This window comes from Pseudochaenichthys georgianus, chromosome 18, assembly GCF_902827115.2.
Source record: "Pseudochaenichthys georgianus chromosome 18, fPseGeo1.2, whole genome shotgun sequence".
NCBI lineage: Eukaryota > Metazoa > Chordata > Actinopteri > Perciformes > Channichthyidae > Pseudochaenichthys > Pseudochaenichthys georgianus.
This window is the reverse complement of record NC_047520.1, coordinates 21,074,942-21,146,646: the sequence shown is the minus strand read 5'-3', so window position 1 is coordinate 21,146,646 and position 71,705 is coordinate 21,074,942. Positions and strand designations below refer to the sequence as shown.

The window sequence follows — 71,705 nt, the reverse complement described above, 5'->3', positions numbered from 1 at the left end:
ATCTCCATTCATCAACAACTCCTGGTGCCCGCCCCCTCCCCCTCTCTGCACTGGCCCCTGACACAGAAATGCACACTCCCAGCTCAACCCCTCAATCCCCAATGCTCTCTCTCCTCCTTCTCCCCTGTGGATGTTCCACTGGTCTCGAAGCTGGTGACCAATGCTAAGGCCTCCACCTGCTCCCTTGACCCCATGCCCACGGTGCTGGTCAAGGCCTGCCTTCCCACCCTCTGCCCCATCATAACAGACATCATCAACTCCTCTCTGTCATCTGGAATAGTTCCCTCCTGCTTCAAAACCGCCTCCATCACTCCCATCCTCAAGAAGCCTGGTTTGGACCCTGAGGAGCTGAACAACTACCGACCGATCTCCAACCTTACTTTCCTTAGCAAAACCTTGGAAAGAGCAGTCGCCGCCCAGCTTCATCAACATCTGTCCAACCATGAGCTCTACGAACCCCTACAGTCAGCCTACAGAGCACATCACAGCACAGAGACCGCCCTCCTCAAGATCACTAATGACCTCCTTCTCGCTGCTGACTCCGGACAAATCAGTATTCTCATCCTCCTCGACCTCTCTGCCGCTTTTGACACTGTTTCTCATACAGTCCTCCTGAAATGCCTCTCTGACAACCTTGGCATCACTGTCACAGCCCTGTCATGGTTTCAGTCCTATCTATCAACCAGGTCTCAGTTTGTTAGCATCAGCGGCTCATCCTCCCCCTTGGCCCCAGTCAACCATGGTGTCCCCCAAGGCTCTGTGCTTGGTCCCTTACTTTTCACCATTTATATGCTCCCCCTTGGCCAGATCATACGTCAATTCGGTCTCAATTTCCACTGCTACGCTGACGACACTCAGCTCTATCTCAGCACCTCACCATCCGCCCAGCTCCCTCCACAGTCTTTGGTCAACTGTCTCCATGCCATAAAAACCTGGATGACAGCAAATCTACTCAAACTCAACAGTAAGAATACTGAGCTCATGGTTGTGGCCCCCAAAGCACTGCTCCGGAAGGTTGGGGATCTCCTCCTCCACATTGACGGCTGTTCCATCTCCCCGTCTCCCGAAGTCCGTAACCTGGGTGTCATCCTTGACTCCACTCTCTCATTTCAGTCACACATCAAATCCGTCACTAAGTCTGCCTTCTATCACCTCAGGAACATCTCCCGTCTACGACCATCACTCTCTGATTCCGTGGCCGAAACCCTCATTCATGCATTCGCCTCCTCCCGGTTGGATTACTGCAACGGAGTCCTGTTCGGGGTTCCCAGTAAAGCCCTGGATAGACTCCAGTATGTGCAGAACTCGGCTGCCAGGGTGCTCACTCACACCAAGCCCTGGCAGCACATCACCCCCACCCTGATCCACCTCCACTGGCTCCCAGTCAAGCACCGTATCACCTATAAACTCCTTCTTCTGACTTACAAATCCCTCCATGCCCTCGCCCCCCCAATACCTGTCTGACCTTCTCCGCTACCACACTCCATCCCGGAAGCTAAGATCATCTGGACAGGATCTCCTCTCCACCCCACGCACCAGGTTGCGGACTTTTGGTGACAGAGCCTTCAGTGTGGCATCCCCCACCCTCTGGAACTCTCTCACCCCCGAAATCCGCAGCGCCCCAACCCTGGACATTTTCAAAAAAGCCCTCAAAACGCACCTTTTTACCAAGGCTTTCCCCACTGTATAGTTAGTTTAATAGGTTTATTTTTCCACTACTTCCCCCCCCACCCCCTTAACCTGTCTGCCTCCCCCCCCCCCCCCCCCCCTACTCCCCCCCCCCCCTACCCGACTTGTAAAGCGACCTTGGGTTTCCTGAAAGGCGCTATAAAAATATTATATATTATTATTATTGAGAAACACATGAAGTCTTTCAAAGACGGCGAAGTTGTGAAAGAAGCTATCCTGGAGGCTGCGACGCGATTTTTGGGACAGTAAAAATAACAGTAGCATTTCAACAGGTTTTTGATATAATAAAAACTCAAGTTAGATACCGTTATTAATCAGCTGTGAGTTTTAGTTTGTTTGAACTTATTCATAATTATTGTACAAAACGGTATAAGAATGCAAACTTAAATTGATTATAGTCTATTATCAGTTCAGGTTAAGAAACTAGTGTTGCTTGCATCCTATTTTAAAGGCATTTCCTTTTTGTTAGGATTTGTCTGTGTTGGTATTTTTCTTGTCCTTTTCTATCTTTGGGTTTCCTATTTTATTTTGTAAAGTGTTCACCCCCGTTTCCTGCCTGTTTGCTTTCTGTCGGTTTCCCTCTCTGATTACCCAATTGTGTTCACCTGGTACCTATGTGTTTTCTCCTCCCTCCTCACCTGTCTCGTGTTTATGTGATTAGTCCTGGGTGTATTTAAGTTCTGGGTTCTATTTCGTCCCTACTGACCGCCAGAGGCGGTGCTTTAGCACTGGATATGTCCATCGCGCGCATGCGCAGCTCGAGTACCAATAACAACAAAGTCACCTGTGACTAGGGTTGGGTACCGAGAACCGGTTCCGGTTCGGAACCGGTTCCAACATTTCGATTCCAACGGTATCATTTAGAAATGTGAATTTCGGTTCCGCTTTTCGATTCCTGAGGAACTGTTTCTCGCAGCTCTCCGTAGCCTGCTGCATGACTGCGGCGGGGCGGGAAATGTAGCGTTGTATCTACATTTCCTACAGTGTAACCTGAGACCAGGGCCGGCCCGTCGCACTGGCATTATAAATGTTCGCCTAGGGCGCCAGATCTGTGGAGGCGCTGCGCTGACAGCTCTGGGAGAAAAAATAAATGTTTTGACCGTTGGGGCTCATCCTAATATTCGACCTTGATGTAACAACATTCATAATTAAGTAAATGTAACACCCTTTTCACCCCGGTTACACTTTTCATTTGCCCTGTACGATGGGCGCTGCAAGTGATGAAAATGGGGGATGTTGGCTTATCTGGCAACCGCAGCTCACAGCCAAAGTGCGCGTGAGCGAGGGAGAAAGGGAGGGTGCACTGGAACCGGCGCTGTTGTTATTAGCATCTGGTGCTAGCTGCTCTTACGGAAGAAGAAGATGTTTCTTCAATGATGTGGAGGGAGAGTCCTCTCCAGTCTGACTGAGAGGCTGATAACTACAGCTCAGTGAGGTAAAGGACTCTGAGTGTTTAGATAGTTTACTTTAGTCTAAGTTATCTCAGTGGGTCTCAAACGTTTTGATCACAATTTATGTAAACACATATTTCCAAGGCTCTCCTTTATAATTATTGGGATAAAACAGGTTTGAAATCATTCCAATGTATACTATAGGACAGTAAACCAGACATATCGTTTTAAACTGGAGAGATAAAAAGATATGCATAAATAAAATAGTAAAATAAGATATGAATGAACAACAAAAATAAAATGCATTACATGTAGGCTATTTGTTATTTAATTATTAAAATGTAAACTGATCTTTTTCATATGGGTGTTTAGAGTTGTACCCCCTAGATCTAGTCTCTAGTAATTCTGCGTGTGCACCAGATTGAAGCATTTTACTTCAAAATGTTCAAACATTTCTTCCCGGTATGCCTGAGAGGCAGATATGCTTGTTTTTCTCAACAAGAACTGTTTTTAAAAGTTGGACTGTTGCAGCTTCAGTGGTTCTCAGGTTAAAGTTACATAGCAGTGAATATAAACAGACTGATTAATGTGAATATTACTTTAAACTAACCTGTGTAAAAGTTTCTCAAATAAATGTAATTTTTTTGGTGGAAGAAGCATGTATCATTTTTTTACCCTGCCCCTCAAAGAATCGGAATCGAGAACCGTTAAGAACCGGAATCGAAAAGTAGAATCGGAATCGGAATCGTGGAAATTCAAACGATACCCAACCCTACCTGTGACCCACGTGACACCGGCTATATCCGCCGGTATTGTCAGAGGATCTGTTCCTTTTCATCTTCTCGCTGCGCGAGGGTACCGTGGCTACGTTTTCGTAGCCTACAGCGTTCAGGTTTGAGCGTTTGATCGGAGGGATTTCTCTGCAAAACAGCTGGCCGCGTGAAGCTTCGCGACTGACAGTCGGAGCTACGGGTCGTTAGACGCGTCCTCCAGGAGCTGCGCCGGCTGTGCAGAGCCGCGACAGACAGGTTTGTGTCAGCTTGTTGCTAATGATGGCTGTGTTTCCACACCCGCTCCCAGCCAAGTTGTCCTGATTACCGTCTGATTGTTTGTGGCTTAGACTTTCTGGTGACGACAGTGTTCCCGCTTCCTCTCCCATAAAGTTGCCCTTATGCTCTTCTGAAAGTTCTGCTTGTGGCGTTGTGCCCGAGCTATCATTAGCATTTGAGTCCCAGCTTTGGCTGCGTCCCTCATTCGATTTAGTATGGAAAGCCAAGAGTGTCATACTTTAAACCCGTTTTTTCGTTTAGATGCAGAAAGTAAGGTAAGTACTTTCTATTTCCTAGAAGCTATTATCTGGTCTTAACATTTGTGTTTTGACTTGGTCGCTTGGTTGTTAGCAGCAGCCGCTTGGCTAACACCTTGCTGTTGAGCTTAACTATTAACTCAGGGCAGTGCTCCCGCTCCCTGTAGCATAGGGTTTGATTGCAGTAGCGCTAGTTCGTTGTATTACTGCTCCTAGTACTAGTCTCCTAGCACTAGGATGATCTGCAGAGAACATCTTCACGGCGGGTGCTGTGTGCTCGGCATGTGCGGTTACTACTGTAACCAGACACGGTTCTATGCGGGCTGTTCTCTTTCTTAGAAGCTAATTATCTGGTCTTAACATTGTGTTCTGACTTGGTTGCTTGATTGTTAGCAGCAGCCGCTTGGCTAACACCTTGCATGTACGGTTAAGCTTCATTATTTAACTCAGCCGGTGAGGGCAGTGCTCTCGCTGCTGCTCCCGGTAAACGCATGGTGTGGTTGCAGTAGCGCTATATCGTGGTATTTACTGCTCCTAGTACTAGACTCCTAGCACTAGGACGATATGCAGAGAACAATCTTCACTGTGTGTGCCGTGTGCTCTGCATGTATGGCCATTAAGGAGGATTTCATCCTCCCAATATTATATTGTCTAGTGGGCAGCCGTTGGCTGACACTTTTAGGCACCGGCCACAGTTACTATTGTAACTAAGGTTCTAAGCCGTAAGTACTGGCCATAATTACTACTGTAACTACGGTTCCAAGCTGTGTAAGTACTGGCCATAGTTAATACTGTAACTACGGGGTTAAGCCGTAAGTACTGGTAACTACGGTTCTAAACCATGCAAGTACTGGCCAGAGTTACTACTGTAACTACGGCTCTATTACATTACATTACATTGCATTTAGCTGACGCTTTTATCCAAAGCGACTTACAATAAGTACATTCGACCAGGAAGACACAACCTTGAAGAAAACAGAATCATATAAGAACATCAGGTTTCAAAGAGCCAATCGTTTCAAGTGCTACTCAACTGGCTTTAGATAAGCCAGTCCTTTATTAGTATATAAGTGCTCTGTTAGCAGTTCTTTGTTAGTCATTCTATCGCTTGAAGTGGAGTCGAAAGAGATGAGTTTTCAGTCTGCGCCGGAAGGTGTGTAAGCTTTCTGCGGTCCTGATTTCAATGGGGAGCTCATTCCACCATTTTGGAGCCAGGATAGCAAACCCACGTGTTTTTGCTGATGGGAACTTGGGTCCCCCTCGCAGCGAGGGTGCAGCGAGCCGTTTGGCTGATGCAGAGCGTAGAGCACGTGCTGGGGTGTACGGTTTAACCATGTCCTGGATGTAGGAAGGGCCAGATCCATTCGCAGCATGGTACGCAAGTACCAGTGTCTTGAAGTGGATTCTAGCAGTTACCGGAAGCCAGTGGAGGGAGTGGAGGAGCGGCGTGGTGTGGGAACATTTTGGAAGGTTGAAGACCAGACGAGCCGCTGCATTCTGGATGAGCTGCAGAGGTCGGATGGCACATGCAGGTAGACCAGCCAGGAGGGAGTTGCAGTAGTCTAGGCGTGAGGTGACGAGAGCCTGGACCAGAACCTGCGTCGATTTCTGGGTCAGCTGTGGGCGTATCTTCCTGATGTTGAAAAGCGTGTATCTGCAGCAGCGGGTTGTAGCAGCGATGTTTGCAGTAAACGACAGGTTGTTATCTAGGATAACACCCAGATTCCTTGCAGTCTGAGTCGGGGAAACAACAGAGGGGCCGATGTTGATGGTCAGGTCAAGAGAGGGACAATCTTTTCCCGGAAGGAAAAGCACTTCAGTTTTGTCAAGGTTGAGCTTGAGATGATGAGCGGACATCCACTGAGAGATGTCAGCTAAACAAGCAGAGATGCGTGTGACGACCTGGGTCTCTGAGCGGGGAAAGGACAGAATTAATTGGGTGTCGTCAGCGTAGCAGTGGTATGAAAAACCATGCGGGCTAATGACAGATCCGAGCGAGTTTGTGTACAGGGAGAAGAGGAGGGGACCAAGAACAGAGCCCTGAGGGACCCCTGTAGTTAATTGACAAGGGTCGGACTCAGACCCTCTCCAAGTAACCCTGTAGGTGCGGTCTTTGAGGTATGAGGTGAGGAGGGAAAGTGCAGAGCCTGAAACTCCAAGTTCTCTATGCCGTGTAAGTACTGGCCATAGTTACTACTGTAACTACGGTTCTAAACCATGCAAGTACTGGCCAGAGTTACTACTGTAACTACGCCTCTATGCTGTGTAAGTATCCAAGCCGTGCAAGTACTGGCCAGAGTTACGACTGTAACTACGGTTCTAAGCCGTGTAAGTACTGGCCATAGTTACTACTGTAACTACGGTTAGATGCCGTGTGAGCCCTGGCCATGGTTACTTTTGTAACTACGGCTCTGTGCTATTCTATTCTTTAGAAGCTAGTTATCTGGTCTTAAACATGTGTGTTATTTGACTTGATCTCGCTTGATCGTTAGCAGCAGCCGCTCGGCTAACGTCTTGCGTATACTGTTAGCTTCTTTATTTTACCCAGCTAGGTGAAGGCAGTGCTCTCGCTCCCGCTCCCTCTACCGGTAATGCGGATGTAGCTACATCCCTTTTTCTGTTCGGCGAGTAGTAGCACCGCTCTACTCTTCCCGTTCAGCAGGTAGCCGGTGAAGGCTGTGTTCCCGCACCCGCTCCCGGTTACACTGCATCTGACGTTCGACTCTAACTTAACCAGTGAAGGCAGTTCTCGCCCCCACTCCTGGTAGACGCCAAACGGCCTCGTTTTTTCCGTTAAGCAGGGAGCCGGTGAAGGCTGTGTTCCCGCACCCGCTCCCGGTTACACTGCATCTGGCATTCGTCTCTAACTCAACCAGTGAAGGCAGTTCTCGCCCCCGCTCCTGGTAGACGCCAAACCGCCTTGTTTTTTCTGTTAAGCAGGTAGCTGGTGAAGGCTGTGTTCCCGCTCCCGGTTACGCTGCATCTGGCATTCGTCTCTAACTCGACCAGTGAAGGCAGTGTTCTCGCCCCCGCTCCTGGTAGACGCGGAACTGCCTTGTGTCTCCGTTAAGCAGGTAGCCGGTGAAGGCTGTGTTCCCGCACCCGCTCCCGGTTACACTGCATCTGGCATTCGTCTCTAACTCAACCAGTGAAGGCAGTTCTCGCCCCCGCTCCTGGTAGACGCCAAACTGCCTTGTTTTTCTGTTAAGCAGGTAGCTGGTGAAGGCTGTGTTCCCGCACCCGCTCCCGGTTACACTGCATCTGGCATTCGTCTCTAACTCAACCAGTGAAGGCAGTTCTCGCCCCCGCTCCTGGTAGACGCCAAACTGCCTTGTTTTTCTGTTCAGCAGGTAGCTGGTGAAGGCTGTGTTCCCGCACCCGCTCCCGGTTACACTGCATCTGGCATTCGTCTCTAACTCAACCAGTGAAGGCAGTTCTTGCCCCCGCTCCTGGTAGACGCCAAACTGCCTTGTTTTTTCTGTTAAGCAGGTAGCTGGTGAAGGCTGTGTTCCCGCACCCGCTCCCGGTTACGCTGCATCTGGCATTCGTCTCTAACTCAACCAGTGAAGGCAGTGTTCTCGCCCCCGCTCCTGGTAGACGCTAAACTGCCTTGTTTATTCTGTTAAGCAGGTAGCTGGTGAAGGCTGTGTTCCCGCACCCGCTCCCAGTTACGCTGCATCTGGCATTCGTCTTAATTTAACCAGTGAAGGCAGTGTTCTCGCCCCCGCTCCTGGTAGACGCTAAACTGCCTGGTTCCGTTAAGCAGGTAGCTGGTGAAGGCTGTGTTCCAGCACCCGCTCCCGGTTACGCTGCATCTGGCACTCGCCTCTAGCTCAGCCAGTGAAGGCAGTGTTTTCGCCCCCGCTCTTGGTAAACTGCCTTATTTACTAATCCAGCTAGGTGAAGGCAGTGATCTCGCTCCCGCTCCCTCTGCCGTAACGTGGGTGTAATTACATCCCTCTTTCTGTTCGGCGAGTAGCAGCAATGCTCTACTCTTTCCATTAAGCAGGTAGCTGGTGAAGGCTGTGTTCCCGCACCCGCTCCTGGCTACGCTGCATCTGGCTACCTACAGAATGGTTCATTCGTGTAGCGCCTGTAGGGTTTCTCTTGAGCCCGAGGACGGCCACGACCGCTGCCCCTCCTGCCTCGGCCGCTTCTGGCGGTCAGTGGGGACGAAATTCGAGCATCTGAGGGAGGTTCTCACGGTAAACGCCTGCATGAGCTGAAGCTGCATGCCTCGGGTGCTCAGAGTGGCTCGAATCACTGAGGTGGAACGTCTGGCAGCAGCCAACAGACACCTCTCCTTGTCACGTACTCCTCCAGATCAATTCGGCCGTTCCCGGCGACTTGAGGGAGCGATGGCTTTGTGTGCTCCCCCCCCCCCCCCCCCCCCCCAATAGAAGGACTAGAAATAGGCTGTCCTCTAAAGTGGATCGGCTAGCTGCAGCCTGGGCCCGGTGTAGGGGCTGCTAGCGCCCCTCCTTCGGTTGGCACCCCTCCTTCGGCTGACGCACCTCCTCCGGTTGACGGAGAGTCCTCCGTCGCGTACCAGTCGAGCCAGGGGAGCTGTTTAGATCAGCTGCCCTGGAGGCACTGGAGTGTGCCGCCCAAGCTAGGCAGACCAGGCAGCAGCACTCGGGTCCTCGCAGACCTGTGCCCACTCCCAGCAGGCCCAGGGGCCGCTCTAGCAGCCGCACTCAGCCGCTGGATTACAGGGGTGGTCTGCAGAGGTCTTAGCGGCCCACTCAACCGCCTCCCAAGGACTTTCGTGCCCCATGTCACCCGCCTTCCAGGCGGCTTCGTGCCCCAGAGCCTTACCGGAACCCCCCCCTCAAGAGGCTCCAGGGTCCGGGGGGCTGGGCTCTGAAATCCCGGGGGTGGTCGGCGGCTGCTTTCCCAGCAGCAGCTCAGTTTCTGGGCAGTCTGTACTTCCGTCCCTTGGGTGGTTTTCACCTTAACCCAGGGGTACGGACCGCAGCTCCGGCCCCTAGCCTTCGGCTGGGTCTAATTGACAGTCGTCAGCGATCCGGCAGGGGCCCTACCTCTGGGCCAAGAGTTGTCCGTCCTTTTGTCCAAGGACGCAATCAACCCAGTAAGACCCTCTGCTCAGCCAGGGGGTTCTACTCGGCATACTTTCTCGTGAGCAAGAAAGTCGGCGGATTTCGCCCGATCTTGGACTTCAGAGGAATCAACAGATTCCTGAAGGTGCTGCCATTCTATATGCTGACTACTGCATACGCACAGGTGGAGTGGTTCCCAACCGAGGGATGCCTACTTCCACGTGGGCCGGGCAAGAGGGTGCCTTATATTCAGTTCCTCCGGCCCTTGGGCAGACTGGCAGCTGCCTCGGCCGCTGGGCCCTTAGGCCCGCTGTCGTTGTGCCCCATGCAGATGTGGCTGAACAGCCTTCCACAAGTGGCACAGGCACAGTGAAGTCAGGGTGTCGCAGCATTGCTCCACTCTCCGTCACGCTGGAGGGGCAAGGCCTATCTCTGGTAGGCGTGCCCATGGGTGCCATCCCATCCCGCCAGGAGACCATCACCATAGGTGCATGTCTCTCAGGGTGGGGTGCAGTGCGGCAGGGCAGGACCATTCAGGGTCAGTGGTCTGCCCAGCAGAGTGCGCGCCGGGTCAACGGGCTAGAGCTTCGGGCCGTGCAGCTTGCACTCACGCACTTTCTACCCCAACTGGGGGGCAAGAATGTGCGTGTTCCTTGGGGACAGCATGTACATTGTTGCTTAGACAACAGTCCCTTCTAGATAGTGGACCTTCTCACTCCACTCTGAATTTATGTGGCTGCGATTCTGCCCAACATGTTCGGGTCGACGGCGGGGTGCCACAGGTCGGTGTCCCTCTTTATGAGAGGGGCTTTACGGCAGCGTCCCCCTTGCACCCCGAGGGCTCCGGCTTGGGACCTGCCCTTGCTGCCGGATGCCCTATCACCTCCTCCCTTCGAGCCCCTGGCCCAGGTGGGGCTTAGGTGGCTGCCCACGAAGGCAGCATTCTGCTTGCCATAGCCTCAGGGAAGCGAGTCGGGGAGTTGCATGTCCTCTCCATAAACAATACATGCCCGAGGTGGGACTCTCATGCGTTGCCCTTTGGGCAAATGTGGCATTTGGGGTCCTTCCACAAACTCACTTCAATCAGCCTGCCCAGCTGGCACGCTTTGACATTCAGGAGTACGGCACATCGAAGTTGCTGTGCCCGGGGGGTGCCCAAAGGGCGTATATCAAGGCTACTGCCTGTATACGGCAGGAGGAGCAACTCTTGAGTTTGCCCTGGCGGCACTAAAGGAGGTTAGGCTCTCTAACCAGTGGCTTCCCCACTGGGTTGTCGATACCATCTCACAGGCTTACGGGGCCAGTGGCCGCCCCCTGCCACCAGGCTGAGATGCCACTCTACAAGGAGCATCTCAACATATTGGGCTGCCCTGACAGGGGTGCCCCTGGAGACCATCTGCGCCGCGGCGTCGTGGGCGTCTTCTGGCACATTCTCCAGTTGTCATCAGGTCAATGTCGCCACTCCCCATTCTTTGGGCGTGGTCCTTTTGCCGAGCTCCGCTGCTTCCAGTGGTGAGCAAGGGCTTGGATTATTCATGACATTGTTGGTATAGGTCATCCAGTGCTAAAGCACCGCCTCTGGCGGTCAGTAGGGACGAAATAGAACGATAGTTACGGCTGTAACTACGGTTCTATGAGTCCCGGATGACCGCCAGAGTTCCCTGTCACTCAGAATTCTTGTGTGCTCGCGAGAAGATTCGGGGAACAGATCCTCTGACAATACCGGCGGATATAGCCGGTGTCACGTGGGTCACAGGTGACTTTGTTGTTATTGGTACTCGAGCTGCGCATGCGCGCGATGGACATATCCAGTGCTAAAGCACCGCCTCTGGCGGTCATCCGGGACTCATAGGACCGTAGTTACAGCCGTAACTATCGTTTTCTGTCTCTCTTTGTCGGGTTGTCTTGTGATTTGGCTTGTCCTCGGTGAGTGTTATGTTCTGCCTGTATATATATATATATATATATATATATATATATATAGCCTTGAAATAAAGGAATTATTTTGACTTTAATCTGCATTTGGGTCCTACCTGCTTCCTTCGCTCTACCGTAACATTACAACCCGACCTTAAATATGGGCCCAGCAGATCCTTTTGAGCAGGAATTATTGGATTTTACGTTTTCTTTGGCTACCTGCTCTGATCAATGGATAGGAGCGGTCATGGTTCAGCAGCGAGATGCTGCTCTGCACTGTAAACCCCAACAGTACTACTAACTCATAAGTATTATGGGTACTGCAATCAAAACCAAATATCAAGTCAACCGAACATTACATTTATACGTTCTCTTAACGAAAAGTGCTGTTTAATTTTATGTGAATCATTTTTTATGAGTGAATATTCAAATTTGAATGAAAACTTGTGAGTGAACAGTCACGCAGCGTCTGACGTCATTACGTCATGACGTTGCGACGAATCGAGAAAAATCCATCCAACATGGCGGCTCTTGCAAGCGAAGGGATTCCACACATGGTTTAACTTGTAAGTACCAAAATAAGTCGTTAAAACTGCTTTTCTTGTTATAATATTGTAAGGATATACCACCCGAAGATTATATGTGATCGTTAGACTGTTTAAACTGTTGTTTAATTCAGAGTTACGTGCAGAGCGCCGCAGTTACCGGCTGCTTCGCGCTATTTTTTGAATTTCGGACTGCCAGTTAAGTACTGTAAGGACCTCAACGTTAGAGCAGCAGTATGCTAACTTTAGCTAGAAACTCCTATTAGTCAACGGCAGCCCTACTGTTTAAAAGTGTGTTACTTACTGGTGCTTATTAACGCTATTATCTGGTAAATGTGATGTCATTCCTGAATACTCCTGAATTAAGCTAGTAGCTAGCAAGAGCTGTTTTCCACAATTACGTTGATGCTAGCTAGATGTAAGCTAATGCAAACGGCAAGCTTGTATTAAAACTCTGCACATTTATTTTTGCCGTAGGGTGAAGCTGTTGCATCAATATTCAAGGTAAGTTATTGCTAACCCATACTGTGTTCTGTTTTTTCAATTAATTAATTTAGAACCTTTTTCCAGTAGGTTTATTTATTTAATTAGGTATTCAGAACATTGAACAGAACTGGCCTTTCTACAGTAATCCGATCATCATGCTTTGTTGAAGTTGCATGGTTGAAATGGTTCAATGGAGTGTAAGGACGTTAACGTCAGAGCAGCAGCATGTTAACTTTAGCTAGTAACTCCTATCAGTCAACGGCAGCCCTACTGTTTATAAGTGTGTTACTGGTGCTTAATGTTATCCGATATTATCTGGTAAATGTGATGTTATTCCTGAATTAAGCTAGTAGCTAGCTAGGGCTGTTTTCCACAATTACGTTGAGGCCTACACACAGGCATGTTTTCTAGTGACAGTAAGTTAATGAAAACTGCAAACTTGTATTAAAACTCTGCACATTTCTTTTTGTCGTAGGGTGAAGCTGGTTCATAGCAGTGAGACTCAAGATTCAAGGTAACTTGAACAGAACTGGCCTATCTACAGATCCGATCATCATGCTTTGTTGAAGTTGAAATGGTTCAATGGCGTGGAAGTGCAAATTATGTGCTGTCTCGTCAGACACCCAGGCTCAGTTATTTAGGCACTATCGTTTGAAGCATAGCCAGTACTCAAGAGTTAGCCCTTTGCCATGTGTCTATGACTCTTGCATTTGTACATTTCAATCATTTAATGCATTGAAAATTCATTTATCACGGCTTCACAAAAATGTGTGTAGTACTGGTGCAAGTGAGGGAGCACAAGGAGGATGTGCAATTTTTAGCTGCCCCTTGTGTAACTTTAAACATTCGTTCTCTCAAGCAACAGTGTTCAGTCATTTAAGGGGACACTTAAAGAACCTTGAAACTGTAACATGCCCATTTAAGAACTGTAGCTACAGCACAAATGTCTATTCATCATTTAATGCTCACAAAAGCAGGAACCATGCAGGTAGTTTGGACATTTGTGAAGACATTGTGTCGACATTTGTGCTTGCAGAAACTGCCTACTTTGCACACAATGGAACAGTGTTGTTGTTCAATGTTAATATATTATAAAACGATATTTATTTTTATAATATAAATAATAATACAAATTAAATGAATACTTTGATATGATCATGTTGTAATATATGTTTATGGAAACAACAAAACCGGTTGCATCACTAATAATTTTACAATTGCATATCCATTAATGATCTTTATACATTTGTGTGTTTCTGCTGAGTTTCAACGAATCACAAACGTCAACCTACTGAACCAGTTCTTTTCTGAACTAGACAGACACACCCTGCGACTGATTGCCTTGTACAGGCAGAAGGCGGCACGCACTGGCAAGGTATCTGAGGCCCTGCGTGAAATCCTAAGGATTTGTGATCTCCAGGTGAGTTTACTAGAAGTTTGGTCCAAATATTAATGCTTATTTACTTTTACACAAAAACCACATTCATTCAAATTCACATCATAAACCGATAATGTAAAATATACTGGATTGTATTTTTCAGAAGAGTGTCACAAATATAACGATAACAGATTTAATTTTTTAATTAGACAACAATCAAAAATAACCATGTATATATTAATTAAAAAAAAGCCATTGCTTTTTAATTATGCTAGTTTTTGCTTGTCTTTCCAGGAAGTACAGGATGTCCACATGAAACGCAATGCAGCCCTTCGAGCCCTCCCATTATAACTGCGTGAGGAGGACCCAGAGTTCTTCGAGTCTTGGAGCATAAGTATTTAGTGCACTCAAAGTACTGCTAGTGAGGTCAGAATGTGTGCTTGTAAGAAACTGTTTAGCTATTTCACCCTTCCAGTTAAAAAAAACAAACGGACGGGAGAAATCAAAAATATTTTCAGATATATAAAAGAAATACGGTGGCCCTGAAGTGCAAGACACCACAGCATTTCAGAAAACACCACATCATTTCAGAAAACACTACAGCATTTCAGAAAACACCACAGCATTTCACAAAACGCCACAGCATTTCACAAAACACTACAGCATTTCAGAAAACACTACAGCATTTCAGAAAATACTACAGCATTTCAGAAAACACTACAGCATTTCAGAAAACACTACAGCATTTCAGAAAACACCACAGCATTTCACATTGGACGGAAATGGTATTCCTTTAGGGAGAACACTTCTTGTTTGTGATTGGACAGAGCCCAGCCAGAGAAGCACTGCTGTGATTGGTTGTTTTTGCTGCCAGTCAAGAAATGACGCTTCGTGATTGGTCAACACCCGACAGCGAAATATGTCCCAACCATGGTCCCACAACGTATGGTCCCAACACATCAGCCGTTAGCACACACTCAGATCTCACAGCTCCTCATATCTGTTCAGAAACTGGACAAAAGTTAAACCAGTACAAACCCCAGACTGTCTATGTCATGGCGAATACAGTCGCTGCTTTATTTATGTCTGTATGATGTTGTTGTGAGTGTGGACGGAGCAGCTACAGGTTAGTTTAGCCTGATGAATCCGATTCAGAAAACACGGATTTTAAAAACTGTTCGCCTGCCGTCTTGTCTGCAGACTTGTCAAAGCGTTAATTCATGGTTTTTACTAACTGTTATCAGTATGTAGTTACTTCGGCATCACTTTGAAACGTGTATTACAATTAAATCACGGTCAAATATGTTCATTTTGTTGTAGGATTTACATGGAGATCCGGCCCGCCCCCCTCTCCAGCGTCTTGTTTGACAGGAGTAAACACAGAATTAATGCTTTATTAACTCATGGTTTTTAATGGGCTTATCTCCATGTAAATACTATGGTAGACTACCCAATATTCGCATCGCACTAATCGCTCGAGTTTCACCGCGGCTGTCAGCTGTGTTTGCTCCTGTCAATGCTGTCATTCAAACAAGAGGCGCTGGAGAGGGGACGGGGCGTATCTCCATGTAAATCCTACAACAAAATGAACATATTTGACCGTGATTTAATTGTAATACACGTTTCAAAGTGATGCCGAAGTAACTACATACTGATAGCAGTTAGTAAAAACCATGAATTAACGCTTTGACAAGTCTGCAGACAAGACGGCAGGCGAAAAGTTTTTAAAATGCGTGTTTTCTGAATCGGATTCATCAGGCTAAACTAACCTGTAGCTGCTCCGTCCACACTCACAACAACGTCATACAGACATAAATAAAGCAGCGACTGTATTCGCCATGACATAGACAGTCTGGGGTTTGTACTGGTTTAACTTTTGTCCAGTTTCTGAACAGATATGAGGAGCTGTGAGATCTGAGTGTGTGCTAACGGCTGATGTGTTGGGACCATACGTTGTGGGACCATGGTTGGGACATATTTCGCTGTCGGGTGTTGACCAATCACGAAGCGTCATTTCTTGACTGGCAGCAAAAACAACCAATCACAGCAGTGCTTCTCTGGCTGGCTCTGTCCAATCACAAACAAGAAGTGTTCTCCCTAAAGGAATACCCTTTCCGTCCAATGTGAAATGCTGTGGTGTTTTCTGAAATGCTGTGGTGTTTTGTGAAATGCTGTAGTGTTTCCTGAAATGCTGTGGCGTTTTGTGAAATGCTGTAGTGTTTCCTGAAATGCTGTGGCGTTTTGTGAAATGCTGTAGTGTTTCCTGAAATGCTGTGGCGTTTTGTGAAATGCTGTAGTGTTTCCTGAAATGCTGTAGTGTTTTGTGAAATGCTGTAGTGTTTTGTGAAATGCTGTAGTGTTTAGTGAAATGCTGTAGTGTTTTGTGAAATGCTGTAGTGTTTTGTGAAATGCTGTAGTGTTTAGTGAAATGCTGTAGTGTTTTGTGAAATGCTGTAGTGTTTTGTGAAATGCTGTAGTGTTTAGTGAAATGCTGTAGTGTTTTGTGAAATGCTGTAGTGTTTAGTGAAATGCTGTAGTGTTTTGTGAAATGCTGTAGTGTTTTGTGAAATGCTGTAGTGTTTAGTGAAATGCTGTAGTGTTTTGTGAAATGCTGTAGTGTTTTGTGAAATGCTGTAGTGTTTAGTGAAATGCTGTAGTGTTTTGTGAAATGCTGTAGTGTTTAGTGAAATGCTGTGGCGTTTTGTTTTCTGAAATGCTGTGGTGTCTTGCACTTCAGGGCCACCGAAACACATTTTTGAAATACCTTCCTATATACTTACCTGTTGAGGAATATGTGAATGAGATTGTTTAGTTACTTCAAGTCAACCTTACAGTTGGACTCTATGCATTTCCAGGCAGAGGAGGTGGACCGGCCAGACATCACCAACACACCGGTTGCTATTGTCAGCATGGTCACCGAGGGCACTCCAAGTGAAGTTGATCTCAGTCCGGCAAGTACTGCTATTCTGGTGGAAGGTGATTTCGTCATCAGCAATATCCCCAGGATGGCGGATTCCTTTGCATTGTTGTTCGGCTTGATGTACGTGTTACATTTGGACTACCCCAAGAAACTCATCAACACTTTCACTTTCATACAGAAAGTGCTCATGGGCCTTGATGATGGTAAACCACTGAAACCCTGCCTACTCAATCTAAAAAATGACCTGTTACTGAGAGAGTAGGCCGTGTTACAGGTTGAAACTTTGCACATGCCAATGTTTGTGTTGCACAGTTAATTATTTGATAGTTTGTTGCTTAAAGCAGTTTAATGTTTATATTTGGTAGAATATGTCTTTCCCCTAAATCTACCTCAGTTGTTCATGCTTGCACAGAAAGTGCTGATGGGCCTTGGGCTGCCTACTCAATCTAAAAAAATTACCTGTTACTGAGAGAGTAGGCTGTGTTACAGGTTGAAACTTTGCACATGCCAATGTTTGTGTTGCACAGTTAATTTGTTGCTTAAAGCAGTTGAATAATGTTTACATTTGGTAGAATATGTCTAAATCTACCTCAGTTGTTCATGTTTGCACTGAAAGTGCTGATGGTCCTTGATGGTGGTAAACCACTGAAACCCTGTGCCTACAGTTGTTCATCTTTGCACTTTAACTCCAATGGCACGCCATTTGAGAATTTATTTCATATCCTTGATATCAGACAGCAATTACCTACACTAACTGGCTCTTTGATTGCACTTGTTAGATATATGGTCACACTAGTTTGACATTCTGCTTTACTAGTTGAATAACACATTATACTAGTCACTCTTTTTCAGCCACTAGTGGCACTTTTGTCTGACTAGTTACTACATAAGCCTTACTAGTGACGCCAGGAGCAGCATCAAAGTCCCAACTTGTAAGATTTGTTGATGAACTAGTGACCCTCTGACCGTACTAGTGACACTAAAAGTTAACAGCACTGCAAAAACTCAAATTGGGACTTTAGTGCTGCTCGTGGCGCCACTAGTAAAGCTTATGTGGTAACTTGTCGGACAAAAGTGCCACTCATTGCTGAAAAAGAGTGACTAGTATAATTGTGTATTCAACTAGTAAAGCAGAGTGCCAAACTAGTGTGACCATATATCTAACAAGTGAAATCAAAGAGCCAACTAGTGTAGGTAGCTGCCGTCTGATATCAAGGATATGGAATACATACTCAAACGGCTTGCAAAACTCCTTGAAATGTTTCTTTTTACAAATAGAAAATATAACTAATTTGTATTAATTTTACTTTTTTGTGAACAATAAGTACCTTTTTTGAAAAGTACATTTTAATTTTATTTTGAAATGTAACTTACAGTTTGATCTTTTAAAAAAAAAAAATGTTGCAGTAAGAAATTGCATGTTTTAGAATTCATGTTTTGATTGGATGAACAATTTAAGACTGAATAAATAAAAAAAATTAAAGTCTACAGAAGTTGTTGAAGTTCTTTGAATATTTTGTACTTAAAAAAATAAATAAGAAAATATTGGCCAATGAGTTATCTAGAAATATATTTGTTTTCAATATTCATGCATTTAAGTACTTTTGCATCAAACTAATTCATTATGGAGAAATTAAATGTGTTAAACAATGTTTATAAGTACAGTGTACTTAAATAATACACAAATAACAATTAAAGTTTTAAGTTTAAGTAACTTATCATTTTTGATCAATCATTTACTCTATAGTCTTAAGTTAGTTTACTTAAAACTTTGGTGGTAATCAGTTTCCACAAAAGTTTTGAGTACTCTGAACTAATCGGGTTTTACAGTGTACTGGAAGGGAGAGACACATGCGTGTATAAGAAAACAGTTGTAAACGAGGACAATCAGGGGACAATAGCCCAGCTAAAAACCCTGTGTGTAGACACGAGGATATTAAGTACCACCTCATCAGGTCCACCAGAAGGCAGGGGAGATGACACTGGGTTGTTGTCCTACAGAGGAAATGGTTGCAGATGTGATGACCAAGCCTGCTTCCAAACTGAAGCTGAGGACATTTGAAGGGATCATGTTTGGTGTGTAAAATGTGTGTTAAATCATTTGTGCCATGTTTTAGTTGTGTTATAGATATGAACAGGTAAACCGTAAGCCCATAATGCATACGTGGGAGTGTTGAGAGATAACATGCAGACCAGGGTTTCCGTTAGCCGGTAATTACCGGTTTTTAGCTGGTAACATTTATTAAAAACCGGTAAATGCAAAACCTGCCGGTCAAAATGTCTGGTAATAATTAGGGAGGCTCCGATCGATCGGCCGCCGGTCATTATCGGCCGATATTCACTCTTAATAGTTTGATCGGTGCTCTCTATAAAGGCCGATCAGGAGAGCTGGATCTGATCGATATGGACATAAACGCGAGTGAAGTATAACCGGACGCGAGAGAGAGATCAGATCAGCTGCTGAGTCAGACCGAGACACGCAGCTCTGCATGATCACCTGAAGCCCCGCCCTCTGTTTAGCGAGCTGCAGGAGCTGCTTGAGAAACTGACGTGCTGTCAGGAGAGAGGAAAAGAGAGGATCCGTTTCTCCCGTGTTATTATTCAAATGTAATGTAAACAGGGGCGGCGCCAGGGGGTATCTAGGAGTTGCTATAGCAACTCCAACAATTGGCCTAGCAACGGCTTAGCAACCCCATTGTTTTGATATGAAAATGTATCATATTTATTCACATTCTCGCAGCCCGCGAGAATGTGTATAAATATGATACATTTTCGCGGGATCTATCAGGGGCGGGTCGTTGTAATTTACTGCGTGAACTGTTACTTGGCTAATTCTCAGTAGATCGAAAATGGAAACATTTCTCACAGTCACAAGTCAGCGTAAACGACCGCGTTCTCCAACGGAGCCAGTCCAGCAGGACAACCCTGCTATCCACAAGGATCCCGATGTGCACTATGAAAACCGGGAGGATTGGGACCACGAAGAACAGGTGCCCCCGCCAACTGACCCGCTGCACCCGCAGCAGCAGGACCAGCTAGCTGCTACCACGAGCTGCAGTGGAACTAGCGCTGCTCCTCTCCGCACGTGAAGATCCACTGCCCTCATTTCCTCCACCCTGCTCTCTGCAGAGCTCCACTCCAGAATATACAAATTCTGCTAGTCAGTGATTCTCAGACACAGCGTCTCACCCTTTGAGCATCTCGGCAGAAATGAGCAGTCGCTCCTCTCAGTTACAAATGGTCATTTTAAATGAATCAAGAATGTGTTGTATTTTCCGACGTGGCGCATTGTTCGAGGCGTGCTGACAGTGAGATCTAACACGGGGAATTGTGAATGAGGAGAAGAGAACGGAGAATGAGGAGGAGGAGGAGAGTCACAGAATGAGGCCAGAGAGGAGGAAAAGTGCGTTATTTAGGCAATGTTGTTGGTGGGAGTTAGGAAGAGACCGCCCCTTCCAGGTGTGTGTATGTGTGTGCGTTTTCCGGTGTGTGTTACGTGAAAGTCATGAGTGTTACACTATTGATTGGTTCTGTAAATAAAGAGAACGTTTTCGACATTGAAGGCTTGAGTGATCTTGAATAGCGGTGAACGCTACAATATGAACAGGCTCGTGCTTGGCCCACTGGTATTGTTTGTTTATTTTGAAAATTAACTAGCAACGCCGTGCTGTCATATAGCTAAGCTACTGCAGCAAAAAAATCCTGGCGCCGCCCATGAATGTAAACTTTTGAATAATGTACGTTATCTACTACAAGTAGATTTTTTGAATGTAATAATTATGTTGTTTGTTGTTTGTGGAATCATTTATTGAAAAATGAATCTGAATTTTTCGATCTGTTACCATTATAAACTGAAGCAATATAAAAATGAGCCCCGTGAACTGAGTTTTAAACTGAAGCATATCTGCTCATAGTCCGGTAATTACCTGCTAACGGAAACTCTGCTACACAACTCTTATTATTATTATTGAAATATGACCGGTAAGTTTCAAATTTGTCCGGTAAAATAAATTCTGCCCGGACATTTGACCGGCGAGAAAAAATCCTAGCGGAAACCCTGATGCAGACATGTATAGTGTATGACTCCACGTATTACTGTGGACCATACTGTTTATGTAAGTAGCTACTAACTGTGTTCATTGGTTAGCGCTGTACCACATGATTGTGATGTCACTATGGGGTATAAGAGCGTTGGAAGCCACGCCCCTTCTCTCTCTGTCCTCGAGCCTCTTGAGATGTGTGCCTATAATAAGTAACGCCGTGACAAACAACCTGGAGGAGAAGCTTCTGGTGTCTTTCTACCGCTGCTCCATAGAGAGTGTGCTGGCATATTGCCTAACCACGTGGTGTGCCAGCTGCTCAGAAGAGGACCGGAAAGCCCTTCAGAGGGTCATCAACACGGCCCAGAAGGTCATCGGCTGCTCACTGCCTTCTCTGGAGGAACTCTTCAGCCAACGTTGCCTCAACAGAGCAGGCAAAATAATTGCAGACTCTTCACACCCTGGACACTTCCTGTTGGCTCTTCTGCCCTCCGGTAGGCGCTACAGGTCAATCCAATCAAGAACAAACCCACTGAAAAACAGTTTCTACCCCAGAGCCATACGAGAACAGAACACCGTCAAACGCTGAACTGAACAGTTACAACTTCCAACTGCACTACTTTTTAATAGTTGTATTAACTTATGAACTGATCGACATCAGAGATGCAAAATATCATCCCTGTGTTTTTGTTTTTTTGATATTGTAAACTGTATTTAAATAATGTGCGGGCATGTATTGATGTGTGAGCATGTTTATATGTATATGTTTATATAGAGAATATATTTATTCGTTTTATGTGGAAATGCACTGCGAGGATTGTTTTTTTAAATTTCGTTGTACCTGGTGCGATGACAATAAAGGAATTCTATTCTATTCTATTCTATGAATGGCTAAACTTGAACTGCTGAGATTATTCACCTTTCTGCTGCAGGAGACAAAAGGTTTAAGTCTAAATCTGCCAACAGATCTCTTAGCCGGCAACCTAACCTGGTCCCGACCAGGTTAGCCGCTCAGCATCAGTTACCATGGAGACCTAGCCCGCTAAAAAGAGAACCAGCTTCGTAGGACCAGAAACCCAGAGTTTTCCCTGAAGTTAGCCACTAAGCGAACATCCGGCTTCGTAGTGCAGGACCCTGGAAAGATCCATATGGGAGAGTTCCGGCTTGTTATTGTTTTATCTGTTTGTCCCAGTGTGTCTGTCATAGTGTGTTTGACAGTTGTGTCTCTCTGTTGAAGTGTCTTTATAGTGTGTCATTCTGCTAGTGTTACTTGTCTGTTGTCTCTTTATATCTTGTACATATGTTAATTATCAAATAAACTAGAGGCTATCATATGTAGTTCGAAAATGTTTTGTAATTAACTATGGAACACTCTAACTGCACTTACCATGGTATTGAAATCAGATTTTCGGAAAGGTTGCATTAATTAGTTAGTTCATTTATGGTAATGAGTTAGTACACAGTTTTATCAGTATGTCTACACATCAGTTTATTACAGCACAACAGTACAAATGTTAGAATTACATTGAACCAGAATTGTCCCCCTTCTTTAACAGTGAAGAAAATTGGATATGTCGATGATATATTGACTGCAGAACTGAAAATGTCCCCGGTTTTAATACTGAAAATCTGGTCACCTAACTTTATGGAGCAAAACACAGAGATATGCTCACCTTTTGCTGTTCTATTTCGTATATGGCTTCGCCCTCTAAGGCTATCGCTATTGGGTAATCCCCGGCGCACCTGCGCAGCACTGAAACACTTGTAGTCCACGTCCACCCGCAAGGTGGGCCCCACCCTCAAGGTGGGCCCCACCCTCGGGCTCCCTTCCGGTATAAATAGGAAGGAGGCCCGACAATCTGCTCCCTCTTTTCTTCAGCACGCCGTTACTGAAGCACGAGACACTTTGATTGCAGAGTAAACATCAGTAACAATTGTGTGAGAGATTGTCCCTCATGTGGCTCTGGGTTCATAATGAGTTATGACCAGCACACAGTAAGCGAATCCTGCCTGGGGTCAGCTTGGCGGCCGAACATGCTTTCCCCCTCTCCGTCACCACAGCGCTACCGGCGATAGGTGGCATCCTAGGGGAACTGCCGGAGAGCATCCGCTAGGCGGCCGCCTGCAGAGATCCCTCCGTTCCCCTAGCTCAGCAGAGGTGTGCTCCGGACGACATGACCGGAGTTTTTTCGCGGGTGCAGACGGTCAGGAGTGACCCGATCTGGCCACGCTTCCCGGCCATCAGGAGGTTCTAGGAGGGCGCGGCGGCGAACCCGAGGACCCTGAAGGCTCCGGTGGCCACATTTGTTCCCCTCACCAAGGTGGAGGGGTTCACAGATGCTGGTTTCCCAGCCGCCCCTTCTCTGGAGCCGAGCCCGACATAATCGTCGGACGGCGCCCTACGTTGAGCGCCCCCAGAGACCAGTATGTCGCCCGCCAGGCCGACCGGGTGCACCAGTGTGCCTTTCAGGCGTCAGCGGTGGTGAATAACATCGCGCTGCTCTCCAACTCGGTGGTGACGCTGATAGAGCGGTCCACCACCGAGGCAGAGGAAATCAGCAAGGCGGCCAGCACGGCGCTCATTCTGTGCACGTCCGTCGCTGTCTCCCAGGCGAGGATTTCCGCGTGGGTGACACAGATCCAGCGCCACCTCTGGCTGCAGCAGGCGTCTGTTAGAGAGACGGCCAGAAAAGTGCTACTGGACGCTCCAATCAGCCCGAACTGGCTGTTCGGACCCCAGTTCCACGCCATGGTGGAGTCCATGAAGACGGCCGCGGAACAGGCGGACGACATCCGCCAGCATGTCAGCTGGCTCCAGCCTGCTGAGCACCCACAGCGGCACCAATGCCCGCAGCAGCCGCGGCGTCCACGCCGGCCACAGCAGCAGCAGAGGCCGCCTCGGCTTCAGGCTCGCCCTTCGGCGGCTGCAGGGGCTCCGTCCCACGTCTCCGCTCCCCCGCCACCCCAGAGACAGGGTCTCCCGGCGGCGAGTCAAAGGGGAGTGAGGCTCCCCCACTCCTGGTCTGCTCCGCGAGAGCCTCCGAGGAAGCAGAGCCGGTTCTGATGTTTTTGGGGGGTTGTGAACTTGTGAGTAAAATAAAGTGTGTTCACTTTCCAACTTTTGTCTGAGTCATCAGTAACAAGTGTTTCTCACATATCCCCCACTCTAATAATAATATATTAATTTTTTTGAACCCAAAGACGCTTTACATTTGGGAGGGAGGGTAGACAAACAAAACAAAAACAAAGACAGAACCAAAAAGAAACAAAACACAACAGAAAAGCAGTCAGGAGGAAGTTGATTGAGAGGGGGGGGGCTTATGGATAGAGAGTTGAAGAGGTGGGTTTTGAGGCGGGACTGGAACAGGGTGAGGGACTCAGACTTACGGAGGTCTTGGGGGAGGGAGTTCCAGAGCTTCGGGGCTGCCACAGAGAAGGCTCTATCCCCGAAGCTTCGGAGTTTGGCCTTGGGGATGGAAAGCTAACCGGCTGAGGTGGATCTGAGGGACCGGGGTGGTTGGTAGAGGATGAGGAGGTCAGTGAGGTAGGGGGGGGGGGGCAGATGGTGGAGGGCTTTGAAAGTGAGGACCAGGAGTTTGTAGTGGATGCGGTGTGAAACGGGGAGCCAGTGGAGTTCTTTGAGGACCGGGGTGATGTGATGCCATGATTTGGTGTGGGTGAGGAGTCTGGCGGCTGCGTTCTGGACACGCTGGAGTCTATTGAGAGATGTAGTGCTGATGCCGTAGAGGAGTGAGTTGCAATAGTCAAGGCGGGAGGAGATGAAGGCGTGAATGAGTCGCTCAGCTGCAGGGCGGGTGAGAGAGGGACGGAGTTTGGCAATATTGCGGAGGTGGAAAAATTTGGTTTTTACAACTTGATGGATGTGGGGCTCGAGGGAGAGGGTGGGGTCAAATATCACGCCAAGGTTGCGTGCCTGGGTGGAGGAGGAAACAGGGGTCCCATCAATGGTGACTGTCAGGTTGGGGGTTTTGCTGAGGGTGGAATTGGATCCGATGAGGAGGAGTTCAGTTTTATTGCTGTTGAGTTTTAGGAAGTTGTGTTGCATCCAGGATTTGATTGCAGTCAGACAGGATTCGATGTGGGTGAGGGGGAGGTTGTTGGGGGATTTGGTGCTGAGGTAAATCTGGGTGTCGTCGGCATAGCAGTGAAAGTCCAGGTTGTATTGGCGGAGAATCTGACCAAGGGGGAGGATGTAGATGATGAAGAGGAGGGGGCCGAGTACTGAACCTTGGGGAACACCTTGGGTGACTGAAGCTGTGGCAGAGGAGTGGTTGTTGAGGGAGATGAAGTGGGATCTGTCGGAGAGGTAGGACTGGAGCCACCTGAGTGCAGTACCTTCGATACCGATGTCATGGAGTCGGGTAAGCAGGATGGTGTGGCTCACGGTATCGAAGGCTGCACTCAGGTCGAGGAGGATAAGGATGTTGAGGGAACCGGTGTCAGCAGAGGTGAGGAGGTCATTGAGGACTTGGATGAGGGCCGTTTCTGTGCTGTGGTGGGGACGAAAACCAGACTGAAGGGGTTCAAAAGGCTGGTTGGTTTGGAGATGGCGGTGGAGTTGTTTGGAGATAATGCGTTCTATTGTTTTTGAGAGAAAGGGGAGGTTGGAGATGGGACGGTAGTTACTGAGGGAGGAGGGATCCAGACCGGGTTTCTTGAGGATGGGAGTGACAGCAGCAGTTTTGAAGGCAGAGTGTAAACCAGCTGCCTATAATCGGTTAGTAGCCAGCAGGGCTCGCTGCAGGAGCCCGCCGGTTTTAACCTATCGGTTAATAAACTGCAGAGCTCGCTATTTAAGCCGGCTGCCACTAATCTGTTGATTAAGCAGACAGCAGGGCTCGCTGCAGAAGCCTGCCGGTTTTAACCTATCGGTTAATAACCTGCAGAGCTCGCAGCATTCCTCTGTCCGAGATACGCCTCCTACACACGGTCATAATCAACCCATGAGCGCCATTATAACTCCTCATGTGAACAGCACTGTGCACACCTCCACTCATCCCCTGAGCGTGTCCACGCGTCATGGTGACAGCCGGAGTGAAACGCAGCGCCTGGAGGCTCCCTCGCTGCCCTTTCGCCTCACGGGCAGCGGCGGCCAGGGCAATGGCATGGCTCGTCACCATGACGACCTACAGCATATCACAGAGAAGCCAGAACGGGGGAATGAGATCCATCGTTGATCTGTCAGTATTCCAGGCTAAGCGCCCCCTGCGGCAGCGCCACAGCGTCAGGGCTCGTCTGCCGGTTTTAACCTCGGTTAATAAACTGCAGAGCTCGCTAACTAAGCCAGCTGTCACTAACCTGTCGTTAGCAGGGCTCGCTGCTAGGGTTGGGTACCGGGAACCGGTTCCAACATTTCGATTCCAACGGCATCATTTAGAAATGTGAATTTCGGTTCCACTTTTCGATGCCTGAGGAAATGTTTCTCTCCGCTCTCCGTAGCGTACTGTGTGACTGCGGCGAGGCGGTAAATGTAGCATTGTACCTACACTTCCTACAGTGTAACCTGAGACCAGGGCCGGCCCGTTGCACTGGCGTTATAGATGTTCGGCTAGGGCGCCAGATCTGTGGAGGCGCGGCGCTGGCAGCTCTGGGAGGGAAACAAATGTTTTGACCGTTGGTGCTCATCCTAATTTCCGGCCTTGATGTAACAACATTCATAATTAAGTAAATGTAACACCCTTTTCACCCCGGTTACGCGTTTCATTCGCCCCCCTGTACGATGGGCGCTGTAAGTGATGAAAATGGGGGATGTTGGCTTATCTGGCACCCGCAGCTCACAGCCAACGTGCGAGTGAGCGAGGGAGAAAGGGAGGGTGCACTGGAACCGGCGCATCTGGTGCTAGCTGCTCTAACGGATATAAGAAGATGTTTCTCCAATGATGTGGAGGAGAGTCCTCTCCAGTCAGACTGAGGCTGATAACTTCAGCTCAGTGAGGTAAAGGACTCTGAGTGTTTAGATAGTTCACTTTAGTCTAAGTTATCTCAGTGGGTCTCAAACGTTTTGATCACAATTTATGTAAACACATATTTCCAAGGCACTCCTTTATAATTATTGGGATAAAACAGGTTTGAAATCATTCCAATGTATACTATAGGACAGTAAACCAGACATATCGTTTTAAACTGGAGAGATACAAACATATGCATAAATAAAATAGTAAAATAAGATATGAATGAACAACAAACATAAAATACATTACATGTATTTGTTATTGGCTATGGTAGGTTACTGGTTATGCTCACATACTTATTTAATTATTAAAATGTAAACCGATCTTTTTCATATGGGTGTTTAGAGTTGTACCCCCTAGATCTAGTCTCTAGTCATTCTGCTTAAAGTGCACCAGATTGAAGCATTTTGCTTTAAAATGTTCAAACATTTCTTCCTGGTATGCCTGAGAAGCAGGTATGCTTGTTTTTCTCAACAAGAACTTAATCATTTTTTTACCCTGCCCTCAAAGAATCGGAATTGAGAACCGTTAAGAACCGGAATCGAAAAGTAGAATCGGAATCGGAATCAGAATCGTGGAAATTCAAACGATACCCAACCCTACTCGCTGCAGAAGCCTGCCAGTTTTAACCTCGGTTAATAACCTGCAGAGCTCGCAGCATTCCTCTGCCCGAGATACGCCTCCTACACGGTCATAATAACCCATGAGCGCCATTATAACGCCTCATGTGGACAGCACTGCACACACCTCCACTCATCCCCTGAGCGTGTCCACACCTCATGATGAGAGCCGGAGTGAAACGCAGCGTGTGGAGGTTCCCTGGCGTGGCTCGTCGCCATGACGACCACAGAACATCTCGAGCATGTGTGCCCGCTCTCAGAGTGAGCACGTGTGTCTGATGGACAGATGGATGAGCAGGCTGATCAAGCGGAGGGTACACCCTGCAGTTCGCCTCCCCCCCCCCACAGTTCAATGGGATACAGGGAACACTCCTGTAATCCCAGGAACAGTCTTGCGCTCCATTCAGAGCTGCAGGAACTCCTGTTGAAAGAGTCTATTTCCAGGGTTCCTCAAGGGGAGGAATATCAGGGGTTTTGACTCCCTGTGTCGTCCTACGTGCACGTATCTCTTGTGCACTTTGACTGTCAGCTAAACACCTTCCACCATCAAGGACTAGAGACTGTAGATGTCGTTTAATCACTTTTAATCATGAAGAAAGGGTGAAACTAGGAAATAAACACAATACAAGAAGTACATAAATATGCGGAAGAATATTTACACACATTATACATTGAATCAACACCAATAACATACACACACGTGTGGCTGTAGCTAACGGTAGTTCTACAGAGGCGTTTACAACACACATTAACTATCATCTCAAAACTAGTCTCTGTAAACATATTCATTGGAAATGAAACAACACTACGTTTATATCATTTGTACGTACCAATAATGCGACCAAAGGCACGGAACGTCAAGGATTAGGGCAGATTGTGGTCACCAAAAAACATGTGGCTGTCCTATTCACATGCAGCTTCCTTATGCAGTATGCACTAGGTCACATGGTACATATTTTACACATTACGACTACCGCCAGCAGGGGGAGACAAATCCAACAAATGAACAACAATGTCCTCATCAGGACATAACACTCCCGTTATTTTTCTAATCCCGAAAAAGACTGGGGCAATGAGGTATCCTCGATCTGTCAGTATTCCACATGCTGACGATCAAACAGGTGCTGGAATGCAGAGATGTTCACAAGTCTTTTTTTGCAAGTCCAAGTCAAGTCTCAAGTCTTTGGTCACGAGTCCAAGTCAAGTCTCAAGTCTTTGTGGGGTGAGACTTGATCAAGTCTCAAGTCTTTGATCACGAGTCCAAGTCAAGTCTCAAGTCTCTAAAAAATAAAAGTCTCATGTCTCTTCTGGTTGTAATAAGCCTTCTATTGTCTGCTGCTATCCAGTCTGTTAAGAATACTGCACAGCTATATCTAAGCAATTCAAAGCATTTACTGTGTTATTATACACTGGGTCTCTAATGACATCTTTTAAGTCTACTATTAATAAACATATTCCTCTATCCTCTCACTCAAAGCCAGTGTCATGGTAACCTGATAAACCTGTAACATTAACGTTACGTGGTCAACAATAAACCTGTAACCTGCCTATAAATCCACAGATGTATTTATGTATGTAACTATGTATTTTTCTACGTTTAACGCAGCGGAACGTAATGATTAACGTTACCGACCTTTTTTATGTCATGTCAAGAGTTGGATGTCAACGCCACTAAACTCAAACAAGTGTGACAAGCAAACATTCACTCATCTTTTCAAATATTCAGTTACAAAGCTAGCAGCAAGCTAAGTTAACATCACACAGCTGATGCTGAGCTAAACATGTTTGCTAACTGTCCATATGCTTTAATGTGACTGACCTCTCCGGGTGACTTTTCAAGTGCCTGATGAAATCCGACGTTGTTGCGCCAGCATCCTTGATTTTGATATTGCAGACTTTGCAGTGTGCGCTCCTTCGGTTGGTGCCGCCGGCGTTTTGTTCGAAGTTGTTGTAGTTGAACCTAATTACAAGCGGTACAGCCGCAGGTCGCTATTGTGTTACTACTACGAGGTAGTAACAGAGGCGCGCACGTCTGCGTAATGAGCCCGGCTAAAGTAACTGGATGGCCTACCTGCCTGTCAGCCTTCCATCTGGGCACAAACTTATCTCGTGCCCTCATTGGTCATGTGCGCGTTCGTGTGTGTTGGAGGAGGCGGGCTCGATAAGGAAGTAGCAGCCTCTAGCAGATTATCTCCGGTTGTGTATTTTCAAATTCTAGCGATCTCGAGCCGGTTTCTCTCAAATGTACCTACCCCACCTTTAATACGCCAAAAATAGAAAACACAATGATTGTTCACGAGTCCCAACACACGAGTCCAAGTCGAGTCTGAAGTCTTTTGGTCACGAGTCCAAGTCAAGTCTCAAGTCTCTGTGTGCGCGACTCGAGTCCGAGTCGCAGACTCGAGTCCCCATCTCTGCTGGAATGTGTTCACCAGGACGACTGGTTCACTTCCACCTGAAGGATGCATACTTCCACCCATCATCCCGAAACACAGGAAATTCCTGCGGTTCTCATTTCAGGGAATATCAGACCAGACAATCGTCTGCCGTTCGGATATTTCCTGGCTCCTCGCATTTTTTCAAAGTGTGTATAAGGCTGGAGCCACTACACAGAGGAGGGATGAGAGTGTGGTTTCCTCTGGACGACCTGCTATTTGCTGGCTCGCTCCAGGGAGGAAGTCGCTTTACAGACGGTACATCTCGTATCGCATCTGTCAAAGCCTGGGTTTCACAAGAAATTGGAAGAAGAGCTGTCCTCTTCCCTCTCAGACAATCATTTATCTGGGAGTGGAATTAAACTCCAGCATGAGAGCGCGGCTCTCGCGGCAGCGAGTGGAGGAACTGACAGCTCTCCTCCGGCGTGTCACAACCCACACAGCCCTCTCCGTGACGCAGCTGCTCGGCGTTGGCGTCAGCTGGTCACGTGGTGATCCCCCTGGGTCTCTTCCAACAGGGGGACACTCCAGAGGTGGTTCATTCGCTGCAGAAGCCTGCTGTTTTTAACCTATTGGCTTGACGATCAAACAGGTGCTGGAATGTGTTCACCTGGACGACTGGTTCACTTCCATAAACCTGAAGCATGCACATATACTTCCACGTGCCCGTCATCCCGAAACACAGGAAATTCCTGCGTTTCTCATTTCAGGGAATATCAGACCAGACAATCGTCTGCCGTTCAGATATTCCCTGGCTCCTCGCACTTTTTCAAGGTGTGTAGAGAAGGCTGGAGCCGCTACACAGAGGAGGGATGAGAGTGTGGTTTTCTCTGGACGAACTTTCATTTGCTGGCTCGCTCCAGGGAGGAATGTCACGGCTGGAGGGCAAGGAACACAGGACCCAAAAGCAGAATATCCAAATTCAAAATTACTTTTATTGCAAAAACTAGCAACAAAGTAAAAATAAGACGAGGCAAAAAACACAAAAGTTCCTCTGAACAAAAAACCTTCCAACAACATCAAATAATCCAACAAAGACCAACAGAAAATCCAGAACCTAAATGCACAAAAACTAATCAACTGAACAAGACACAGGTGAGAGGGGAGGAGACAACACCGGGCACCAGGTGCACACAATGAGCAGAAACAGACAAGATGGGAGGGGAAACAGAGACAGGAAACCAAAGACAGAACCAGACATGACAAAAACACAACACAGACAGATCGTAACATTACTACCAGGCAGGACCCCCGGCAGAAGAGTAGTCGGCGGGACCCCCAACGGGAAAGGACATAGGGTTGGCAGGACCCCCGGCAGAAGAGTAGTCGGCAGGTCTCCAACGGCACAGGGCATAGGGTTGGCAGGACCCCCGGCAGAAGAGTAGTTGGCGGGGCCCCCAACGGGACAGGACATGGAGTTGGCAGGACCCCCAGCGGAACCTCTAACGGCACTTAAGTAGGGACTAGAGAAGGGACTTGAGTAGGGACTGGAGAGGGAACTCGAGAGGAGACTCGAGAGGGAACTCGAGAGGAGACTCGAGAGGGGACTCGAGAGGAGACTCGAGAGGGGACTCGAGAGGTGACTCGAGAGGGGACTCGAGAGGTGACTTGAAAGGAGGCTTGAGAGGAAACACGAGAGGAGACTTGAGAGGGAGCTCGAGAGGTGACTCGAGCAGGAACTCGAGAGGGGACCTGAGAAGGAACTTGACAGGGGACTCGAGAGGAGACTTGAGAGGGAACTGGACAGGTGACTTGAGACGGTCGGTACGATGACAGGACACGGGGAGCTGGCGTCGGCCAGTACGCCGACAGGTCTCCGGGAGCTGGCGTCGGCCGGAGAGTCAACAGGTGACGAGGAGCCGGAGTCGGGACCATGGCTGCTGGGCCCGGTACTTGAGCCAGAACCATGGCTTCTCTGGCCAGGACTGTGGCTGGAACCATGGCTGCTGGGGCCGGAACCATGGCTTCTGGGGCCAGGACTGAGGCTGGAACCATGGCTGCTGGGGCCTGTACTGGGTCCGGAACCATGGCTGTATGGGCCGGTTCTGGAGCAGGGACCATTGCTGCTGGGGCCAGCACTGGAGCCGGAACCATGGCTTCTGTGGCCAGGACTGAGGCTGGAACCATGGCTGCTGGGGCCAGAACTGGGGCCGGAACCATGGCTGCTGGGGCCAGAACTGGGGCCGGAACCATGGCTGCTGGAGCCAGTACTGGGGCCGGAACCATGGCTGCTGGGGCCAGGACTGAGGCTGGAACCATGGCTGCTGGGGCCTGTACTGGGGCCGGAACCATGGCTGCTGGGCCCAGAACTGAGGCTGGAACCATGGCTGCTGGGGCCAGGACTGAGGCTGGAACCATGGCTGCTGGGGCCAGGACTGAGGCTGGAACCATGGCTGCTGGGGCCAGGACTGAGGCTGGAACCATGGCTGTTGGGGCTGGGGCTGGAATCCTGGCCTTGCGTCTCCTAGAGACCTTTTGGAGGCTCCGTGGACCTCCTAAGGCAAGGCGGGATCCCAAGAAGGGGTTTGAGGCTTGAGGCTGGCACTCAGGGCTGCTAGTAAAAATTCTTAGCTTCTCAGGCAACAAGCTCCTAAGCCAGGGCCTACGGTCAACCTCCCTGCGTGCCTCGTTAAGGGCCGCCTCTCTGGATGAGGCCCTCCTCCAGTCATTGAAAATACACTCCAGATTGTATTCAAGCTCATAAAGCTCGTGGCTAAATGAAAAAACTGCTGGGTCCATACTGTCAGGGTTGGGGAAAATAGGATCCAAGTGCAGTAAAAAAATACAAAAAAGGTTTGTTTGAGCTTTATTATAAAAAGCCGAGGCAGGAAAAAACAAGAAACTAATTAACAAACAAAACCGGGGAGCACGACAGACAGGAACAAACGTGCATACGGGAACAGGCAGGAGACACGGACACGCATGGGTGACAGGGACCTGGAGCACAGGGGCAGACGAGACTAAATACACAGAAGGGTAATCACAGGACAAGACACAGCTGGCAGGGGAGGAGAACACAATGAGGCCATCAGACACAAGGAGGAAGACATAAGGTGCAAAATGAAAACAAATCCAAAACCATGACAATACTTGATGTCTGCAAACCTTGTTGACACATATTGGTGCACATTGTAGGATAAAACACAAATATCAACAAAAGAGGCAAAGTCAAAACAAGGTTAATTTTCATTCAATGTCCATGCTGTGACTTCTTGTCGAGCGAAGGGGGGTCGAAGGGCCTCGGTAACAGAGTCACGGCTCGCCACTGGGTTTGCACAATAGCTAGTTGCTGGCCATGAAAAATCTTAGGTCTCCTCCAGCAATGCAACTTATTTTATACTTAAGAAAGAAAAAGAAAGAAAATACTGCAATACAATAACTATCCTCCTGGGAACCGAGGAAAAAAAGTGTCTTCCAATGTCTACTGTAGAGGACGTCAAGACCAAGTTAGAGTGAGAAGACAGCCATAATGAACAGATAAACTGTAATATATGATTATAGAGCGATATTAATACAAGAATTCATTCACCTTTATTGAAAAAATAAATAAGTAATTGATTTGAACATTGCTGTATATTTGACTACTAAAAAACTTGTTTGATTTTTGGTGAATGCTGCCAAATATTCAAAGACTGTGTAGTCAATGTACTGGGAAAAGTACTTGTCTTTCCTGCTCGTCCCTTGTTGTCTCTGTCTGTATCTGTGCGCTCATCTGGTACAGAATATGTGTGCTTCAGTTCTGTCTCCTGCACAATGTTGATTCATTAGCGACTTACATACATTCAGTACTGTGGGCGGTCCCCACAGGAGGACTTTGGGGTGAAGTGTCTCACCCAGGGACACAAGGGGTGCTTCACTTCGGTTATTTTTCATTTCCTCGCTTCTCGGGCTCGGTATCTTGTGTACCGTCCTAATGGCCTTATTGTTGCCGGAGGATCGAGGAGCGATAATCAAGGAACTACCAGACCATCCTCCGGTGAAATCCTCAGACACTCGCCACGCCCCCTCACTGTGTATCGCTCACTGATTGGACGATGCAGCGCATGCACTGATCTGGCTGCTGTCAGACGATCAGCTGTGCGGCGTCATCACAAACGGAAGTCGCTTCACGTGACGCTCCCTGCTTCTCGTGACGCTCCCTGCTTCTCGTGGTTTCCTTGCGTCTCTCCTTGCTTCCCTGGTGGGAGGGACTAGAGGCAGGGAAACGACGCAAGGATTCCATTTAACCGAAGTGAGATGCACCTAAGGACTGCACCGGGATGCTCCCATGATCCTCAACACACTACCCCACTGAGCCACAGCCATCTCACATGTATAAAGTTAACTGATGTTTCATTGATTTACAGTTGAGGCCTAAATGATTAGCCCCCAGGAGTTATGGAACATTTTCCTAAGATTCTTCCCAATGTTTCCAGCATTGATCAAACTTGATATAATCAAACATTCACCAGTGCTGTTTAGTAGCTTTTGGTACATTTTGGAACGTTTTTAGGCTCGCTTTATATCAAATATAGTGACAAATGGGTTGGTCAAAGAATATCAGCCCCCATGTGAATTTTTGCTTTCAAAACACACCTAATCAACCAATCAGCTTTCAATCCACACCTGAGCATTCAATGAGCATACAAGGACTCCAAGAAACAGGCACTTGAATACCTTTGAGAGGGACTATACTACTCCTACTCACCATGCCAAGACAAAGGACATCGGCCTTGAGCTCAGAAAGAAGACAGTGGAGGCTCATGATAAGGGGGAAGGCTACACTGCTATGTCCAAGTGCTTCACCGTGTCTAGAACTGCTGTACGGTGCATCATTGCGAAGTACAAGGAGACACATTCTGTAAGAAACAAACCTGGGCGTGGTCGAAAGCGCAAGATTTCAAGCACTCTGGAGAGGAAAGTAGTCAGAGATGTCAGCAAGAATCCCCGGACATCTGCCAAGATGATTGTTGCCGACCTGGCCTCTTCTTCAAGGAACACAGTGGTGAGGGCTCTTCATCGTGGTGGGCTTCAGGGCCACAAGAACCCCTCTACTCAAAGGGTGGCACATCAGAGCCAGACTGATGCCCGTGAACATTTGAAAGGTAAAGATGAGTTTTGTAAGTCTGTGCTTTGGTCTGATGAGACTAAACTGGAACTGTTGGGGCACATGGATGCTGCTTGTGTTCGGCGAAGAACACATCATGCTGTGGGACTGTGCTGCAGCCTCGGGCACAGGGAGCCTTGTTCGGTGCAAGGCTTCATGACATGTTTTAATGATGTTGACATTTTGAGGGATAACATGAACAAATCTGCTCTTATTCTTCGCTTAGGTCGTCGCTGGTTCTTCCATCAAGACAATGACCCAAAGCACACATCAAACTGGGTCCAACAGTTCCTAAAGGACACCAAGGTGCTGGAGTGGCCCGCACAGAGCCCAGACCTGAATCCTATTGAGAATCTGGAGGGTGCTGAAACTGAATGTCCATGCTCGGAAACCACGCAATGTGGACCAGCTGGAACCATTTGGAAGAATGGGCCAAACCCCTCAAGAGACCTGTGCCAACCAATGGGCTAAACCCCTCAAGAGACCTGTGCCAACCAATGGGCCAAACCCCTCAAGAGACCTGTGCCAACCAATGGGCCAAACCCCTCAAGAGACCTGTGCCAACCAATGGGCTAAACCCCTCAAGAGACCTGTGCCAACCAATGGGCTAAACCCGTCAAGAGACCTGTGCCAACCAATGGGCTAAACCCCTCAAGAGACCTGTGCCAACCAATGGGCTAAACCCCTCAAGAGACCTGTGCCAACCAATGGGCTAAACCCCTCAAGAGACCTGTGCCAACCAATGGGCTAAACCCGTCAAGAGACCTGTGCCAACCAATGGGCTAAACCCCTCAAGAGACCTGTGCCAACCAATGGGCCAAACCCCTCGAGACCTGTGCCAACCAATGGGCCAAACCCCTCAAGAGACCTGTGCCAACCAATGGGCCAAACCCCTCAAGAGACCTGTGCCAACCTGGCAAAGAACTACTCTGAGAGCTTGTTGTAGTTGTGGCTCAGAAAGGGTACACTATCGACTATTCATGGCCTGGGGCTGATATTCTTTGACCAACCCGTTTGTCACTATATTTGATATAAAGCGAGCCTAAACACGTTCCTAAATGTTCCAGAAGCTGCTAAACAGCACTGGTGAATGTTTGATTATATCAAGTTTGATCAATGCTGGAAATGTTCCATAACTCCTGGGGGCTAATCATCTAGGCCTCAACTGTAAATCAATGAAACATCAGTTAACTTTATACATGTCAAATTGACTTTAGTGGATTAGGACCATTAGAAAAATAAATGTGGGATGTGACAAAATTATATACAAAAAAACAAAGACAAAAAAAAAGGAATTTCACATATTTTCCCTTATAATCTTCCGTATAATTGAGATAACACACAATGTCAAATTAAATACTGCACAGTAGAACTAAATCCTGTATTGTAATGCTATATTTATCTAGTATAATTACAAGGCTGCTTCCATTGGTACACAAATAAATCATTTGTATACGGCACGCCCTTTGATTCCAAACCGCTTCAGATGTTTTAATGGTGTCCCACATCCCACCAAGCTCTGTGAAATTAATCGGGTTTTTTTGTGCAGATTGGTCCATTTCAGAATAATATATATGATATGTTTTATATTGATTGATCATGAAAGTGTTCTCAAAGCTGGTGAAGTTGCAGCTAGTCTGAAGTACTTTGTAGACTGCAGGGTAGCTGGTGGATTTACTCCAGGTGGAACTAAAGTCTGATTCAACACTTGGTTATATTTACCATCATTCATCTGTGAAGTAACTAAAGTATTAAATACATGTAGTGGAGTAGAAGTACATTGGAGCTAAACATTTAAATGTTCAAGTAAAGTACAAGTACCTCCAAAGTGTACTTGAGTCAATATACCTGGTTACTTTACACTATTGCATTTGGCAGTGTCGCTCAGCAGAATTAAAGTTCTTGGTGTTCCATTGATGGACAGAAAGCAGAAATCTCTCCAGCGTATAGTTCTACTTAAACCTCACCTCTTGGGAAAAGCTCCAGCTTGCCAAACTGGAAAGTCCCATCTCAATCGTGTCATGGACAAATGAGAACCGAGCCGTGTGTAATGTGTATTTGTAAAGCGCTTTGAGCATCTGGAAAAGCGCTATAATAAATGTAAGGAATTATTATTATTGTTATTACGGTCCACCGTTGTGATGAAGAGAGCTGAGCCATAAGGCAGAGTCCATAGTTGCTCCGACACTCACCTGGTCATGAAGGGGGGGTCATGAAGGGGGGGGGTCGTGAAGGGGGGGGTCATGAAGGGGGGGGTCATGAAGGGGGGGTCATGAAGGGGGGGTCATGACTGCAAGCAGCGGAATAGGTTTCCTCCAGGGGATGGCTGGCATCTCCCTTAGGGATGAGCGGAGATCACTCGCAAAACTTCAAACCTTGCCAAGTGCATTTGTCTCATTTCTAATCAGAATATCTTTACACGGGATATAAGACATACTAACTTAAGAAGTAACGATGCAGTGACATATCGGGTCTTGTTCTAAACCATGCCTCTGAATATCTTAACACATCTTATTGGATCTCAGGTTTCATGTATTGGATCAGCACCAGCTCACATCAGAAGACAGAACCCTGAGCATTTCTGGCTTACTCTGGAACACATTTCCTGATTTTGAAAATATAGTTTCCCCAGCTAATTACAAGATCTTATTTCAAGCAATCTTACCGAGCACACTTCACCGTGTTCTATTGGCAGCTTGTTCCATTACTGTTACGAGCGAGAACACATCGTTTCATTATTCTTTCACCGGGTTTTGGAGCAGCATTTTTCCAGAGCAGGTAACCGCTGCTACTTGGCGGGGAAAGGAGCCAGTTAAGGTGTGGTGGGCAGTAAGGATGCTGCCTAGCTGCCTCCCTAGGAGACCGAGGGGCTGACCCAGGACCAGGTGGAGGATGACATCTCCACGCTGGCTGGGGAGCACCTTGGAACCCCCCAGTCAGACGTGGGGGTCCTCTGAGACCCTTCTCCGGATAAGAAGAAGGATGGCGGCACATGTTCGCAGGATGGAGCCACCTGCTCGCTAAACAAACCAGACTGCAGCAGACGGACGTCTCACACACGTCTGACAGCAGAACATGAACAAGAGTATTCGATGTTAGATGTTGGCGAATGTATTTTCTCCTAAAACGTGATAAAGATATGCATCATTGTGAAACAGCAACAATGACAGCACGCACACAACAGCATTTATAAAACAACATTATTTATTTACAAATAGATATTTCGCAGTGATTCCAAAGTTGTTCATGTAAAAGATTGTCATTCTGAAACACGGCTCGTCGTGACGGACTTGGCTCGGTGAGCATTAAATACATGCACACATCTGTGCACTCTGTTCCTGTCACCAAAATAGATCTGAGTACAAAAGATAGTGCTCAATATAAACATCTGTTTTCACCACTTTTCATTTTTCACAAGTTCTGAAAATGCACGTTTGAAATATTCGGGTGTTTATTAAAATAACGGAGCTGCTGAAGCGTAGCAAAAATAGACTGTCTCTCTCTCTGCGTGTGAACACAGGCTCGCCTGAAGCAGCACACACTGATGCGTGTTGTTGTTGATCGAGGACAGGTTTGAGGGGGACACATGTGTTGTTGTTTGTTATTGGAGCAGTGAAGGCAGAACAGGCGTCTGGGTTCAAGCGGCCAGGAGACGAGCGAGCAGACGGACCGAGCCATCAGACGGACCGAGCCATCAGACGGACCGAGCCATCAGACTGCTCATCCCAAATGAGGAAGGGACAACACGACCCGTCTCTCTTTTAGAGGACACTAAGTATAAATGAGTGAGACTGCCTTTAACAGCAAGACGTGCTTCCAATATGGCTCTTCACACTAAACAGCCGACATGTTATTTCCTCTCAGAAGTATTAATGTAGTGCGTCGTTGTGTTCAGCAGTACTGGAGGTGTGAGTCTTCTCTTCTGCATCAAGTGATCGTCTCCCTTTAGAAAGTACTGTTGCAGAGTAATAACAGTCATGCCTTCAGTGTGGGCAGAGTATTTCTTACTTCATTAAAAACCACTGTTGTATTTGAAACATGTTAGTGTGGTGCCCACTGGCTGCTGCAGCACGACTTAAGAGCCCCGTGACAGGCAGCGAGCACGTCGCTGCACGCAGACACGCTGCAGGAGTATCCGCCCAGAGGGGGAGGACGGGCAGAAAGCTAAACGCTACCACGGGCCGATCTGAATCAGTTCACTGGATCCACCACATTGTCTCAAAGAAAACACACAATTAGAAAAATGCCATAATTAGATCTACAAATAGAGGCTTTACAAAGGTCCGATACGTATCTCTGTAAAGTCCAACTGCATGTGACCCACAACCCGACCCTAAACTAGAAAAACACTAATTAAAACAGACCCAGCTCCGTGTGACTGATGGACCCGTGTGGTGGAGGACGAGCGCACATGAGAACCTTTAACTGGGATCTGATGGAAGTTTAAAAGAAATGTGAGTTCTGACTTTAATCAGAATCTCAGAATTGCGAGATTTAAGTCTGACTCAAAATGTTTTTGATACCTTACGTCACATCCTGAAAATGTCTCATGTGGCACTCATGGTCTCCGTGGAGCCACGGGGTTCTGGGTTCACAGAAAACCAGTACATGACGACCGTAGTTTAGTCACAAGCCTCTCGTCAGTGACTCCAGTCGATCAGTACGGGGTGTATCGTCTGTCGTTTAAAGCTTACTTAAAGCATGGCATGGTAAAAGACAACAATCCATAGTGGAGTAATGAAACACGCGATGGGGGGGGCAGAAGACACCAACAGGATGTAGCATCACCGCAGGGGTCTCCTCCATTGGGCTGTGATTGTGTTGGAGTTCAAATAAGTTAAGAGTGGATTGGTTTCAGTGAGTAATGGCTGAGAAACAGGAAGGAGACTTCAGCGAGGTAACAGCGCTCTGGCGCCCTCTGCTGGTCTCTTCAGGTAGGTGAGGTCAAACTCAAGTTATTCAAACATATTTGATGGCCATGTTCAGTGGAGATGATCCACTGCTTCATGTAGAAACATCCCCCACACATAGGACCTATCGCTGCAGCTGCAGGTTCAGTTATTCCACAGCTGCTTGGACACTGGCTGGCGTGTAGTGCCGGTCTCTCTGAAAGGATCAATTCAATAAGGCTTGAAAGAAAAAGCCAGTGCACCGTCACAGCCCTCTCAGGAATGGGAATACTACAAGACGCGTCAGAAGACTAGCAAATACAACGGTTAGAAATCAAATGGTGGTCGTAAACAAGTCTGTCTGTTGGATTAGCTTCTTACCCCCAGCTGGTGATGCAGAGCGGCACAATGCCAGCTGAAATGAGGCGGAGTTTTCAACTAAAGTTATATTTAATGTTGCGTGTCTTTGCAAGTGTTAAAATAAAACGTCTTTCCTAAATTACATTTGGAAAGCCAATTTGTTATGTTTTAAATCCTGTTTTTTTTTTTAACATTCATTTTTCTAGCTAGAAATATTCTGTCTCGCTGGAAGGGCTTTGCTGTGTTCCCTGGCAACTGGAAGGAGCTGCCGCGAGATGGTGTCCTTATGATACACCTGTTGCTGCTCTAATGGACTCCGTCGTAACTCTTTGTGGATGTGTGAACAAAAGAACCTTTCTCGCTTTGTATTGTGAACCAGAACACACACACACACACACACACACACACACACACACACACACACACACACACACACACACACACACACACACACACACACACACACACACACACACACACACACACACACACACACACACACACACACACACACACACACACACACACACACACACACACACACACACACACACACACACACACACACACACACACACACACACACACACACACACACACACACACACACACACACACACACACACACACACACACACACACACACACACACACACACACACACACACACACAGGTTTGTGCGACCAAGGATGGGACTAAAGTGTATGTACTGTACACCAAAAAGCAGCTAGTTTGCTGGGTAACGCATTTTACATTTTCAAAACGTTCTGGCCACACAGATCTAAGAACTAGCGTTTAAAGAACATCATGGTTTAAACTGTTTCTGTTCCATTGCATTGTTATTTTGATGTGATAGAACAGAACTTTCTAAAGCGTGTTCAAACATGTCCAGACAGAAACCACTTTCTAGCAATGTGCTACAGCACGGGGAGTTTAGCTGCTGTATGATTCATATGGAACAGGGAAGTCCTTCTGTGTGTCACTTCTGCCCCAGAGCTCGACTGACAGGTTCCAGGAGCCAGAGGAAACTGCATTAAAGAGTTGAACTCAACAAGGCAAAAGCAAACTCTACTTGAGGAATGTCTCGCCTCCCAGAGGACATAAGTACAACTTCCTGCTATTTAAAACCAGTCTTGTGTTTGTGGCTCACACGGATATGCTTCAGTCAACATGGACGTGAACCCATCACCCCCCCCTCACCAACAGAACAACAACTAGCAGCCCTGAAACATGCATATAAATAACATGTATAGCAAACACTGACGTCTCCAGCCTCTCTGCAGCCTCTCTGCTGGACAGGAAAGAAATAACACGGTGTGGACAATTAAAACAACTAACGGTGATCTCCGACATTCCTGAACTCCAGTGCAGCTGCAGCCGTTTGACAATCGTTCAGAGGAGCCCACCGGGAGAGGATCCAACATGTCTGAGAGCCTCTTTGGACCACAATGCAGTGCAGCAACGACGACTTTGTAAGGGCTGTGACTCGGGGAAAAATGATATATCCAAGTCTCGCTCAAGAGATGCTCAAAGACTTTAAGGATAACTCAGGTTTATCAAACCTTGATAAGAGTTCTGTACGGGATAAACAAGCCCAATCTTTCAGACTCAACTAAACCCAACTAGTACTGCCCAATGTAAAACCTAAACCTGAGGCACCCAAATGATCCCAACGCGTCTAAGAACCCTAAACCTTTTCAAAACTCAACGGCAGCAGAACTCTACAACCAAGGTCTTACTTTCATCGTCTTTGCCATCGTGCATCTATTTGACGAACAGTAGATTATCTGATGGCTCAGGAACAAACCAGAAGAACATCTGGATCCATGCTTTGTTCCAGCAGTGTAGATGTGCGTCCATGCTGCGACACAGGATGGCAGGAATCCTTCAATAGCATACTGAACCTTTCAAAGACCCATGTATACAGAAACCTCGCAGACGTGCAGTAGCTCAAAGGTTACCCAGGAAGTGGATTGATCATGGGTGATCATTTTACGGTTCCCATCCCAAGTCCCTCACTTTCAAGGACCCACACGGCACTATCTGAGACGCGGATCAAGGCTCATCACTGTCCCAACGGAGATTTTAAAAAGTGAGAACTTGCAAGCCTCAGCTCAAACAAGTAAATATGGATCCACCTCGACTTCCCCCTTCCCATGTTTTACTGTTCCCTAGGAATGTCCTATCCACCTGCCCTTCGCTGCTACGCACCTGTGTTTCTAAATCTCTGCATTAACTTGGTCCATTTATAAGTGATGGAAATGGATTGTGAAAATAAGACCACGTTGTAATAAACAAGAATGATCCTTTCAGAAGACGGCTGAGGCTGATAAGCTAGTCGTCAGTGTATGGGGCTCCACCACAAACTGACGCATGCTAACCTGCTACATTAGCATTATAGCATTATATTATTATTATTATGTGAACAATAGCTTGGATCATTTTAGGATCAAAAATGGCAGTTTCAACCAGAAATTGTCCCAAAATATATCAAGATCAGTCCACAGAGTACACATATTGGCAAGTTATCATCCTGCAGTTGCATGTACTGGAGACCCCTACTATACATTTTAACATAGAAGTTTGGGGTACTCATGATTTCTGGTGTCACTGGGATTCTACGAGCTGGCAACGGACTACGAGTGGAAGATTAATATTAAAATGGAACACTATGATCGTCACAAACAGAGGCGATCCATCAGTACGAGAGGATCTGAGGGCGAAGTGTCCTTCAGTGTTCGCGCTACATTAAGATCAGGGACAGAGACTACAGCAACACGCATGAACCCCCCCTTCTCAGCGGAGCTTCAGCTGACTCATATTTAATGAATATGCACCGACAGACCACATACTCTCAAGCCTCAGTCTCACCTGCACTGTAACTCAGCAACAAAGCTGGGGGGGGGGGGGGGATCAGGAGAGGCAGAGGGAGCTGGGGGAGGAGGTGAGGGTGCACACGGGGGTGGGCAGGCCGTAGTAGGCGGGGTCAGTGAAGGGGAAGAGGAAGAGGAAGAAGAGGAGCACCCCCATCAGGTAGGAGGAGAGGACGGTGAGGCGGTGCGGGTGCTCCATCGCCGTGCTGATGGCGGGGAAACCCATGTAGTTACAGAAGGAGTGGCAGAGCACCGGGCCAATCAGGTGACCTGCAACAGGAAGAGCACAGGTCAATGTGGAGATGCGTTACACTAATCATCCCCTAGTAGCACAGAGGATGGTTGCTCTTGTCCATTCTGAAGGTCAAAGCAGGCTGGAACCCGAGACTTCATCAGAGGCTAATCGCGTGTCAGCGTTAGCACAGTGTGTGTCTGTCATCGTGACTTCAATGAAGGCCAGATCACATCAAACCAGGAGATCCCACATGTCCGGTTCGGCACCAAGTGTCCACACGGGAACTCATTTCATCAATCTGTTTAGAATTAGTTCAAAGGAATACTTCACAATTCATATTTGTATATTACTTACTCCCACCATTCGTCCACAGTGAGCGAGAACACACACACATAGAGGCCAGCTGCAAGACTCTCACACGTCTTTCAAAGTGGGATCCAAGTACAAAAGCCATGTGAGTCTCCTCAGATTCAAGGACTCTTCAAGGACCTTCCCGGGCCAAATCCCTCTCAAGGACCCAGCACGGCACCGTTTGATACGTGGTGACCTCTCACAGAACAATTCTTTTTAAAAGGGAGGTTCTATCCTAGCAAAGAACGTTTAATTAAAAAAACTTTCAATGACCCATGTCTATTTATAAAAACGAGACGGCTCCACCTGTTTCCATGTCAACATCAAGGTGTTCAGAAAGCTTGCGAATAGGCGAAAGATCATTTTACATCATCTACTAAACATGTTAAAGTTGAATTCTTCTTGTCGTTGTGTCGGTCCTGGTTTCACGTGGAGGCATGCTAGCAATGTGCTTTCTTGATGAATGATCACGGTGGGAGTTATGAATATACAAATGATCAGCAACCTTTCATTCAGACTAACTTACCGTGCTCTGGACGACTGCAGAGCACTTGGGATCGTCTGCTTATAAAAGCACCATCAACTCAATATACCTAAGAGACATTTATAGAAACTAATTTCAATCATATGTTGATCGATACTCAATGCCATGTCCCAAAACGGTCAGAATATTATCTTCCCCTGTATTAACGAGTGACTCGGTGGTCCACGGGCCTGGGTGTGAGAAAGTGAAATATGAAGATCTGTATCGCCGTCCAAAAGTGTTCTAAAGCCAGTAAGGTATAAATAAAGACACTATGGAGAATGTTGTTCTTGTGCAGGCTGCTGACCTGTTCGGATGAAGATGAAGGCGGTGTAGGCCCCGAACACGGCTGTGTAGGAGAACTGGAACACTGCAGAGGAACAGAAGCATGGGTCGGCATCACTCACAGTATCATACGCTCTGACAGCACAGCAGAGGTGGAAGAAGTAAGACGTAGTACTCAAGTAAAAGGAGAATCACTACAGTGTCAAAGTACAAGTATCAAAATATACTTAAGTACTTATTGTACGTAATGTCTTCTTTCAGAATGGTGTACATTAAATGACTGGTTATTATTATTCATGCATTCATGTGTTCATCACAGCTGGTAAAGGTGCAGCTAGTTTAATAACTGGATATCTTAACCTTTAATTATACGTCACAGTTTATATATTACTTTATTTATATATTTTGTCTTGGTTTATAATCTGAATATGTAAAGTAACTAAATAAACGTAGTGGAGTAAAAAGTACAATGTTGGCTTCTAAAATGTAGTGGAGTAGAAGTATAAAGTAGCATAAAATAGAAATACCCAAGAAAAGTACAAGTACCTCAAAATTGTTCTTAAGTACATTACTTTAGTAAACATATAGATGGACAGACAGATCATTGTGTAGTTACAGCAGCAGTGTGTTCAGGCATTACAATCCAACATCTCTGTAGGTGAAAGAAACAGCTGCAAGTATATACACATATCTACAGTTGAAAGAACATGAACCACAAAGAATGCGATATATAAAATATATAGATAAGTTAAGACACTTCTATAAAAGACCCATGTACAGTATCAGAGTAACGTAGATGTAAATGTACTACACAGTAATACAGTCCACCAGTGATTAACCCCGAGAGCCCACCTGCAGAGAGGAAGATCCCGGACAGCGTCCCCTGTCTGAACCTCAGCAGCTCGATCACATGGTGGAAGTGAGCTGAGGAGAGAGCGTAAAGATATGAGCATCACATGGTTGGGTTTGTATCCGCCATGAATCTGCTGCGTTCATGTCCTTATTGGATTCAAAACTATACGTCAAAACAAATAAAGACACAACACCACAATAGGCGCGTTCACACCGGAGTACTTTCCCGTTTAGTTCCGTTAGTGCATGGAATTTTGCGTTCACACCAAAAAGAGTACTTAATTCCGAGAACTTTTACCCCCATGTTTAGTGCCTGCTAGAGAGGCGGGGCTTTCCTGGGGAGAAAAAAGTACCAATTTCGATTGGCTGGGCGGATTGCAAACCACGCCCCGTAAAACTCCATGGGAGCCTGCCTGCAGACCTCCACTCTCAGGACAGTTCCGGCGCAGACCTCCACTCTCAGGACAGTTCCGGCGCAGACCTCCACTCTCAGGACAGTTCCGGCGCAGACCTCCACTCTCAGGACAGTTCCGGCGCAGACCTCCACTCTCAGGACAGTTCCGGCGCAGACCTCCACTCTCAGGACAGTTCCGGCGCAGACCTCCACTCTCAGGACAGTTCCGGCGCAGACCTCCACTCTCAGCACTCTCAGGACACCTCCACTGTCAGTACAGGAAGTGACGATTCTCACGCGTTTTTTTTTCCCGCCCACCGAAGGACTCGTTTGATGGAATTTTTCAAATCACAATGGAGACTCATCACGGAGGTGATGAGTCCGCCCACCGTGCACTTTGGGTCGGCCTTGGTCAAGCCCTCTTGACCCCCCAGCCTGGTTCTCGTAAAAGTTTTTCGCTCAAATGACACCATGGAGGAATGTAACGGGAGTTGACAGGGGACTCTGCCCGCCTCACGAGTGCCTATTTTCAGACACTTTTTTTCACTTTCCCCCGGTTTTATTATTTATTTATTTTTTGGCTATTTCACCCGGTTTCTACCGGGGACATTGCCCGGTCTCGGGTCCCCCCCCACGGCCTGTGTCCAGCCCCCCCCACTCATCCATATATTAACGGATTTTGACCATTTTTGCCTCCGCGCCGGCCCGGCCTAGTGCCGGTGCTCTGGCGGTCGGTTCCTCCGAACTGCGGATTCGACTCTGATGGCCGGGAGGGTGTGCTGCGTTGGGGTGGGGGACTTCCCCCACTCTGCGTGTCTCTTCCTTCCCGGGCCGGCCGATATGAAGCGTGACCAAGACGCACCGTCCAGGGGTCCCAGGGGTCCCACGGGCCCTGCAGTTTCTCGAACCTTCCACTGTTGTCTAGCGGGTGTAACTAAAATACAAGATGTCGTATTTATATATATAAATAAATAAATATATATATATATATATATATATATATATATATAGATAATAAGTGTCAGTACGATTTTATTTTGTATTTGCGTGCATTTCCTGTTTGGAAAGTGGCGCTGCGGCTGTACTGATAGTAACAACAATAAGGTGTCCGTATATATCTATATATAGATATATACATATGTATATAATAAGTGTCACGATCCGATTTTATATTTGCGTGCATTTCCTGTTTGGAAAGTGGCACTGTACTGATAGTGGTGATTTTATTTTGGAATTCTTAGCGTGCACTGTCCTGAGAGTGGAGGTGTCCTGAGAGTGGAGGTGTCCTGAGAGTGGAGGTGTCCTGAGAGTGGAGGTGTCCTGAGAGTGGAGGTGTCCTGAGAGTGGAGGTGTCCTGAGAGTGGAGGTGTCCTGAGAGTGGAGGTGTCCTGAGAGTGGAGGTGTCCTGAGAGTGGAGGTGTCCTGAGGTGTCCTGAGAGTGGAGGTGTCCTGAGAGTGGAGGTGTCCTGAGAGTGGAGGTGTCCTGAGAGTGGAGGTGTCCTGAGAGTGGAGGTGTCCTGAGAGTGGAGGTGTCCTGAGAGTGGAGGTGTCCTGAGAGTGGAGGTGTCCTGAGAGTGGAGGTGTCCTGACTAATCCTCCCTCAGTGAACACGATCGGCTCTTTAGTTCCATGGGGGAACTAAGTGCTGGGAACTAAGTACGGCAAAGTACTTGTGAAAACGGCTATTCGCTAAACTCAAGTATTTGTGTTCTTTAGATCTCAGCACCCCTGCTTCTATTTGAAAGTATTTGTAACCATCAAAGTAACCTGTCTGACAGCTCCTTAAAGGGTGGAGTTTATGCTATTTATCATTCAAGACGTCCACAGACCTTCTTTAGATGCCCATGGTTTTTTCATTTGTTGCAGTAAGTTTTTAAATAAAGTCAAGCTAGTTTCAGTATTTTGATACATTTTCATAAAGTAGTATATCAAAGTAAAAGAAGTCTTGGAACACATCTGTAGATCTAAACTGTCCAGCAAGGATATCCTCCCAAAGCCACCTCTTTTAAACATATTACTGTTCAAAGGTTTTGGTATATCTATATTTCATGTAAATATTTATCTATATTAAAATGTTTAAAAGCTTTTTTAAATTGTTTTTTATAATAGCTTTTTGGTAGTTGTTTCTTAGACTTGTAGCGTCTTTATGTACGCACCAAATACACCAAGGCATACCCTCTGTGTTAACCTACTTGGCAACACACCTGATTCTAGTGGAGGAGAATACATGTACATTTCACTCAAGCACAGCTGCTGGAGCCACTTCCTGAGTCTGTATTTGTACAGCATTTACAGCCTTAGATTGTGTGGTGTGTATTACTTAATGAATTTGAGTGTGTTGCTCCTGCAGCATAAAGGAGGTTCTGCAGCCTCGCGGCAGATTGAACGATACAGTACTTAGACCTTGCTTTGTTAGCAGCGCGTCACAAGCTTGGTTCTGTATTTAGTTTTATTAAACACATTCATATAGGAAATGGTTTGTTTGAAAGGGTCCATTTTTGCATTAACTGTTGGAATAAATAAGAATATTTATACTTTTCGCCTCTGGACATTCCTTCTCTCTCCACCACAGCGTCAGTATCATAATCAGCACTTCACTCCCTCCTAGCTTCTCTCGGACTGGCAGGACTCACCCACTCCGAAGAACAGGGGGCAGGTGAAGATGGCGGTGAGGGGCCCGGCGCAGGGCACCAGCATGGGCAGCATGCAGGCCCTGAACACCAGCTCCTCTGTGAGGGGGGCCACCACCTGGTTCCTCAGCCAGCGCATGTCACTGAAACACAGCGACCAGAACCAGGGGTCTGCAGGGGGGGGGACACAGGGGGGGGTTATCACCTCTGAGGAGGAGGAGCACTTCATTATAGAACACTGTCACACACTGTACACTGTCCTGCAGCGAAGGGTTATTTATTCATTTGAAAACTGACAACAATGACAAAGTGCTGTCATTGTTGTCAGCCCACACGGTTGAGGGTGACCGTGTGGGCTGACAACATACCATACGGAAAACATAATAGCCTCTCCCCTTCAGTTCAGAATCAAATGAATAGTAAATAAGTGAGTACACTAGATAAATAAATATAAAATGCGGTCCTATTCTGGGATATATGGAAAAGTCTTTCTGTATTTCATTCTAATTGTATTCCTTTTTATCATTTGTATTTATTTACTCTATTATTAAGTCTTGTTTTATTCAGTCCTGAATATATATTGTATTAAGTGTTCTTTTGAATCACAAAGCTGTGTTACCTTTCTTTTGTAAATTGTCTTTGTGCTTGGATTGTGAAGCACTTTGAGTTACCTTTGTGTATGAAGTGCTATATAAATAAAGATTAGAACGTTTTATTTCTCTTTGCATAGCCATAGAAAGAGATTTCTAAATGTTCACAATGTGCAACTGATTTTTCAAGCTCTAAATATAAATGATGATATGTCCTTTGTCCACAGAGTGGGAAGGTGGTGCTGATTGTTTCCATCTCGTTAGTTTTAGACATCTTGCCAATAGTTATAAAACCGCTCTGAGCCGAGGCCAGGGGTCAGCAACCTTTACTACCAAAAGAGACTTTTTGCCCGTTTGTCACCAAGTATAATATGTCTGGAGCCACAAAAATACATTTGATAAATAAAACGAGTTTGTTGCATCTGTAAACTTAAAGATTTCTAAAATGTTAAAAAGGTAAAAATGTTGAAAGTCTATTTACATTTGTTTGTAAAGGTAATCCAGCATTGTTGGAAGTGAAAAGCAAAGGAATCACGTCTCACCTATGGCCACCCGGAACCCGTCCATGAAGCTCCAGGGACAGTCCATCGCCAGCTGCATGAGCGGGCCCAGGAACAGCACCTGCAGCCGGACACATGCACACACCGGTCTGAATTAGGAGGGGGATTTGATTTTTACCGGGACCCGATTTCCCCCAGCGATTATTAGGGTAGGCCTTTATAGAGAGCACCGATCGTGGCATATCGTGAATATCGGCCGATCGATCGGAGCATCCCTAATTATTAATGCGAGTCTTTTATTTAGCCACACTGATTAAACTTAAACAGGACATGGATGAAGGGAAAATGAAACTCACAGAAGCATAAATTACGATTACTATATTGCGTGTATTTAAGAGCCATTTGAAATATTACCATCTTGATCTAAGCTAAGCTAACATTAATAGCCATGTTAGTTCCTGCAGCTGTCAATGAGCAAGACCTGACGTGGTTGATTCACGACACCCTTGCCAGCGTAAAAAGTAGGCTATGGCAAATAAAACGATATGACTTTGCTCCATGTTGGATAGCGATACTCCAGACTGTTGTTCTGCACCAGCACAGGCTACTATTAATGTAGCTATTATAAGGTGCTGGTATAAATATTAACTGTGCTTTTAACCCCCAAAAGTTGTAAATTAAACAAGTGAAGTACATGTTATGTTATAAAGCCGTGGAGGGCGGTAGTTTATAAACCAAAGAGTAACGGAGCGTCCACACTACAGCTTCAAAAAAAGCTTGGAGCTGGGCGTGTCTGTAGCTTGGGGATTTTATTCAAGCAACGCGACCAACAACCAATCACATGAATCTCCCGCCCCCGACATACAAAGCAAAAACCCCCGGGGATTTTATGGGAGCAATATATATATATATATATATATATAAACTCCCCAAACAGGCAAAAACCTTCCAGTTTCCCCCACTGTCTCTGCCACCTCCCTCCATGCCTGGTTCCTCCGGTTTGTATCCCGGTAGGTGAAGAGGGGCTGGTCATACAAAACCGGGTGATTTGCTACGGCGATAGTTAGTTTCTCCTCCGACTTTTTTTGAATTATAGAAATGAACGGCGGGATATCTCCCCCAGCTTAGACGCGGTTTGATTGGCTACGGCTTGAGCTGTCAGATTTTCCGAAACGGGATTTGATTTGCTGGCGCTGGCTACTCCGGCGTCTCCGGCCCGTCCACACTACAGCGTCGACAGCGCCGACAGCTCCAATCTGCCCATTCACTTTGAATGGGGTGACGTCACGTTGCCTCGCTTTTTCGCCGAATTGAATTGTGGGTAGCATAGCGGTCCGTCTTCGGCGTCAGAAGTTGAATGTTCAACTTCTGACGCCGGAGTAGCCAGCGCCAGCCAATCAAATCCCGTTTCGGAAAATCTGACAGCTCAAGCCGTAGCCAATCAAACCGCGTCTAAGCTGGGAGAGATATCCCGCCGTTCATTTCTATATTTAAAAAAAAGATGGAGGAGAAACTAATTATCGCTGTAGCAAATCACCCGGTTTTGTATGACCAGCCCCTCTTCACCTACCGGGATACAAACCGGAGGAACCAGGCATGGAGGGAGGTGGCAGAGACAGTGGGGGAAACTGGTAGGTTTTCGCCTGTTTGGGGAGTTTATATATATATATATATATATATTGCTACCATAAATCCCCGGGGGTTTTTGCTTTGTATGTCGGGGGCGGGAGATTCATGTGATTGGTTGTTGGTCGCGTTGCTTGAATAAAATCCCCAAGCTTCAGACACGCCCAGCTCCAAGATTTTTTTGAAGCTGTAGTGTGGACGCTCCGGGAGACGGCGGAGACGGACCGCTATGCTACCCACAATTCAGTTCGGCGAAAAAGCGAGGCAACGTGACGTCACCCCATTCAAAGTGAATGGGCAGATTGAAGCTGTTGACGCTGTAGTGTGGACGGGCCGTAACCGTCCTTACGGGACGCTCTAATAAGTAAAGCAAACGCACCCGCAAGGACACCTGGCCTCCTATTGGTTGAGGGATTTTGACAGGGTTGTTTCACAAAAGATCCGAGCGCGCACAGAATAAATCTGAGCAGACATTTCACGAGCGCACAGAAACAGCCTGAGTGCGACCAGTAGCGTGGCGTGGGAAGAAAATTAGGGGAAGCCAATAATACGTCCTTTCTTTTGGATCGGGGGTGTGGTGGTCAATGTAATAACGTAACCAGATGAGTGATTACAGCACCCGGTATCATTTTACACACATTTGTATCATGCGATTTGATTGGATTGTGAGGCAAGGGAAGCCAGCCGCCTCTGGCTTCCCTTGGCATGGCCCTGACTAATCACAGGTTGGCAGGGGCATGACGTGAGCCTCATCTGATTGGTCAATCTCTCTATTTTTTTTCACCAAGGGAAGCCAATTTCGGCTGGCCTCCTCTCGCAACAGAGAGTGCAATCTACTGTTTCACCATAACATCTAGAGGGGCGCTGTTTCACTCTTTGTAAAATACTCAATGAGAATGGGGCATGGAATGGGGGAGAGACCGGCCGGCAGCAACACACAACAAAGAATTTCCGAAACTAAACTAAGTGTTTTTATTTATTTATTAAAATTATAACTACAATCCGAAAAAACAGGGGAAGCCTGGCTTCCCTTGGCCTCCAGGAGAAAACGCCACTGAGTGCGAGGAGAAGGTTTTAAGCTGGAACCAAGCGGCAAACTCTGGGGAAGAGCCGGGACGCCAATACGGAAGTGCCACACACTGCAGTTCATCTAGTGGCCAGTAGGAGCAGGCTGCAGAAGGGAGCAATTTCCAGAGACCCCCATGTTAAAATTCCCAACTTTACAGCAGAAATAAACATGTTTACATCGTGGTTCAAAAAACCATATTCTCTGTATAGTTAGATTCCCCCTTCATGACTACTGTGTGGGGGGTGCATTTTTTCTCAACTCATCTGTTTAATTAATATTAAGCCTTAAAGCTTTTGCATTAATTAGGGCGTGGTCACGTTGATGGACACGTACATGCCTCACTGGCAGCTAACAGCAACTTGTCCACTCTGCTAGGCTACAACCATAGAGGCTACAACGTTAGTTAGTCATAGTACTGTACTTGACCCTTTAGCTTTAGCCGTGTTCGTGGTGATTGTGCCTTTTAGGGAATATTGTTACAAATAACAGACAATTAAAATGTCGTGCTGTGCGCTTGAATGTACTAACAGAACTTCCAAGAAGTCTAACATGATAATATTATACATGTTAACCCCGTTCACAGGTGTTTGTGTGCTTGGTAGCTTAGCTTGTTACTTATTAGCCAGCTAAGGACGTAACCCTTTATGCATACATATACATCTTAGTTTATGATTCAGCCTTGGGTAAGACTTTTATAGTCTATGGCTATGACGCCCATAATGCTAAACGGGAGCAAATGTTAATAGGGGACCCGATTATCCCAGTGGTGGCCGCCGGAGCTAACGGAGCCGCAGGGGGCTAGCTCCAGCCGGCGTCCCGGAGCTAGCCCCCTGCGGCTCCGTTAGGTCCGGGCGGTAGAGTCCGTCTTTTCTCAACGTGTGAATGACAAGCATTAAGAATAACAAAATACAGCTAATTCTCTTGCAGATTGTCTCATTTGATTATGAATGTAACGTTTAGGGGAACTACACTGTTAGCAGTAACTTGGTATGCATGTATTTCATGTTAGCTTAGCTTCTTAGCCTGAGCTAGCTCTGTTTACTTCCAGTTCGGAGGCAGCAGGCGGGATTAGACTCTGACGTCACTGTCGAGCCGTTAGTGGCCGACTCCGCCCACTAAGGGCTTCACGGCAACTCTGCAGAATCCTATGGGTGACGTCATGGACCCTACGTCCATTTATTTATACAGTCTATGGCTGGAACACAGGAAATCTGTCAGCAGCAATACATCTGAGTGCAAGCGTACAGTTTGAGCAGAAGCAGAGCAAATCTAAGTGCAAGCAGGAACTATTTGAGTGCGAGGACGGGGTTTGAGGGAAAGAAATACATCATCCTAACGTGAAATCAATAAAGTATGCTCTCAAATGTAAAGACCACGCTCTTGAATAAAGATAGGGAATAACCCCCATACTGTTATCCATAAAATATTTGTGCTTGATTGATTGATAGGTTTTGTGTTTTCAGTTGCACCATATTAATAAATATGTATATAACAAACATGATAGTAAAAATGTGAAATAGAAGTCCTAGCAGCCACAGGGACACAGCCTCGTACGCTCAGCTTCTGCGGCACAGGGACCCTCTGAAGACCCAGGCACATGCTTAGAACTCGAGCAACGTCAAACCACTATCCAGTTGAGTTCTGCTTCTTACCATGGTGAGCATCAGAGGGAGAATGATGGCAGGAATGAGGCCTTCGAAGCGGATCCCCATCAGCGAGAGCAGCGCTGGGCCGGTCTGACACACAACACATTCAGAAGAGTCAAAGCAGAAGATGATAATTCAACAGCTAATGTGTCTGACAGCAACACCACATCACATACAGTATTTCATGGTGATGTTATGGTGGGACACTCACCCTGACTCCTGTGAGCTGTCTCCAAGTCCACACGAAGAGAGGAGACAGGCCGGAGACGATGAGCACGCTGGTGAAGCGTCTCTTGATCACAGCGGGGTGATCCCTGAGAACAGGAAGGAGATCACACGTCACATGATCTGATTCAGCACACAGGACGGAGACACTGTAGTACCACCAAATGGTGATTTTTGTTTACACACGTTTATATATTGGATTCATCTTCTAAAAGACATTCAAAATATAATTAAAAGTTCAATCCTAAAAATCTAAAATAAACATATCATTAAACAAAACTACCAACGCTGAATGAAGTCCACACATCCTTCATGCCTGCTGTCTATTCATTGTACATTACAAAATGAATGAACTGCAAAATATCTTTTATGGCTAAAGTATATATAAAAGTTTAACTTGGTATTATTAGCTAGTATTGTGGACTTATTCTGAATGTGATTTCTGACAATCACATCCTAGGTTCACTAATATTTCAATGGTTTTAAAGAAAATAAACGATTGTGTATTATACAAAAGAGTTGAGACAGCCAGGTGATGATGTGTGGGATAAAGAGGGGTTACTATCTCTGCTTACCAATGTGCTAAGAGAAACTATAATGACCTTTGTCATTTCAATTAATATAAACATATGCAGTGTTTCCCCTATATACAAATAGCGGCGCCGCCGAAAAATGTGTTTTGTTTTTTTTATAAATAATGATACGCTTTTTATTTTTTTTATAAATAATAATAAGTGCCGACCTTTTTGATTGTTTGTTATGTGGATTTGTAGTATTTGTGTTACTGTATGTTCAAAAAGGTGTATTTTTCTAAATCTTGAGACATTGCCACTGTATGTACTAGGCAGCCCAGCAGGCCACTTAGCAGGCAGGCCATGGGGAGGACCGGGAGGCTTCCCGATGGCCTGCCTGCTAAGTGGCCTGCTGGGCTGAGGATTTTTTTTTAATTATGTATTGTGAACGCAACGCTGCGCAAATGTGGATTTTCTTCACACAGGGTGACTGGCTGTCTACATGATGTGGCCTGCCGACATGGCCACTTCCATACCGGTGGTCCTAAATCAAAGCCCTCGATTGGTCTGTGTGTCATTCAAGCTCGGGAGGGTGTGTGTGTGTGTGTGTGTGTGTGTGTGTGTGTGTGTGTGTGTGTGTGTGTGTGTGTGTGTGTGTGTGTGTGTGTGTGTGTGTGTGTGTGTGTGTGTGTGTGTGTGTGTGTGTGTGTGTGTGTGTGTGTGTGTGTGTGTGTGTGTGTGTGTGTGTGTGAGAGAGAGCGCCGGTTACTTGTATTTTTGTTGATAGCATCTGGTTAGCTAGCTGCTCTAAAAGACATACGGAGCTGTTTCAACAACAAGGTGGAGGAGAGTCCTCTGCTGTCAGACTGAGAGGTAAACAGCTCAGGTGAGGTTAGGGACACATTGTGCTGGGCCCACGTGCCTTAGCACCGCTGAATGACTCCATCCTAGGGGAAAGACTGATTATATATATATATATATATATATATACACACACACATAACCTTTTCACATATCTGTATATGTACATTCACCTGATCAGAGTTTAACTCGTGTTATTTTTTATACTTCTATTCATACTGTAACTACGGGTTTATTCTTCTTAATTATTATTTTTTTTTAATACTTCTTGTGTATATTCCCATCTGTACTAGCTGTGTTTCTGTCTTGTTTCTGCTATGACACCTGCATTTCCCTACAGGGAACCATACAGGTCCATCTTATCTTAAAGAGGACCTATCATGCTATATTTGAATAATAGGGCCATACCTATATAAAACATGTCTGTGAAGTTTTGTTTTCAAAATACCAAACAGATCATGCATCTTAAGGCCCGGACACACCTACCCGATTTTGGGAGTCAGAGGCCGTCAGAGGCAGTCGGGCATTCGCGGCGCCCTACTCAGGTTGGTGTGTCCCGCACCGTCGTTGCTTTACGGCACATTTTCACACCTCCCGCGGCAGATTCAACATGTTGAGTCGGCCACAGAAATCACTCTGATTGGCTGTTGCCTCTTTTGATTGACGAATACACACTACCGCTGCCTGCTGGGAAGGACAGTTAATACCACTCGTCGACTGAAGTCTTTGCGGTGTGTTCGTAGGCGGGCGGCGTAGGCGACGCGGGCGATGCAGGCGACGTAGCGGATGTAAAAGTCGGGATGCCTTCGGTACGCGTTCTTTGGTCTCAGGTTGGTGTGTAGCGGCCTTTAGCCATGCCTCATTTCGCTCTATTCCAGCCCTGTCTTCACAAGGGCTGATTCTGTGGCAAATGAGCTGCAGCTGACCACGCCCCCCTGCAAAGGGGGCGTGGCACGAGCGTCATGTTACCATGCTGTTACCATGCTGTTACCATGCCACGCAACCTCTCATTCCCCTGATAGGTGGAGAGTTGGCCATATAGGCGGGCCTCCTCGTCACTGACGTCAGACTATTTTCAAATCTGGATCAGTCTGTATCAGATCCCGTTTTTAGAGATGTGGGTACGGAGGAAAAGAGAGAGGGCTGTGTTTTCTGACACTTGGTGAGTTCCCTGTCACCGGGGACACATGTTCATGTATAAAAGACGTACAAAGGTGCATTTTGCATGATAGGTCCCCTTTAAATGCACCCTATTTACTGTACTAGTCCTTTAGTGTACGTACAGTGGTGCTTACTACTTTGACCCTTTAGCTAATGTAGTGTTATTTCAGCGAAGTAGCAAAGGTTAACTTGTGGATCTCTGGATAAACATTGTCTGTGCTCTATGGGAAATTACATATACAAAGTACACACAGGGCAGAATGTATGAGTAGGGGCCCGGAGGAGTTTGCTTTGGGCCCCGAACAGGTTTGTTCAGTTATGGTTGAGCCACAATGAGGAATGTTCAGTGCATCATCAAGTCAAATACAGTATGAAGACCACATGCTAAGAGAAAACATGAATATCAGCTGAGATTTTAGGAACATAGTGTTGCAAAATCCCCTTGAGCCTTCGGCAGTTTTGAAAGAAGCACTTCGATTGTATATTTAAGTAAAAGTTATAATACCACAGTGTCCTGCATTAAAAATTATACTTAAAGGTGGGGTAGGTAAGAATGGAGAAAGCAGCTCGAGTGCGCTAGAATTTGAAAGTACACAGCCGAAAAAGATCTGCCTCTTCCTTCAGACTTCCTCACAGAGCCCCTCCCCCAACACACACGGACGCGCACATGACCAATGAGGGCAGAGATCAGTACCACGGCTTCCACAGATGAAATGTGTTTATGTATTTATTGTCAAAACACTTCGGGATGTTAAGAGCATTCCATGGAATATAACAAAATGTGTTTCTGAAGTGAATTACGTACCCCACCTTTAAGTAAAAGTACAAAGGTATTAGCAGTAAAATGTACCACAACCAAAAGTTCTCCTCATCCAAAGTGGCCATCTTTGAATAATAAATATTATATTACTGGTTTATAATTAGTGATGCATTGTGTTCATTCTGCAGCTGGATAAGGACAACATCACTTTAATAACTTGTTATACTGCCAGGTACTTCCATTAATAATAGTACATCATAATGTATTTAATTGTTGTATTAATAATATGAACCTGAAGTAACTGGTAACTCATCTTTAAAAATAAATGTAATGGAGTAAAAAATACAATATTTGTTTCCAAAATGTAGTGGAGTAGAAGTATAAAGTAGCATACAATTATAATACTCAAGTAAAGTACAAGTATCTCAAAAATGTACTCAAGCACAGTACTTGAATAAAAAAAGAGTGGGGATGCAATAATATTTGATGACAACCATTCTTCATCAACTTTGTTGTTCTTTAATTCATGTATTTTTTTCATATATATCTGTATGTAGCCTATGTTATTTTTTTAATTATTATTATATACATTGGAGGAAGTTAAATGATGTGTGATGTTGAAATGTTGAATGTAGTGTTTAAAAATCCCTACTAATTTAGTTAAAAAAACATACAAAAAGAAGTACAGTACTTGTGTAAATGTACTTAGTTACTTTCTCCTGCTGGCCTTATGCAACGGTAACTATGACAGAGTGGACAGAGCACGAGCCAACCAGGTAGAAGAGAGTAATTAAACCCTATTAGTTATCCCTCCGCAGTGTGGGGCTCACCTGGGCAGATCACTCCTCCACACGTACAGACTGCCCACATAGGAGCACGCCAGCAGCAGACAGGACAGCACGGACACCCAGCACAGCCCGTCCGGGGGAACGAAGTCCCCGCTGCTGTGTTTCACCTCCTCTGTCAGAAGGTCTGCTGGTAGATCCCCCTCCGCTGCCATAACGACTGCCGGTTGAGACTGGAGCAAACTACTACTCGGCACCGGGCTGGTTGGTGGACCATCTAAGACGAGAAAACACCCAACAAGAAGCGCGAACTTATCAATAGTCTCATTTCACAGGGGAGCTAACCATAATACAGCCATGGAGCTAACGTCGCTAACCGGACTGATAGCTTCTTCGGCGCGCTCTAACGACGTCATCACATGTCGCTGCCTTTTCTTCTTCTTTGAGGCTAACCTCAAGCTAGCTAGCATTCTTTACTGCAATGCTGCTGCCACCCGGGGCCTTTCTCATTTCTCTAATTCCTATCCTAGACTCCTATCTTAGACTCCTATCCTCATGCCTTAGTCCCGACCACAGGAGATGCGAGTAGAGGAGCCAAGGAGGGGAACCAAGGAGAGAGGAGTGGAAGCAGCAGGCGGTTAGAGAAATGAGAACTCCTCTCCTCTGAGCGGTCATTTTAAAGAGACGTCCATTAATGATGACAGATAAATTCATGACCACTTATATATTTACATCGATGCATTCACATTGCGGTATAATGAGACAATAACAGGCTACAGATGCGGACATATACACACATATGGGGCATTCTACCGAATTGATGCAAAGTGTGGTCCCACAACAAGAAAAACTATTTAACAAAACAATTAAGTATTCAGACATAGATATTTACTAAGAATATGTCATGGTCTATTTAAACATAAGGCATTCAATTATATGGTGATAAGCTTAATATATACAAAAACATCATTTATAGGGTACTTTTTATTGGGACGTATAGCTGTCCCCAACCCTGACATCTACATTTCATGTTCTGTAAATAACACTTAAAACATTTTTATTTTATTGAATGGTGTATTTAGAAGATCTTTATGATTACATTCAAACAGAAGTTGGAATATTTATATTTATTGTGGGTTTAATTTTTTAATTAAAAAACTATATTCAAAAAATGGTGGCATTGGGATATATATTTTTTAAATCCTCTGGAGCAGAGAGAGGAGCTGTGGATTATTGATTAATGCATCAGTGTTTCTTAGGGTCAAAAACACTAAACTCACAACTTCAAATGAAAGCGTTTAGTTTATTTAATAAAAGAGCACATGTGAAAAGTGACAGTAGATATAGATAAGTTGCAATTTGGTGCTATATATATATATATATATATATATATATATATATATATAAATAAAAGAAAAAAATTAATTAAACTTTTTTTTTTTAAACATCTTGAATTTTAGGGGGGGGCGCGGGGCTCCGTTGGCGGGGCGCAGCGCCCCTCCAAGACAATGGTAGGGGAAACACTGCCATACTTTTGATATAAATCTGTTCCAAAATCTGAAAATCGGCGTGTAACCTTAAGAATTGTCACTACCGAACACATATTATCTTCATTTAAGTAAACTTTTTCGGAGTTTTATGCAAAGTATTGGGTCTTTATGTGTGTAAACCTCTTCAAAAACGTGTATGCTAGCCATGTAGTTGCTAGCATTCTTTAGTTATGCTCAATTTAAGCTTGAATCGTCACTACCGAAACAGTCACTACTAGGGTGACCAGATCCCAACAAACCAAATGTGGGACAAGGAGTATGGTTGTGTGGGACAATGTGGGACACCCTCTCAACAGCACTCCCCAACCCCCGGAAAAAAAACCGTAACAAATATATAACAACAGAGCAGAAAGTGAAGTCAAAATGCAGTTTTTTAATAAAGAAAAGTAAACTAAGGCTAACCAAGGCAGCAGGCATTATTCACTTCAAGTGTTTAAAAATGCATCTTCTTAATTCAACTAGTGTATTACCTGTACAAGTAGGCACAACATAAATTAATAGATAAAATAAAACCAACACTGGCCAGGAGGGAACAGAAACATAATAATACATCAAATAAAATAGCTTTCAGTTGTGTCCATCACAGCAACAGAAGGTGGGCCCCCACACAGTGTGTGGGCTATTTTGTCACCTAGAACCACTGGTGTCTTTGACTCTGTCAAACAACTCTCCACAGAGGCAGGGGCAAGCACATCTGTTATTATGGACGCTGCTTTTGTACGACCACATGACATTTTTACTATCTCAGAGTCTGGAAAAATGGTCGGCGCTAGCTTGTTACCAGTCATTTGACCGGTATGAATGGGAGTGTTGCACTGTGTGGTAAACACTGGTTATTTCTGCTGCTGTTACCTTTGTCTGAGTGACCATCATTTTTTGGTTTGAGCAGGAATGTCTCCATAGAGTGGGATGTCTCTTTTTGAGCGACACGTTTCTTGTGAGAATCGCATTCTCTGTGTCTTTTGACGTCGTATTCACCGCCATGTGAAATTTAAAAATGACTCTTGCAAAGATTGCAAAAAACTCTGAGAGTCGCCCTGCACTGGCTTCACCCACGGGTAAGTGTCTTCCCAGTCTTTGTTGTATGTGCATCTTCTTTTCTTCTTAGCTGTAGTTTCAGTTTCCTCCATTTTCCATAACCTGCTGCGTCGCCTGCGTTCGTTGTTGTTGTTGTTGTTTGGCGGGGTGGGGGGGTGTGTGTGAGTGAGTTACTCTCATTGGTTAACACTTGACCAGCACCCGCCGTGTGTTACAGTTTGATTGACAGCAAACACAGCCCCCTGATGATAGCCTTCCCTGCTTTCTCAACAGCCATTGGATGAATCTGATTTTAAAGAAAAGCGTTTTAGCCAATCAAAATGAAATATGCGGGACATCGTCTCAATTTGCGGGACACACCAAAAGTCGTGAAAATGCTGTGCAGTCCCGCGCAAAGCGGGACATCTGGTCACCCTAGTCACTACCGAAACAGTCACTACCGAAACATATGGTTACATTTCGGTAATTGACAGGCCTGGTTCCAGAACAAAATGACTCAGCGTGCATCTGAGATTAGAGAACGTGGGCCGCCGAGGGGTGCAAGTGCTATTTTTATTAGTGGGGATTTCTTTTTAAATATTGAAGTTAAAAGCATCAATCTGGTGCACTTTGAGAGATCTATGGATCTATGCGCTTGTTATAGCCAGTTGTGGTGAAGGCATCTGACTTACTTGAACCGAAATGTCTACATGCATAGCAGAAAACGGCATCTTTTTTACATGAATATTCCAGCCAATCTCTGTTTTGAAACCATGAGCTGCAAAATGAGCGCCTCACCCCACTGTACAGGCGAGTTGGGTGCTTTTTTAAATATACCTGGCTCTGTTTTCCCGAGGTCCTCTGGCACTTGCAGGCCGCTGAGGGGTGGCGGTGTTTGGGGCCACGAAAACGGCTGCTCCGCCTCCGTGGGCGAGGCGGGAAAAGCCGGCGAGTCGGGCGTTAGTGTCCACGACAGTGGCCGCGGGTAACGTAATGTCCCCATGATCTGAACTGGTATTACCTGCAGTAGATGCAGTGTTGCTGCTGTCGATAAGGGCTGGTTGTTTTAACCATGTTCTGATGTCCATCACTGACTGCTGTGTCAACACCTTGCAGATGATGAATGTGCAGCGGCTCAGGTCACGCACACCTGACATAATATTATATTATATTATTACTACAATTATTATTATTATTATTATTATTATTATTGTTATTATACATGTAATATTTTTCACTTTTCATTTTTTTCACTTTTCATTATTTTAATTTTTTTTACTTTTCAAATGAGGGTGCATAACGACTCACCTGAGGATGCAATGCACCCTCATGCACCCCCGTAGAACCGGGCCTGGTACTTGACATGATCGTTTCGGTCGTGACAAAATGGAATGGTAAGCAGGTAAATCCCATAGTTTTGAAATAAACGTGTTTTAAAGTCTGAAAATCAGTGTGTTACTTTAAAGGTCTCTTATTATACTATTGTTAGGCATATATTATAGGTCTCAGATATATAAAAAACATGTCTATGAGGTGTTTTGCTCAACATACCAAACAGATCACCCATTGTAGCCTCATCCCCCTCTCTTTCAGCCTGTACTAAAGAGCTGATTCTGGGTCAGTAGCTTCAAACATTCACACTTCAACATAAGGCATGTTATGAGTTAAGATTAAGCAATAAGGTTGAGGGAATATGAAACAACCTTGAGAACAAAATACTGTGGTCACTACCGAAACACCGGATGTTTTGTAAAAAATTAAGTATATTGACTTATCAAATAAAATGATATGATACTGATTGGTTTAATGTTCAATTTCAACAATCACCAACTCTGGAATCAATATGATCAGCATTTTACAAAGAAAGTTTGCATTGAGATTTTTATAAATTGAACTTTGAAATTTGATTAAAAATAAAATTGCATTGATTTAATTTTGAAAACCCTCAAGAAATATTTGTTAAAAAGGTAAAACAATCTTAACAGGTTAATATAATACTTCTTTACTACAGTGTATGTAGCCTACTATGTTTTGGTAGAGGAAAAACATTCCAATACAGTCTAAAAATATGATATAAAAATGTACGGTTCTTTTACTAGATATGTGTAATTTAGATATGGTACAAAATATATATGGACAACGTTTTGGGAAAAAAACATACAACATTTCAAAACTGTTCCAACCTGACTTTGCATAATTCGGTAGAATGGCCTATAGGTATATATTTATATAAATATATACAATTTCAGAATCAAACAAGTATGAGCACTCTCATAATAACGTAACACTATCAGAGACTGGATATTAGACAAATATCGACTCTTTGTTTGTAGATATCTACTAAAGTAAAGCAAATGCAGAGAGTAAGGCCTGTTGCGGACTGATATTATACACACTGCTCTGCTTTCTGCACGGACCTCACAGCTGTTGTCACTGTAAACATCGCGTCGAGATGACAGCAGTGAGAGTGTCTGGCTTGACTTCCTTCAATACTCTCAAAATCTTAATAACATTGGAAGGCCTCTTTGTTTTACCTGCATGTCAGACTAGGAATAATTTAAAGTATTGCGTTACAACTCCAAGTTGATTTTTAATGCGGCCATTTGCAGCCACTTTGTTATTCATTTCCATTTAATTTAAATATGTCTAATATCATTAATATTTCCATTTTATTTTTGCCGGAATGGTTTGGGAAAAAAAAATATTTATTATATTTAACCCTAGCACACTAACAAGCAGTAGTCATTAAAAACAGAAATATAAGAAATATGGAGCTACTTATGGGAAGGATACACTGATGAACAAAGAAATACAAATGACACGATTTACTTAAACATATTGGAGGCTCACATTTTGGAGCAGTAAACCATATACACATAGTGTAGAGTAATACTGTGTTCATTGTTAAAATAACCAGAATGATTTACCAGTAAACCCTGTTTTTATAAACACATGTAGAATTGAAAGCACTTCATTTTTGTATTATTACAGTGTCCTTATATATGCATACATTAATAACAGCTAACAATGCTTTCAAACAGTGTTCAACCTTTGAAGGGGCAGACCGTGGTGTGACTTTGTCTAACACCAGATGGCGCCAAAATAATGAAGATCTCCACACATTCATTGTGACTTGACTTGAGGTACATCACAAACATAAGTTTACATAATGGTTAAGGATTGGACACATTTTGACCAGATTAAATGAGTGGATCTTAAAACTGTTAGAATTCATCCTCTGGGGAGAATGATGTCTTGACAAAATGACTGCTAATTATTCAATAGGGGGGCAGTACTTCTGTTCAGGTGAAGCCAACATGTGTCAAGGCTAGGATAGAGTTGAAGTTGAGAGACAACGTCTTTAAATCAACGTAAAGCGATAATCTGGGATTGCATTAGAGCCAATGCGTCCTGCCGCTGTTGCTCTGTTGACCTGCATTAAACCAAAGACTGCTCAAACGTTATTGGACAATACTACTTGGACCACAAACTGGCTACAAACATAGCATGGGATAGCATTTCCAACAGATTTTACTTTCATATGACATATGTTTCTAGAGCTTACTAAAGTAGTGGACCCTAGATCGTAGTATGGCTACAAAACATCTGGTCCCCCATTGGTTTAAGGTCCCTGAGTTCAATATTCTGAGGCTTAAACGATATCATTAACATTGATAAGGTGGTAAAGCACAAACCCTAACCTGGCAACCCAAAAGTTGTTCCTGTGGCTTATAAATGCCACGTTTAGCATTGATAGGCCTTATGCAAGTTAGAGCCTAACAGACCATTATTAGTTATATAAAACATGTATAAAGAGTGTTTTATTGGAAAGTGGTCCTTTTTGTAAAGAAAAGTTATCCCATCATCCGGCCAAGTAAATGTTGAGGGTGGATTTGAACTGGAGAATATGCCTTGGAACTCACAGTGAATTATATTAACGTGTGTTCTTGAAGGCACCAGATTTGGAACCCTGAAACTGATAGATGATAAGGGTCAGGCTCATGCCGGTTGCATATGTAATGCCCATTTATAAAAGCAGATGGTACTGTGTCATTTACCTCAGAAGTAATGGATATGATGCAGGTTATTAATTCATAATTAATGCAGAGATGATATATGCAACCCGGTATCACGGCAAGACGTGAACATGTGACGATTTATCATGCTGGGAGACGTGAAGATGTCACGATTTCAAACGTGACAGTTACACGGTATTGTTAACCCATGTTAACCAGTGGAGAAATAACCGGAAATACCAACCAAATGCTACTCCGATGTAATGATTTATTTTGTCACACTCGATTACGCCGATTTTCTTGTTGCCCCAGCTGGTCGACACCTCTTTTAGCAGAAACAAAGGCTACATTAATGTATTAAATCGATGTTAATCCGTGTGTGTGAATGTGGAATTAACGGACGTGACGTTGTGCGATTGAGTTGCCAGGCAACAGCTTCGGTTCATGTTAATTTACAAACTCTTCAACTACAACCGTAGTTATATTTAAAAACATGTTAGAAGGCTTCACGAAATACTTTAATGCAAATTCAAATGTAAATGTGAAGGAATGTGTGTATAACAAAATACATCGGTCATAAACGAAACCGGAAACAGACGTAGGCAAGATCCTCAGCTCGATGATTGGATGGTTTAGCCGCAATGCATGCTGGGATTTGGTGTTTATGTGATGTGAAATCTGAAAACGTTTTTTAAAAATACAATAATACTTTATTCCGAGTGTTCTTGCTTTTCTCTTTGAAAGTCATCACATAACGGCATTGTAATACACGGTTCGGCTGCATTAAATATTACATATCTGCCGTAATTCTCTATTTATAGAGCCCTGCTGAGAAGACTTCTAGACAAACAGGAGAACTGCCGCCAACACTGAAGATGTGACGTGGATCATAAATATATCAGCAATTAAACAACATCTTACATTTCTTTTCACACAATACGTCTCCTTGCAGTATCAACACTAATTCGGCTGACTTTTACATTTGATCCAATTGGTAGATAGGCTGTATTTACACCATAACGGTGCACAGCTGATAGAAAGGGACACCTAGTGGTTAAAGCACGTAATTTAATTGTCTTATTTTATTATTAGATATTAATAGGAGGATGTGCAAAACAGACAAACTAATAAGGCTTAATTTAAACATTAAAGAGTACTTTAGGTTAAGGTCTTCTTTTGAATAAGAAAAAAGCTTTAAGAAGAATATGGAGGGATGAAACCCTCTTGAAACCGCAGGTCCTTCCTTCCTGCAGCGGTCAGACTTTACAACCAGCACTGCCCCTAGTAGACCCTCCTACACACACCACAACACAGACTATAACACCCCTTGCTGCTAAATACAAACCAACTTTGTGCAATATGTGCAATATATATATGCCATTAATAACTGTGTCATTTATACCTGGCCATTAAATCAATATATATATGCCGTTTTGTTTTTTATCTGTATTTTTGAAAATTATGTGACTTTTTATCTTTTTTTTAGCATATTGTTTATTATATTATAACTTAGTACTTTTTTAACACATGTAAGATATGCAACACTAAGCTGTCTGTGGCTCTTTCCTGCTGTAACGCTGCACATTTCCCCTCTGTGGAACTAATAAAGGTATTCTGATTCTTTAATGGTCACACATGCAGAGCACACAGCACACACAGTGACATTTGTATCTACAGATTAATATTAAGCCTGACAAAGTACTTAACGTCTAATATATTGCTTTCCTGCAAAGTTAACTATGTTTCAGCACTTATTTGTTTATTATTTGTTTATTATTAAACTGATATTATACATATGTATTATACTCTTATAAGATGTATGTGGAAAGTATAAGAAATGTGCAGAATGACAGTTTAATGGTGGAGTACACACACATATTGATAGATGTCTTGTAATGCACTATTGAGGAACTTGCGACCCAAGTTCTTCATTCATTGCATACAGTAGTTGTGTATAATATGATATGTCAATAAACCTTAGCTTAGAAAATCTTGAAAGGGATATGCAAACTAGTCATTATATACAGTCTTTAATGAACTATTAGTAGAGAATAACGAGTAATGAATATACTTTATAGGGATCCTATTAATGTCTAATAATAAAATAATAACATTCTTTAACCACTAGGTGTCCCTTTATATCAGCTGTGCACCTTTATGGTGTAAATACAGCCTATCTACCAATTGGATCAAATATAAAAGTCAGCCGAATTAGTGTTGATACTGCAAGGAGACGTATTGTGTGAAAAGAAATGTAAGATGTTGTTTAATTGCTTATATATTTATGATCCACGTCACATCTTCAGTGTTGGCGGCAGTTCTCCTGTTTGTCTAGAAGTCTTCTCAGCAGGGCTCTATAAATAGAGACTTACGGCAGATATGTAATATTTAATGCAGCCGAACCGTGTATTACAATGCCGTTATGTGATGACTTTCAAAGAGAAAAGCAAGCACACTCGGAATAAAGTATTATTGTATTTTTAAAAAACGTTTTCAGATTTCACATCACATAAACACCAAATCCCAGCATGCATTGCGGCTAAACCATCCTTGCCCACGTCTGTTTCCGGTTTCGTTTATGACCGATGTATTTTGTTATACACACATTCCTTCACATTTACATTTGAATTTGCATTAAAGTATTTTGTGAGGCCTTCTAACATGTTTTTAAATATAACTACGGTTGTAGTTGAAGAGTTTGTAAATTAACATGAACCGAAGCTGTTGCCTGGCAACTCAATCGCACAACGTCACGTCCGTTAATTCCACATTCACACACACGGATTAACATCGATTTAATACATTAATGTAGCCTTTGTTTCTGCTAAAAGAGGTGTCGACCAGCTGGGGCAACAAGAAAATCGGCGTAATCGAGTGTGACTATTACAAAATAAATCATTACATCGGAGTAGCATTTGGTTGGTATTTCCGGTTATTTCTCCACTGGTTAACATGGGTTAACAATACCGTGTAACTGTCACGTTTGAAATCGTGACATCTTCACGTCTCCCAGCATGGTAAATCGTCACATGTTCACGTCTTGCCGTGATACCGGGTTGGATATATGTGGATGTCTGTATATAAAGCAACTCTAATTTATTCTGACAAGTTTGGATAAAATTATATTTACTTAAAAAATGAAGCAGTAGAGGTGTCAAATTGGAATGTTTGAGTCTAAAATAACACATTTAATAACAAATGTTCAGATGAGGTGGGAGAAGTACTTAGATCTTATACTTAAGTTAAAGTACAAGTAAAACATCGTAGGAATAAAAAGTCCTGCATTCAAAATGTTCCTCAAGTGAAAGTAGAAAAGTATTCTCATCAAAATATAGTGAAAGTAGCGACAGTAAAAGTAGTCATTGTGCAGATTGGTCCATTTCAGAATAATATATATATATATGTTTTATAATGATTGATCATGAAAGTGTTCTCAAAGCTGGTGAAGGAGCAGCTAGTCTGAATGGCTTTGTAGACTGCAGGGTAGCTGGTGGATTTACTCCAGGTGGAACTAAAGTCTGATTCAACACTTGGTTAGATTTACCATCATTCATCCAGATCTGTAAAGTAACCAAAGGGATTAAATACATGTAGTGGAGGAGAAGTACACCATTTACTTCTGAACTGTAGGGGAGTAGATGAAGAAAGTAGCATAATATTAAATTACTCAAGTAAAGTACTAATAACTCAAAATCATACTTAAGCACACTGTACTTACTTAGCCTATACTTTACACCACTGTACATTTGGAACCCCGAATTTACCAGGACCACGTAAAGGCAACACAATATTCGTGTGGCAAGATTTATTTCTCGAGGAGAGAGAGAGAGCGAGCGAGAGAGAGAGAGAGAGAGAGAGAGAGAGAGAGAGAGAGAGAGAGAGAGATGCGTAGGCGTGCCATCCGGCTGCTGTAATATCCGACAGCAGTGAACGCGTCTCAGTGTCGGTGTATCTGAACCATGATCTGAACGCTGCTGATCTGCGCTGCTCCTTCTTCCTCTTCTTCTCCATCTTCTTCTTCTCTGCTATTCCCCGTCTTCACACTCCCCAGGCCTTACGGGGACTGACAGAGCCCGCACACACACACACCCAGAGGAGGGATTACACTCAGACCCGAGTCGGTCCCGGACCTCCATCGGCAAACATCAGCGGGTACGGGCCTGTTTATGAGATTTCGTGCATCACCTGTCTTTATTACAGGAGCTCCATCCTCACAGGGGCAGATGGAAGGAGACGCCAGCTGGCCTGGGGTCTGCTATACTGCTCTTCTAGGGAGATGATGGAGGGTAAAGTCACCATATGTTGACTTTCTTAATCTGTATTAGGTCAATTCATTGGTAAATGATGTCAAACTGGTGTAATTGATTCGAAAATAGATAGATTGTTCTACCTGATTCTGCTGTTACGAGAGGCGTTTTGATTATTTACATCACTGCAGCTGTGTGTGTGTGTGTGTGTGTGTGTGTGTGTGTGTGTGTGTGTGTGTGTGTGTGTGTGTGTGTGTGTGTGTGTGTGTGTGTGTGTGTGTGTGTGTGTGTGTGTGTGTGTGTGTGTGTGTGTGTGTGTGTGTGTGTGTGTGTGTGTGTGTGTGTGTGTGTGCGTGTGTGTGACAGGCATAGGTGCGTAAGGAGGGTGTGTGTGCGTCTATATGTAGCGTGTGTTGTCTGCGGAATCCCCTGTGTACAAGCCCAGCCTTTAAAAACACAATAGCACTTTGTGAGGAAGAGGAGGACATGTTACAGATGTTGCGTGGATCCTGATTTCCCCTTTCCCATTGCAGCCTGTTCTGGCCCAATAGGACCAGGTTACTACATCATGTGTTAACAGAGCAGAATAAGTGCATCCACAGCATGGCCCTGCAATCCGCTGCAATCCGCACACACAGCAATAATACAAGAGGCCATGATTAATCATCTGAAGCAGGAATCTAGCATTTCTGTCGCATTAACACTTGAATGCAATATGTCCAGGCTGCTTCTGGATGCTTCTATGATGCTTAAAGGATGTGGTGGGATGGTCAGGGGAGATGAGCTCAAAATGGCTCACGACACCAACAGTAGTTGATGGTATTCATGAATCAACAGTATAATAGTTTGCTGAGTAATGATTATATGCATAGGGAGAGGGTAGTTTTAGACACATTGCTTTGGATATGATGCTGTTTCGGTGAGAAGAGCTGCATGTAATGTCATTTACCTCTGAATTCATGGATATGATGGACGTTATTCATTCATAATCAGTGCAGAGATGAGCTATGTGGATGTCTGTCTAAGGCAGCTGTTAACCTGAAGAGATTTATTCTGACAAGTTTGGAGAAAATTATATTTACTTAAAAAATAAGCAGAGTTGTCTAAGGTTAATGTTTGGGCCTAAAATAACACGTTTAATACTGTACACTGAAACTATGACTTTAATTCAATATTATGTCAACAGATGACACTAATATCATGTTGAATCTAATATGTGTTCCTTCAACTAACCTTATACAATTATGATTATGATGCATTGAATTAAAATCAACGTTTCAGTTAACCGGTGGAACACATGTTGGATTTGGACCAAATGCAAGCAGTTTTAATGTTTGAGCCTAAAATAACACGTATAATTACAAATGCTGGATTGAAGAGCCTTTGTACATTTTGAAAGAATGACAAATCATCCCTTTACAAAGTAGAGTTGTTTTATTTCACAATAACCCGTCTATGTTTCATTGTAGCCCGGCTAATGTCAGCTGTAGTGACCGTTAGATAGATATGCTGTTTAACTGAAAGTACCGACACAGCTTGAGGTCCAATAAACACATGCATGCATCCCTTCCTTACAAAACATTTGTAATGGATATGTTTGATTTTTAAAATGCGACATTTTTTTATTCCATAGATTGCTAGCTCGCAATCTTCTTTATATCCTCAGAAACAACTATCTATTTGATAGTAAAGGACATAGTGGCAATATTAAGGAGTTTCAGCAATACCTAAGGGATCATTTCAACGTACTTCTGCTGATGTCTCTGTCTTTTAACCTCCTTCTCTGCCTTATTCCTCCTTAGCAACGGCCATTGTTTTGCTTAGCAGCAGTGTGCTATCGAGTATTAACAACCTTTGAAATGTCCAAGTTGACCAATCAGAGTCGAGTATTCAACTAAGCTGTGTAATAAATAGTGTTAACAGTAACATCAAAGTAGAAGTAGTTAGATAGCAGTAGTGTATTGTGGTATTACTTTAGTACCATAAACATCAGTGAAAGGGACAGTGGTGCTAGGACTTGTAGCCGTTAACTAGCTGCTAATAAATAAACGAACACTACTCGTAGTATAAACAGCGGCAGAATAGACCCAGGGTCAATCTTATTCACAGTATCATTGAAAGAAAGCTCTTTTTAGAAGGTCTTGAACAAGAAACTCAAAAAAAGCAATAGGATGCTGTTTGATTAAAAGAAAAACTTGAGCTACAAGCGTACTGTATGACCGCTGTGAATAACTATCTTAACATGTAGCCTTAACATGTAGCCTACATACAAAATAACTAACTGCCCGACATGGAAATATATGAATGTTTGTTAGACAAATATATCATATTCACAGTGTCCAAACAAGAGCACTTCAAACAAGAAATGTGTGTGTAGGCGTGTCTGTGTGTGTGTGTGTCAGGGTTGCCAACTTCGGGGACCTGGCTGGAGTGAGATTTTGATATCATGGGTTTAATTACACATATGCGCACAAAATGACTGCTATCGTGTCAGCAGCGGGACCTTAGCATATATACAGGATATATATACAATATATACAAATACACAATATTGGACACAGACTATAAAGGGCACACAGTTTCATTCACTAATGAAAGTCAAACACATGTTTGTTTCCACTGTTAATTAATTGACTTATTTTAAATTGTCCTCTCTTGAGAAGACAAATAAATAAATCTATTACTACACGACATATTTAAAAAAATTAATGCCATTTTAGTTTTGTGTTACTTTGTTCTGAAAGCTGAACCTGCTGCTCCTCACAGAGAGAAGAGGGAAGAGGCTGTGAGTTACTTTACATTGTGGATAAGGGAGGATAGCCCCCATTGTCCTGTGTGTCAACATGAAAGACAGCCCACACATCAATCATCAAACCGTGGGGTCTTATTTCATTACGTGTTT

The 71,705-nt window shown here is 45.0% G+C and overlaps 1 protein-coding gene across 1 annotated transcript; it reads right to left on the bottom strand.

Moving 5' to 3' along the window:
• Positions 1-43,006: 43,006 nt before the first annotated feature.
• rce1a (Ras converting CAAX endopeptidase 1a) lies at positions 43,007-58,553 on the bottom strand. The gene is made up of 8 exons (XM_034106471.2): positions 58,019-58,553; positions 53,881-53,983; positions 53,676-53,759; positions 49,371-49,449; positions 48,242-48,409; positions 45,215-45,286; positions 44,385-44,447; positions 43,007-43,238 (listed from the first exon to the last, which is right to left on the bottom strand). The coding sequence occupies exons 1-8, from the start codon at positions 58,186-58,188 to the stop codon at positions 43,009-43,011; spliced, it is 969 nt and encodes a 322-aa protein (XP_033962362.1). The 5' UTR covers positions 58,189-58,553; the 3' UTR covers positions 43,007-43,008.
• Positions 58,554-71,705: the final 13,152 nt, after the last annotated feature.

Excerpts from the sequence above, each read along its gene's own strand:
- rce1a (XM_034106471.2), bottom strand. The coding sequence starts at position 58,188 with ATGGCAGCGGAGGGGGATCTACCAGCAGACCTTCTGACAGAGGAGGTG. Across the intron at positions 53,760-53,880 it reads GACAGCTCACAGGAGTCAGG|ACCGGCCCAGCGCTGCTCTC; the intron begins GTGAGTGTCCCA and ends GTTGTGTGTCAG. Across the intron at positions 48,410-49,370 it reads CGGGTTCCGGGTGGCCATAG|ACCCCTGGTTCTGGTCGCTG; the intron begins GTGAGACGTGAT and ends CCCCCCCTGCAG.